At 39.2% G+C, this 72,089-nt stretch overlaps 2 long non-coding RNA genes across 2 annotated transcripts in view; both read left to right on the forward strand.

Annotated features, from left to right (window-relative positions):
- Positions 1 to 18,989: 18,989 nt before the first annotated feature.
- On the forward strand, positions 18,990 to 28,495 carry LOC106035265 (uncharacterized). The gene is made up of 4 exons (XR_001206663.3): positions 18,990 to 19,297; positions 21,838 to 21,947; positions 22,461 to 22,540; positions 28,027 to 28,495. It is a non-coding gene; the product is annotated as an uncharacterized lncRNA (long non-coding RNA).
- A 23,659-nt stretch (positions 28,496 to 52,154) lies between these two features.
- The window catches only part of LOC125183334 (uncharacterized), a 20,878-nt gene continuing 943 nt past the window's right edge, over positions 52,155 to 72,089 (forward strand). Inside the window, exons 1-3 of the long non-coding RNA XR_007165161.2 lie at positions 52,155 to 52,228; positions 68,711 to 68,803; positions 70,894 to 70,974. This is a non-coding gene — a long non-coding RNA (uncharacterized lncRNA). The remainder of the gene's footprint in view (positions 52,229 to 68,710; positions 68,804 to 70,893; positions 70,975 to 72,089) is intronic.

The following is a 72,089-nucleotide window of genomic DNA, read 5'->3' on the forward strand; positions in this document are numbered from 1 at the left end:
ATACATCATAGATTATATCTACTATATTAGATCTGATAATGGCTTTCACAATACAAATATGATATTAATTATAAAACATTCGGCATGCAGATATCCATTAAACCTTTCTGATACAAAACTGCTGTGTATACTTGCCAGCTGTTTATTATATAAAATTATAACACTAGTTTTTGCATTTGCTTTACGATCATAACAAGCATAATTAAGACCTGTAAACAGCAAAGTTAAAATAGGATTCAGTCTCAGGTGATGAAAGTGCCAGTTTTCTTTGCCAAAGAAAACTGAAGAATTCCAAACTTTTCTTATCGCCAGAAAGGACTAAAAATAAATAATAATAGAAAAAAAAAATGTTGTGAAAGCTTTTTCAGTGACATTCATGAGCCATTACTCTGGGCTCTGGAAGATCCTATTGTGAATGCACTGCCGGTGTGGAGGAGCACAGTTCAAGCACCTTCTATCGATGTTCAGAAGCAGCAGTAGAATGAGAGATGTGATGCTGTTTCAGATAAAAATAAATGACTTGTTTCATTACAGTAAACAGTTTGATGCAAAATGCAGCATTCCGAAAACATGAATTATCCTCCTATCTAAAGTTCTTCTAGGAATGGAGATGAGGTAAAGTTAGTACTCTGCGAAGTACCAAAACCTCTTCTCCCTAGAGGATTACCCACCGCTGCTAACAAATCACTCATAAAAATGCAGGTCAGGCATTTGGAACCTACAGCTAATACTAACAAAAGTCCCATTGAAATGAATTATGGAATTGCTCACTCCACTTGCAGTGTCTAGGAGTAGATAAAAGAGAATATGTCTTTGTGACCTTTATACAGGTTCTGCTGCATGTATACACTATACAAACAGTTTCTGCTGTTTGTGATACCAGCAGCTGCAGAGTAGGAGCCACTAGCTCCTCAAAATTACAAAAACATCAAGGGGTGGAGCCATGTCCCAGCAAAGTTAGTGTAATGGAATGACTGAGGCTGGCAGGCACCTAGTCCAACTCCCACTGCTCAAGAAGGGGCAGATACAAGAGCATACTCAGGGCTGTGTCCACTTAGGCATTTAATATGTCCCAGAATGGAGACTCCACAGCCTCTCTGGGCAACTATGTGACAAAATATATAAGTGCTTCTTGAGAGAAGGACAGTCTTGTCTTTGAATTTTCAGTGAGGATTAGATGATTTATTTATTTTTTGTATTTTTTTTTGTACCACCTGTTCATCAAAAAGCAAATTACATTCTGAATATGCATAAATTTACACTGGAGCAGTTATTCCAGAGTTGTACTTATCTAATAGAAATGCAGCAAAACCAAAACCAATATAACCACCACACAAACCATCAGGAATACATACATTGATTTTTTTTTTTTTTTTTGAATAAATTATCTGCAACTTTTTGAAAAGCCAATTACTTAATTCACTTCATTAAAGAAATCAGATCATTTTCTGACTCCTTTTTTCTCTGAAACATATACGACAGCTGTAATTCCCGTCCAGACTATAGATAGGGTCCTCTACCAGGAGAATGACTCTATTGAGTTGTGTGTAAGAGCATGACCAGGGTTTGTTCTACATAGGATTTAAGTTTTCCATGTGCTGTTACCAGTGGAGGTATGGGATCACACACAGCAAACGGACAATGTGTGTTCCTTGGCACTAGTACTGACATACCTGACAGCAATTTTCATGATACATCTTAAAAATTCAATGTTTGAGAACCAATGCACATCTATAGAAACCTATCTCAGTGTCTGCTCATGCCTGTACACAGCTGGTTTTGCCCCCTCTGTCTAATGGACTTTTAGATAAGCAGAAAGTATACACAGTGAAGTGACATCTCCCATCACTGGTTCAATAGTCTGCAACTTCCAATGGTTTAAGTCCCTCTCAGACAATGTAAGATATACCCCTTTTTATGTTTTCTGAGGGTATCTGCTCCTCATTCTAAGCAACATCTTTGGGAGATATGAATGTCATTGCTGACCCAGCTGCAAAGATACAGTAAAGTCTTCCTCAGGTTTCAAGAACATTGCTTTCCTATTTTGAAGGGCAGATGAACCAGTTTTTATACATCCATGATTGTGCTCTTCTCAATAAAAATTGTGCTCCAGGAGAGTATGGGGATACTTTCTAGTTTAATAGGTATGTGAACATTCATATACAATTTTTGTCAGCTGCTGGTCTCTGGTTCTCTAAAGGCACATTTGGAAACTTTCTCTTAAGAGCTATCTTAAGTATTTTTTCAACCTCTTTTCTGAAGCATCAGCGAGGAACCATGTAATTGAGGGAAAAGTGAGATGTAACATTTATCTTGGCCTCTGTTTAGAAGAAGTCCCAAGAAGCAATGCATGGTTTGAAAATTCCTAGGTAATGCCCCTGTACATTGTGGGATTCATAAGAAAAACTAGTTCCTCTCTGCAGTACTGTGAGACATAACAAATGTTTCTGAATACCCTTTGAGTGTCACCTCACAAAAACAGTTCATTCAGGAAGTTTAAGGTCAGATTCAGTGGGTCAACTTAACTACATGATTTTACTGGGTGTCAGGGGAAGCTGGCTAATCAGGGGAGGTCCCACTTGACTGGCAGCTAGCAAATGTGACGCCCATCTACAAGAAAGGCCGTAAGAAGGACCCGGGGAACTATGGGACTGTCAGTCTGACTTCAGTGCCAAGGGAAGTTATGAAGCAGATCATCTTGAGTGCCATCAACGTGGCACATACAGGAAGGACAACCAGGTGATCAGGCCCAGTCAGCACGGGTTTATGAAAGGTTGGTCCTGCTTGATGAACCCGATCTACTTCTGTGATAAGGTGACGTGCTTAGTGGATGAGGGATAGGCTGTGGATGTTGTCTACACAGAATTAAGTAAACCTTTTGACTGTTACCCACGTCATTCTTCTGGAGAAACTGGTTGCCTATGGCTTGGACAAGTGTACACTTTGCTGGGTAAAAAACTGGCTAGGTGACTGGGCCCAGAGAGTTGTGGTGAATGTAGTTACATCCAGTTGGAGGCTGGTCACAAGTAGCATCCCCCAGCACTCAGTACTGGGTCCAGTTCTCTTTAATATCTTTATCAGTGATCTGGACAAGGGTATCAAGTGCACCAGCAGTAAGTTTACAGATGACACTAAGTAGGGCAGGAGTATTGATCTGCTCAAGGGTAGGAGGGCTGTACAGAGGGATCTGGATAGTATGGACTGATGGACAGAGACCAACTGTACGGGGTTCAACGAGGGTAAGTACTGGGTCCTGCACTTGGGGAACAACAATCCCATGTAACGTTACACTCTGGGGGAAGAGTGGCTGGAAAGCTGCCTGGTGGAAAGGGACCAGGGGGTATTGGTCAGTAGCCAGCTGAACATGAGCCAGCAGTGTGCTCAGGTGGCTAAGAAGGCCAGCAGCATCCTGACTTGTATCAGAAATAGTGTGGCCAGCAGGACTAGGGAGTGATTGTCCCCTTGTACTCTCTTGAGGCTGCACCTCAGATACTGTGTTCAGTTTTGGGCCCCTCACTACAAGAAGGACTTGGAGGTGCTGGAGAAGAAGGGCAAAGAAGCTGGTGAAGGGTCTAGAAAACAAGTCTTATGAGGAAGGGTTGAGGGAACTGGGGTTACTTAGCCTAGATAAAAGGAGGCTTAAGGGAGACCTTATCACTCTCTACAACTATCTAAAAGAAGATTGTCGCAAGGTGGAGGTCAGTCTCTTCTCCCAAGCAATAATAGGACAAGAGGAAATGGCCTCAAGTTATCAGGGGAGGTTTAGGTTGGATATTAGGAAAAATTTCTTCACTGAAGGGGTTGTGAGGCATTGGAACAGGCTGCTCAGGGAAATAGTTGAGTCACCATCCCTGGAGGTATTCAAAAGATGTGTGGATGTGGTGCTTAGGGACGTGGTTTTGAGGGAGGCTTGGCAGGGCTAGGTTAATGGTTGGACTTGATGATCTTAAGAGTTCTTTTCCAACCTGAATGATTTTACGGTTCTACTGTGCAGATGTAGATATGGGACATAGAAAATAGAGAAATCTGGCTTAAGTGGATATAATCACTGGCACACTGATGAAATCTTACTGGTTCAGCCATGAGCAGTTCAGATCCTGAACAGTGGACATGTTTAAAAAATATATTCTTCCTCAGGCATAAAGTATTATATGAATGCAAAATATTGCTATTTTCCAAATGTAATGGTGATAAACGTTTTTTTCCTAAGCAAATAATCTAGTTTAAACATGAAGCATAAAAGTTCTTTATCTCTGATGAACAATATTTTCATTTTATTTCAGTGCAAAGTATTTAAACATAATCATTAAAAACCAACACACAAACTTCAGACTTGAATAGATGACAATTCTATCATCTGTGTAACAGTTTTCAGAAGGTTGAAATATTTTCAATATAAAAAGCACAAGTATGCCATACCACCATGCTATTCCAGATGTCTGTTCAGCCTTTTGAATAACAAGAGGTCAATTTAATCAAGACATCGTGGCAGACAAATGTAATGATATACCTGCACTGCAAGTGTTTATTATGTTTGGCAGGTGCTTATGTAGTGGTCAGGCAAAGAACAGCTCTGTATAGAGTAGGATATATGCTTTATTGTTGGGGTTCAGAGAAAGGATTACATTTGAATTGCTTGCATGTGATTGCTTAAGAAAAAGCAATAATGTTCTTGTAGAGGTGAAATGAAAGGCCTTACTTACCAAGATTGACTGTTTCTCAATAGCTCATCTCCTAAACTTTTCCTAACAACAGTCTGAATGCCAGCTGGAATCTTGAGCTGGGTAAATGAGTTGTGAAGAAAACAATGAGGACTGTCTGGAATTTGAAAGTGAATTTCAATTTAGCTATGCTCCTGTTTTGGTTTTGTTTGATTGTTTGATTGTTTGTTTTTTTCTCTCTCTTTTTTTTTTTTTTTGTTTGGTTTTTGTTTTGCTGTTGCTGGCAGACCCCTGAATGTTTTACAGTAGAACATAAAGTTTATGTGTAACACTTATGTTCACTTTTAACATTTTCCATATGTGCGCTGCAGAGTCCATTTTCTAACTTCCCTCTGGAGAAGGGAATCTGCTCCCACACTGGTGAGTTCAGGAGATATTTCTACTTGTGAACACCAAGCAGCCCATGACCTACTTAAACAACATCAAGAAGTTCTGGGTTTGGATTGCATTTATTTCCCTAGTCATAGAATCATGGTATCATCTACTTCAGAAAAGACCTTGAAGATCACCAAATCCAACCATCAACCTGACCTATCAAATATCATCACTAAACTATGTCCCTTCGTGCCATGTCCACATATCTCTTCACTACCTCCAGGGAACTGTGACTCCACCACATCCCCAGGCAACCTGTTCCAATGCTTGACCACCCTTTCCGTTAAAAAATTCTTCCTAATGTTCAATCTAAACCTCCCCTGGTGCAACTTGAGACTGTTTCTTCATGTCCTATCACTTCTCACCTGAGAAAAGAGGCTGACACCCTCCTCAGTCTAACCTCCTTTCAGGTAGTTGTAGAGACCAATGAAATCTGCCCTCATCTTCCTCTTCAGTATCCAAACTCTTCTTGAACCCCAGCAGGCTTGGTGCTGTGACCACTTCCCTGGGGAGCCTTTTCCAAAAGGCACCCGGGCTACCCTCTCAGTGATGAACCTTATCTTAACATCCAACCCAAACGTCCCCTGACGCAGCTTCATGCTGTTCCCTCAGGTCCTATTGCTGTCACCAGAGAGACAAGATCAACAGTGCCTCCTTAGTTTTAGGACACATTTCTGTGGGAAAAAAGAAGCTGGAGGAATTATGGAAAAATACTTATGGGAAATGAGAATATCCTTTCTGGGTATTTCTTAGAGTGACTGTTATTTGCAGTACCTCCTCTGTAAAGCTTCAATCAGATCAGTTATTTATAAGACATTTAAAGAGTAAAACATATTCATAAAATAAAGTTTAAGTAATTTTGTTTAAGAAGGTTATTCAAGGTTGTTGAGAAACAAAGGCAAAATTAATTTAAGTCACTTAAAAAATACCCAAAGTTGTGCTCACAACTTTCCATGACTATAGCTATTTTGGGGTATTCTGGGTGCATTTAAAATATGGTTTAACAACTTAAGAAATGCAACTATAACTTCCAAGTAATTGGATGCAGTTCCTTATTCATACGTGAAACACAGAACATAGAAATTGCTTAATCTAAACTGTTCTGGTAATGTATTTTATCTCTGTAATTCTCATTCATTAGTTAATGGGTGCAAGAAGATACAAAGTACCATATTTGTATTGGGAAAATCTCATAAACGTCTGAAAAACAATTGGGAACTTTGTAGGTAATCTACCAAGGAAAAGCCATGCAGAGACAAGTAGAGGTACATTGCCATACATTATATTTTCAAGTATGAAAATCATTCCAGAGTTTTGGCCTTTTGTTTCACAAAGCCAATTGCCTTTCACAGTTTTAAGGATTGATATTTCCCTCAATTTCCCTTTACAAAGAAACCACTTTACATTACACAATGTAAGAATATGATGAGGAAGGTGGTAGTAACCTCCATTATTTATTTTTATCATGGTGAATTGGATATGCTCATCTAGACTCCCTATCTCCACCAGAGTTTCAGTAAAACCCACAAATAAATTTTACTTTCCACAATCCCTTTCTCATTTGGAGGCTGCCTTCGTCAGTCATTAAAAAGTGCCATTTGAATTTGAGTTCTTCTCAGAGCACGATTTAGACCTTTTCTTGGAAATACATAAGGAAGCCATGACTATTTCTTAGCTCTGGTAATATCAAGGAGATTAGGAATGAAAATAAAAATGTAAATTATTACTATAATGTGTCCTAGCATAGACCATACTGATTAGCTTTTTTCCTGTCATGTCCAGAGTGACTGTGAAATTGGTTCAGGTACAGGCAAATGCTTCTAAACAGTGTGTGTCATGTGGGAAGGGAGGGGTTAATCTTTATTCTTCACAAATTGTCATGAAGATATTTTATTTTTTAAGTAAATGACCCAAAAAAAAAGTATATTGTGGGTTTGATCAGAAGGCCTATCAATCAGGTAATTCAGTTTCCACTTAAGAGATAAACTAATACTGTTAAATTTGCATTTTTCCCCTCATTCTCTAATCTGACTTTTATCTTTTGTGAATTACACTGGACATATATAGTTATCCAAAATGAATATTTTGTTTATGTATATGGATTCTTCAGATTGCCCACTTTAATGACTCTTAACCTTTAAACTGATTTATAAACATGTAAGAATAAAATGTCAGCATTCATTTGTCATCTCACAGTAAACTGTCAGCATTCGTTTCTCAGCTAAAATAGAATATCTGTCTAAGAATTTACATTAGGCTTTGTAATCAAACTAGATTAACACCAGTGCAGCTCAGCATGAAAACTTGATATCAGGCATACACACTCCATTAATACCTTAATGTGCATTCCAGGCTACATCTCACCATGATCTAGTGAATTCAGTAGAACTTGTTGCTGAAAAATGTGACTGGCTCATGCAATCTTTTCGTCTAACACATCAACATAATACTATGCCAGTCCATAAAAGGGAAGGGAAGAAGTTTTAAAGGATAAATACTGGGCACTGGCAAGCAATGGTGTACGTTCATAAGGAGTGAGAGAGAAAACTGAGATGAATGGATCTTGGCTTGGAAACTCACGCTTTACTTCTGTTGGCCAAAACATGAGTGATAACACAGTTATATGTGTTCCTAGTTCAAACAGGACATTTCCCAAGGAGAATCCCAATCAGATTTCTGCAAATGTTCTGATTATCAGTTAAGCTGAGTTACTGCTATTTTGGACCTGTATTATATTTTCTGTAACAGCCCTAGAATGTTTACCAAAAAATTTGAAGTCCCTTATTGCATGAAAGGGAGTGAAGACACCATCAAAGTTTGACTGTATCCTATGTTCTGACCTTCTTGAATGCAAAGAAAAAATCAAATCTGTGAGGAGAAGACACGTTTTTCAATGGTGAGACCTTGTGTTTCTGTACAGGAAATCAAATAGGAGGACCCAGCACCAATCCAAAATGTGTGTGACGAGGCTGCTTGTGCTACCCAGAAGCAGTTCTTGAAGGTGCAGAGATGTGTTTCCCAGTGTGCTATTTCATTGCAGTTCGCATCCATTCATTCTAAGACAAGACAGCATGCAATGTGGAAGAGTTCCAAATGTAGATGTCAAAAGAAGTCTCTGCATTTCCTCTCTAGCTAAGACTTGACCAAAGGAGGAAGGAGTCACAACCCAGCACCTTTTCTGCTCTCCATGGATCCTGCAACAGATTCACAGATGGTTCTTGCTGGGTGCTGGGAGGGCTCAGTGCTGGCTGTGGAGGTCTTCTGAAGGGCTTGGAGACAACTCATGGGCCACATGGCACTGAAAAGATGGAAAAAACATCTCTGAGCAAGGATCAGAGGAGGATGTGCTTCTATAAATGTATTAAAGTAGAATTCTTAATGTTATGCCTTGTCTTTAAATTTAAATATTCAATAGCTACAAATACAGGGAAGTCTGTATGAGGAAAGCCTGGCTATTTAATGTCTAACAGCTTTTGTTTAAAGCTATTCAGAGTATTGTAAGTACATTCCAGAATGTCTTTTATTATTTATGATGTTTTCTGTGTGTATTTAGTGTTTGCTTACTCAGAAACTGTACAGAAATTTCTCTTTGAAGAAGATGAGGAGTCATTAACATTTATTTATCAGTGTTTTACATACCACCATTCCTGATTTTTAACTGTGTAATATTTTCTGGAAAGTTATAAAAAAGCCTCACTTATAATTGAACACAGAGTTAAGTTTTGTTGCTGGAAAGTTAGGTCTACAAAACAAAGTATAATATTATCTCAGTTCCCCTACTGTGTAGCACAAATATTTCCAAGTATTTAGTCTCAAGCCAAAATAAATATATTTGGGGTACTCTAAATACTGTTTTTCAAATTAGTCAGAACTTCAGCCACATGGTGAGAGACCTGATTGTTTCGCTGTTACTTCGAGGGGCAGGTGGTCTAGCTTTGAGGTGGTTCTTTCCCAGAGCAGGGTGAGTGGACATGCTGGTTCCCCGTGGATGTGTGCAGTGCTGCTGCTGTGGATCTTCTTGTAAGAAAGAGCTTTGCCTCCTACATGGCCAGTGCTACTACATGCATATTTTTATCCCTGCTTCTGCCAAATACAGAGCAGACCAAAACTTTATTGGTTAATTTCAAGATATATACATTTTTTTTCTTAAGCAATAATCCAGATTTTAATAATAAAAACAACTAACAATAATAAATAAATAAATAAATAAATAAAATCAGTATGAACACCGGAGATGGAACAAGCTGTATGTATTACATCCATAATAATTTGTCCAAAATGCCTGGCGTCATTCTACTTCAGCAAAGTTTGCTTAAAAAGAGTAGTATTCTGTAGGGTTTTCATACTCCTAATGTCGTTTCGTGTTTTCTCTGAAGAAGAAACTTCTGATCCTGGACTCCCCTCTTCTGGCAGTTCAGTATATTCTTCAGTCTTGACTTATGTGACTCAAATGCCATGTGACTTGGGTGGTCAAACATAAGTAAGCAGTGTAATCTAAATGAATATTGAACATTCATTAAACAAACCTGAAGTGGAAAAAAGAAAACTTACATCGAATCTGGTGAACAAATTAAAATAATATCAAGAAACATGATGTTTTCCTATGCACGGATTTTTTCATCATCTGTTATTGATTTAGTATTGATAAAAATACAGGTAGCTCTCCAGGATATATTTGCTATATTCACAGATCGTTGTAATAGAGCAAAATATTCTTTTTACAATTAGCTGAATCCTCCTCACTCCTAATGTAGCACTCCTGACCATGGGCAGATTAGTGTGAAATTTAATTTGTGCTAATCTGTCCAAGACCAGGGAAGCACAAAATATATTTTATGCAGTGTTTACCCACTTCACCATATATAGATAAATGCATGAGTGACAAATCATGCAGCTTCAGGTTTACTGGAGTGAATATCTATAGCACCATTAGGCCTGGATTTCATTATTCCTTTTTTGTTGCCATGGAACAACAAGGACTGGACTCATGTGCTTAAGCAAATATGTAAACATACATCTGTAAAGTTTAAAAATAGGTTTAAACATATCACCTTACATCTACAGAGCAGCAATAACTTTTCTGCTACTTTTCATAAGGTTTAAGCAGAAAAGATTCCCTTTTTTCTTTCTTTGCATAGTATTGCCAGATAATATAGAATAGTATTTAAGAAAACTTATCTAAGTAGGTCTCTTTGGAAGGAAACCATGAAATGATGCATATTTTGTGACTGAAACCAAGAGTTTAATTTGTTTTGTGAACATCTGAAAACAGTTGCTCCTCTTGTTTCAACTGCAGAAGGAGAACTGCTGGATTTGCAGGCTCTTGTTGCAGGAATTGGTACTGATTTGCTTTAGCATGATAAAAACAAGCATGCAGAGTGAGCCTGCTTGATCAATAGCAGTTGTGTCCCCAAGGAATGCTGGAAAAACATTATTACTGCTCAGAAATTTCAAAGCTCTCTCAATAATTCTCACATAGCTTGAAAATGCACACTTGGTTCCCCCAGAAAAAGCCTGCAAAACAGCGGAATGCATATTAAAATGTGGCATGGTTTGACAGTTATTTATAAGCAATATTTGGGAACATATTTACTGTAAAAGTGGGAGTCATCAAGTAACTTCCAAGTGTTGTTTGGTAGTTATTCCTATTCTTTCTTTCTCTTTCTTTCTTTCTTTCTTTCTTTCTTTCTTTCTTTCTTTCTTTCTTTCTTTCTTTCTTTCTTTCTTTCTTTCTTTCTTTCTTTCTTTCTTTCTTTCTTTCTTTCTTTCTTTCTTTCTTTCTTTCTTTCTTTCTTTCTTTCTTTCTTTCTTTTTCTTCTTTCTCTTTCTTTCTTTCTTTCTTTCTTTCTTTCTTTTTCTTTCTTTCTTTCTTTCTTTCTTTCTTTCTTTCTTTCTTTCTTTCTTTCTTTCTTTCTTTCTTTCTCTCTCTCTCTCTCTCTCTCTTCCTTTCTCTCTCTCTTTCTCTCTTTCTCCTTCCTTCCTTCCTTCCTTCCTTCCTTCCTTCCTTCCTTCCTTCCTTCCTTCCTTCCTTCCTTCCTTCCTTCCTTCCTTCCTTCCTTCCTTCCTTCCATGATTTATGTTTATGATTAAAATGGAATTGAGTGTCTTTCCATTAGGAGTCTGGCAGGGTTCAACCTGTGTTCTGCTATCCATAGACAATTCTGTCCCTAATTTATTGATGCAATACAATAAAGCAAAGCAAGTGAGCAGTGGCAGGGATGCTTAGGCTGGATAAACAGGTGCATGGTATTTCTGCAATTTTGGACATATTTCTTTAGGATTAGATCCAAATTGGACAACCAATATATTGTGAGAATTTACCCATTGTGTGATTGCAATCTGCCATGGACTTGCTTGTGAAAGACTGCACTACAACGTCCCACGTGGAGCAGATTTACTTTGCATAAGTGATTCAGGCTGATCAATTTGTGCTTCCCAGTAGATGGGAAGCAAAATCCTTATTTTGTGCAAGTAGCCAAAAGCAAAGGCAAAAGATCTTCACATTTGTAAGTATTTTCACTGCTGGGTGGTGGCTTGAGGAGATGATTTTGACAGGATAAGAGCAATTTGCATTCAGTCTGTTAAAAAGGCAGATTTTGATGGGCGTTTATGCAGCAAATGTCCTTTCCTGGTATTTGCTGCTCTCCTTTTATGACTCCCAGTGTCCACATTTGCCTGTTAATCATGCATAGCCAATAGTCAGGTGGCAATGTCATGGTTTGGCAGACAGCAGATCTGGATCCTGTTTGTTTTTTGTAACCAAATATAAACAACATACCAGTTCATGTTGAAAACCTTTGCTGCTATGGCTCAGCAGCTGACCTACAAAATTCAAGGGCTGGAGTACTAATGCGTTGCAAGATCAAATGAGAAAGTAGTGCATTGTGTAAAACATTCATATAGTTCAAAGAAAAGACCGGTACATTTTGTTGTTGTGCAGAACCCTCATAGTTAATTAGTCTTTATTATATATTATTTATTGTTCACATAAAACCATAGAAGCATGCTGTATTTTTATAACAGGTCTCTCTACCTCTTACTGTGCTAGCCAGCTGAGTCTGTTTGTGAACCTCTCCAACTCAAATATCAATTTGAATTTCAAGCATGCAGAGAGGAAACATTTTGTCTTCTCAAACCCAACCTGTCTGAGGGCCAACAGACTTCTGGCCTGATTCAGAGCTCAACATGTTTCTGCCTTCCCTCTGTGATCCACAATACCTGCATGTTTATGGCCTGAGTTTTCTCTCCTGGGGGTGCAGCACTTCCAAGGTTGTGAGCAATTCCAAGATTTAGCTGGAAACTTCTCTGATTGCCCTAGTGAAGAATTTCCTCCTCGAAGTCAGTCACAAGGTCAATCCACACCTATAACCTGGAGAAGTCAGCATAATGACTGGAAAAATTTAGAAAAAGGCACTATGCAATTGCCTTAGGATATTCCCAACCTATCCGTTGCCCAATTATGGATTTTTGCATGCTGCTCTCCAGGTGCTTTCCAAAAAGATCTTGTCACCCCAAATCCTTCTTACCACTCATTCAGCTACTCTTGGAAAGATCTGGTATGCCAGGAGTCAAGAAAGACTTTTGGAGTGAAATGCTCTGTATATTTACCTAGTGTTTTCAGAGGGACACATCAGGATACTTCTTCCTCTTTGGGATATATTTCCTGACATTGATACTGTTGACCCAGCTCAGCGTAAAAGAACATGAATGGTGTAATAACACAATCAAGAAAGGGTATTCATAATGTTATTACAAGCACGTCCTAGTCTATCACAAGTAGTTCTGTCATTAAAAAAAACCAAACCATTCTGGAAAGAGTTCACAGAGGTTGGCTGGCTTCTAAAATAGATGTTAACTGCCTCTGCTTAACTTGGTTACTAATACACAACATTACTTTTGTTCCAGCTCTTTCAGCAATACTTTTGACAATGAAAGAGATTCAAATACATCTTTTGTAATGTGGGGGAAAGGGCAGTGCACATTCAAGTGAAAAGTAAGTTCCTAAACTCTCATACATGGAACTGCACAAAGGAAGTACAAAAGAGAAATGCAAATATGACGTTCTAATGGATCTTCTGACGATGTTATATTCTGTTCAAAGTTTAGCAATGGTTGAACCAAAGTGTTTTGGGTACTATTTTCTGTCTCACTAATGAAAAAAGACCAGAAATGTAAACTAGATCAAAATCCTTCCCTCTGGATTGCCAGGTAATTTACATTACATTGTTACTTTTTTTTTTTTTCAAATAAATGTGAAAAATGTGTTGATAAGACCTCTCTGTGAAAAGGTCCTCAATTACATTTTAAGACTGCATTACTCCTCACCTTTCAAAACCATTTTAACCTCTTTCTCAAGTACATTCAAGAACTGGGCCCTAAAATTATTTACAATAACTCACTGTGTGTGAAATTTGAAATTACAGTTCAAATCACTTTTTTAGTCCCTTACACAGAAAATATATGATACTTTCTTGTGCCTACACATTGCAGACCCACACTCCCAGTTGTAGCTGGCATTATAGATTATAGATTACTATCTGTACCTTTTTACAAGGTCATCCATTCCTTTCTTCTTGCCTTACGAGTTTTTCTGCCCTTGTCATTTAAAATGGTATCATGTCTATTGATCATCACCTTCATGTCTTCAGTTTTCAGCTTCATGCTGTCTCAAATTGAAGCTTTAAAAATTCTTATCCTGTGCAGGCATTGTAACTGGAATCACACCTAACCTATTACTACAGCTGTAATATCTTCCACATGATTACTGTAAGTACAGTACATCTGATGGAATCTGTAAAGGGAAGTACAGACTCTGTAGTTGATCGTGACTTTTCTGCCACCATTGGAAAGCATTCCTATCTTCCCAGGAACTATTATCATCAAGGGAATCTAAACACCTCAAAAATAGAATAACTGTGTACATACAAACTAAAATGGGTCCACTTTCTGTTTCTACCCATCTCACCTCTCAATTTAAGTAGAAAACATGTATTTCCTACTGAAAAACACTGTTACATTTAAAAGATTAGATTTAATAATGACAGCATGAAAACACCAGGGCTGCATAGAGCACTAACCATAAAATCATACCATTGGTGTTGTACATATTTTGATTTACTCCATGAGTTACATGGATTTGAGCTAAAGGAAAATCAACTTTCTAGCAGTTCTGTGTCTCATTTGTAGAACTGCATAAGAAACTGCAAGCTCTTCTCTGCTTCCCATTAGCTACCCCTGACTTTCATTTAAAGGCAACAGAGTTATCAATAAAATGTTGCAGAAAGGCAAATAAAGGCTTAGATTAGTATAACAGCTTTAAAGGTATTAAAAAGAGATGCCCATTAATATTATCCATATTAGTGTATATTTACTGTACTGATAAATTGTTCTGTCAAGGCTGAGTTCAGGGATGAATTGAAAAGCTTGAAAGTTTAAGGTGCAACTGAGCATTAACACATCAGTAAAGCAGAAACTATGATAGTTGAGGTTACAGACTGAAAAGATTAAATGTTTTAAATTTATAGAGAAATATTAATCATACAGTATTGTTATTTACAATTACTCTAAATGCACTTTTACCTTATTTATTGCTAGTGACTGTCAAGAACATTAAAAACAATGTAAAGAATTATTTATATTTTTGTATGTATAAATACGTTTAATAATGTCAAAATCTGTCTTTCTATGTATTTTTTTTCTATAGAGCAGAACATTTTGAGCAGGTCTGTGCATACTGTATTATCAATATTATATATATAGTAAATATAAATGCCACAACAAGTACTAATCACTTTAAATATATGCAAAATAACCCCACAGTCACAGGTTACTGCTTTATTTCTAAACTAAGCCGAACCAGTTTAATTGAAGGTTGAGCAGTGTCCCATGACTGCACATTTTGCTCAGCTGCCAGCACGTTTTTGGTAATTTTAGCCCATGCTAACTAACTTTCTCATATACAAACCTGAGAATAATTTGATATTAATGACATTTACTGAGCAAGTAGTATGGTCAGCCTCCCACAGAGTGCTTTTCCACACAGGATCCTTTATGGATCCTAAAATAATAAGAAAATACTAGAAATGCAAAGTAAAATGTTTATGGAAGTCCTCTGAGATTGAGGTCTAAAACCCTATGTTTGTGTTGCAAAAGGATCTGAACAGGTTGCTAATGGTATTAAGCACTGACATGGGCAGAGCAACAGCTCTGCCTGAAGTCCTGGCAAGGGGGAGGTAAGCTAGCTTCCAGCCCTGAACTGAAAAACTTGACTGACTCACAAGACAAGGGAGACTGGACCCTCATCTTTGCTCAGAGCAGGAGGAGGGGTCTTCCCTTTGTCCCTGAAGTGCACCCTACACAACAGATACAATGCTCTAGGTCTGGATAAAGGAGAGTTTGTGAGTAATGATAAAGACCTAGGAAAGGGTAACCATACCAAGTTGGCCCAGTCAACCACCTGCATCAGAAACAGTTCTGGAAAAAAAGGCACAAAAGGTACTAGTAATTGGAGACTCCTATCTAAGAGGCACTTCGGCACCAATTTGTCACCCAGATAATCTCTCCAGAGAGGTTTGATGCCTGGGATGTGCATTCTTGATATTACAAAGAGGCTTCCAAGACCGGTGGGGTCAGAAGACTAACACCCATTCCTACGCTTTCATGTAGGGTCAAATGAGGCTGCAACAAAGAGACTCTGAAATAAGAAAAGGGACTTTATCTCCCTTGGAAAGATGTTGAAGGGACTGGGAGCAAAAGTAGTGTGCTCCCAATGTATGTCACGTGACATCCTGGTTTCCAAATTGGATTTGAAGAATGGACCATTCAGTGGATAAGGAATTGGCTTAAGAGCCTCACTGAGAGAGCAGTAGTCAATGTCTCTATGTCCAGGTGGAGGCCTGTAATGGAGTGGTGTTCCTTGGGGGTCTGTCTTGGGACCAGTGCTGTTTAGTATCTTTATCAATGTCATAGACAGTGGGATCAAGAGTTCTCTCAGCAAATTTGCAGATGACACCAAGCTGACTGGTGCAGTCAGCACACCAGAAGGAAGGGATGCCATCCAAAGGGACCTGGGCAAGCCGGACAAGCGGGCCCATGTGAACCTAATGAGATTCAACAAGTCCAAGTTCAAGGTGCGGTGCCTGGGTCAGGGCAATCCCACACATGAGTGTAGACAAGGAGAAGAACACATTGAGGGCTGCCCTGCGGAGAGGGACTCCAGGGTTCTGGTGGATTAAAAGCTGACATGAGCCAACTGTGTGCACTTGCAGCCCAGAAGGCCAACTGCATCCTGGGCTGCATCCACAGAGGAGTGGCCAGCAGGTGGAGGGAGGTGATTGTCCCCCTATGCTCTGCCCTTGTGAGGCCCCACCTGGAGTGCTGCATCCAGGTCTGGGGCCCCCAGAGCAAGAAGCATGTGAATCTGTTAGGGCGGGTCCAGAGGAGGACCATGAAGATGCTCAGAGGGCTGGAGCACCTCTCCTATGAAGAAAGGCTGAGAGAGCTGGGGTGTTCAGCCTGGAGAAGAGACCTGGAGAAGAGAAGGCTCCAGGGAGACCTCATTGCAGCCTTTCAATACTTAAAGGGAGCTTACAAAAAAAAATGAACTGTTTTTTACATGGGCATGTTTTTTACATAGGACAAAGGGAAATGGTTTTAAACTGAAAGGGGAGATTTAGATTAGATGTTAGGAGGAAATTCTTCACTAAGAGGGTGGTGAGGCACTGGAACAGGTTACCCAGAGAAGCTGTGAATGTCCCATCCCTGGAGGTGTTCAAGATCAGGTTGGACAAGGCCTTGGGCAATTTAGTCTAGTGGGTGGCATCCCTGTCCATGGCAGGGGGGTTGGAACATGATCTTTAAGGTTTCTTCCAACCTAAGTCATTCCATTATATAATCCTATGATAAGATGGAGCATGTTGTATGCTTGTTTTGAGAGCTTTTCTCCCTCTCTGCCTGATGAAAACTAACATATCCAGAATTTCATATTCAAATCTTTACATGTTGACAATACACTTATCTTTCTTAAATTACAGACAAATGAAGCAGCTATGCCTGATTTTAACAGCAAGATGCATAAAACTATGAAAGATTTGGCAGGAGGAAGAGAATTGCATTTCTTCAGTTCTGTCTGGCTGTGTATGATAACATCTCTAGGTGACTGCATATCTAATGATTATGTCCTTTACAAATTAGGTCTCTAATGCCACACCTCCTTGGTCTGTTGCAATAAATGTTTTTGTGTCCTCGAGCACCTTGATAAAACTGGTTTCCAGCCTGTTGCCAAAAATGAGTTGATTACCTGGCTTGGGAATATTTTCTTAACTCCAAGTATCTATCAACCAATAATTTTTTCTCCCTTGTTAATAATGTTAACACATCTTGCCTCAGAAATTTGATAGTTCATAAATAAAATGGTGGGGTGTTTTTTTTTTGTTGTTTGTTTGTTTTTGTTTGTTTGTTTGTTTTCACTAACTGGATAGATTAATGAAGAATTAAATGTCTACATAAAACCACAAATTAAATCATAAACATTAAGTAGCTACTAACACACTTAAAAGTCTAGCACACATTTATACTCACAATTGAGAAGTCCATAAAATACACTCACACTAAAAAAGTGCTTTCATGTGTTTAGATGGAATTTCCTGTGTTTCAGTTGTGCTGATTGACTCTTGTCCTGTCTCTGAACAGCCCAAACTGTCAACCTGTCTTCACATGCCCAATGCTCCTGTCCCTTTGTGGCCTCTTTGAGGCCCTTTGCTGAATATGTCTACATCTCTCTTATAGTGGGAAGATGAGCACTAGATGTAGTATCCAGATGTGTCTCAGCAGGATTGAACAGAGGTGAAGGATCAACTTTCTTGGCTGCAAAGCCTCACTGATGTCATCTTGTCCATCAGGACACCCAGGTCCTTCTCTGCTAAGTTGATTTCTTGCTGGTTGCCCATCAGTGTGTCCATGGAGTTATTCCTCCCCAGGAGCAGGACTTCACACTTCCTTTTATTGAAATACATGAGGTTCCTCTTGGTTCATTTCTCCAGCTTGTCCAGGTGCCTCTGAATGGCAGCACAGACATCTGGTCTATCAACCACTCCTCCCAGTTTTTGCAAACTTTCTGAAGGTGCACACTGACCCAGCATCCAGGTCATTAATGAATATGATAGACAATATTGCTTCCACTATTAACCCCTGGATACCATTAGTGACTGGCCACCAGCTGGGCTTTATGCTGCTGGTCACAATGGCTTGACCCCAGCAGTTCAGCAGTTTTTTAGTCCACCTCCCTGTCCATTTATCTAGCTTGTACACATCAGTATGTCTATGAGGACATTAAAGGAGACAGTGTCGGAAACCTTGCTAAGGTTAAAATAAACAATATCAGCCCATCTCCTGTCATCCACTGAGGAGGTCACGTCGTTGTAGAAGGCTTTCAGATTGTTCATGCATGGTTTCCCATGTAAATCCATGCTGACTAATCCCAGTCACCTTCTTATCCTTCATATGTTTAGAAATGGTTTCCAGGACAATTTGCTGCATCACTTACCCAGGGATCGAGGTGAAGCTGACCAGCCTGCAGTTCTCTGCATCCCCTATCTCAAGTCTTCTGGAATATAGGAAGAAATTTGATTTCCCTCAGTCCCGAGGAGCCCCCCTTAGTCACCATGTTCTTTCAACAATAATCCCAAGAGGCCTTCCAATGACACTGACAGTTCCCTCAGCAGCCATGGTTGCCTTCCATCAGGTCCCAGGGATGTGTAATTATGTCCAGTTTGTTCCATTGTTCCCTGACCTGATCTTTTTCTAACAAGGTTAAGTCTTCCATGCTCCAAATTTTCTCTCTAACAAGGTTAAGTCTTCCATGCTCCAAATTTTCTCTCTGGTCTCAAGACTAGCTTGGCTGTCTGCACAGCCTTTGTGTGTGTCACAATCCCTTTCAAAGGCATCATCAGATAAACAAAACAAATGGGGGCCCCTCCCTGGGGTTCCTGGATTTTGCGGGGAGGTGAGCTGTGTCAGCAGCCTGGGCTGAGACTGGATATGGGATAGCAACAGAGTGTGCGATGCACTGGGTCTCCGGTGCAGTCCTGGATTCAGATGACGCCTGTCAGATACACATCTGAAATCCAGCCCATGGGAACTTAAAGGAGTTCTTCAAACTAATGACAGCTGTAGCATTGGAGAAACCAAGATCAGTCTGACAGGTACACAAACAATTCTTTATTCAGGGCTCTCTGACACTAGCTGACTGCAGAGCTTAGACTCAAGTACGAAGTTTTACCTGCAGTGACACGTCATACAAAATGTAAAAGCACGGATAGAGCAGTCACAGTCTATATGGCAAACATAGACTACAATGGCCCAATTTACATGTAGTCACACTCTGACAAATAGATTTTTCCTTCATGTACAGTTCTCCACATTTGCTTTCTTTTGTGTCTTGGAAATTAGGAAGGCATCATATCTATAGAAAGAAAAAAAATCCGTTTCATTTCAGAAGCTCTGAAACAGCTTGATGCTGAATTTGATGAGCAACTTGGGCATGAGTTATTAATGAAGCTGGCATAAAGTAGATAGAAGGTCAATAGGATAAACATAGTAATTAAAATGCAAAGTTTGCATTGTTTTTAAGTAATGCCATTGGGACACAAGATGCTGGTGGTTTAAGAAACAACCCAATAACATCTACAAACAGCAGATAAAAGGATTTTTGGCCATTATAGATAGTGAGGAAAACCTTCTGGAAAAAGAAGGATGAATATTTTTTGATTTAACATTGCTATTTCTTTTTATGGGAGTTTTTCCTGAAAGTGCATTTGATCAGATTAGTAGCCAATCAAAACTGAAATCAATGATTACAAGTATTTTCAATATGCAAGTGTGTCTGTGCCTTTCTGTGTATCTAACTCGCATGATGTAATTTAGCTTCTGGTCAAAGTCACTGGGGCCATGATAACCTTCTGTCCCTCCACACTGACAGTCAAATCTTTCTAACATAGCATATCATGAAAGCTAATTATCTTCTATTACTACTTTCAATCATTTATCATTTGTTAACCTCTCCATCAAGTACATAAATATTAGTTTTAGATTTTACTATTTTAACACACATGATATTTAAAACTAAAATCTACTGAACATTTTTCGAGATTGCAAGTTTTCTGAATTGCAAATGCCACAATGGCAAAGGTGAATGGCTGCAAGAAGGAGCTTTCAGTGTGTCTTCAAGGAAATCCCCAGCATGACTACTTATTTGCATGAATATGCACAACACTTGCCTTGAACCTTTTTGCAAACCAAATGTTTTCTAACACAGATGTTAGTGTAGAATTAATGAAAAAGTTTTTTAATATTAAGAAGGAAGAGAGTTTCCATTCTGGTGGTAGCTCACAAAACCTGTTGCAATCTTATCATTGATTCACTCCTTTCAATAAAAACCTCCAACATATGAAAGACCATGATAGCTTCCCTAAGATGGTGGATTGTCTTGTAACCCTTCATTGGGGGGGGAAGAGGTCTAATGCACCCATGGGATGCAGCAAGCATTTCCAGTTTCTGTTCCTTCTCTGGTGTGTTCCTGGGAAACCACAACTTCTAGATGTTCCATGCTGTGAGTTGGAAATAAACTCTCAGCTTAACCTTGAAGAAATAAAGTAGCATATGAAAGAAGTTACACAGATCCAAAGATCTAATAAAAAAGTTTCCAAGCAGCATCTGACTGTAAAGCTAGGAAGCACTTTTGCTGCCAGTTCATTGCATTGCTAGGATCACAAGAAAATATTGCAGGCTCTGCTCTGGTTTCAGGCTAAATCATTACAATTCTCATCATTTCCTACCCAAATTACCCATACGGGAGGGCTCCTTTAAACAGTCAGCAGCAATCCAACTCGTGCTCGCTGTACAGTGGTTGCTGTTGCTAGGGCTGTATCTGCACAGCAGAATGCATAATGAACTCGCAGGCTGCAGCACACAAGAGTGCTCACAGTGAGTGCCTGCCAGTGCCTCCGCGCTGCGCGAGTGTGACCGCGGCGAGCGGTTTCTGGCTCACTCACGGATTCCAATGCACTGTTGCAGTTGATGCATCTGTCTACACAGTGGAGGAGATTAATAAAAAGCACTGCATGTAAAATAAAAGGTTGTCTTTTGCCTTGGGAGCCTCCTGAATTCTCTCTTTACATAGGTGTATGGGACAGACAAAGAAGAAAGACAGAAGGTAGAGGGACAGTGGCAGGTTTGCTTTACATAGGTAAGGGCATATTCAGGTGTCCAATAGAAAACATAACACACCAGAACTTTATCCCCTACCTTAAAGTCTTCAGACTGCAATTACAGGTGATACTTAGATGCAAGAGGGGAATAACTGTAACTGCATTCCTGTAAAAGTTCAAAATACATTGGTGAGTAGGAGCAGGGAAGGACTGCAGGCAGTGATTGTGAGAGCCCCAGTAAGGTATGGTGTTATATGTTACAAAAAGTAGCCAAGCTATATAAATAGGGCTTCCCTCTGCTTTGTGTAAGAGATCAGCCTTGGGGGGTTTATTTGTTTGTGTGCTTTTCATCCTGGACCCTGGGCAACCAAACCTGGGCTTAAAAAGAAACAGATGATTCAATCACAAAAGTTGGATAGGTAGGAAACACACTAGAAGTGGCAATTTTCAGTTTCTAACAGTCTGTGTCCAATCCCTCAAACTGAGGCTTTATCAATCCTCTATTTTTTTTTTACTTTTTTTTTTTTTTTTTCCAGACAGCATAGACAGCAGAAAATCCTCAGTAGCAGAAGCTATTTAAAGTCCCTGGCCCAATATCGAATCCTCATATTTGGCAGTAGCAGATTTCAGCTGGATTTTCTGGGCAGTAAGTAACTCAGCAGCAAATTTACTCTTTTTAATACAATGGCAACAGTCCTTGGAAGTAACAGGAATGATTTCAGAGGGTGCCAAAATTTAAATGAAAAATCTAACTGTGGCTGGCCTTGCAGCCTGCTGGCAGTATGCTCTGCACCTCTGTTGGAGACCAAGGTTGAGGATTGAGCTCTGGAGTCCTCCCATGACCAAGGTCTGGCTTTACACTGCTGTGGGGTGATGTGCTGACCTGACACACCATTGGAAAGCACTGGAGGATGCAAAGGTCCATGAGAGAGGATGGCTGAGCGTGTATCTCACTGGAGATACAAGGAAAATGCCTGAAGCCTGAGGACACAGACTAAGCTGCTTTCCAGTCTGCTGTTGTCATTTATTATCTTTATTTTATTTTATTTTATTTTATTATTTTATTTTATTTTATTTTATTTTAATTTATTTTATTTTATTATTTTATTTTATTTATTTTATTTTATTTTATTATTTTTATTCCTTTACACTAATAAAGGTGCACAGAAGGGATGTAAAGATGACAAAAGTATCTCTCTTCAAGAACAACATTTTTCCTTTGGGAACTACAAAGACTGGGTGCGTAGTTGGTAAAATTTCTAAGACTTTTTTAGAAAGAATGATTTCTTTTATGCCCAAGTTTTCCTTGTCAGGTTTTCTCTCGACACCACAAGTGCGCGCGGTCATCACTTTGTGTGAAAAACTAATGCAAAAATGGCAGTGGAGAAGAAATCCTTACAGCGGCAGGTAAGCTTGCTTTTTCAGGTGCCCAATGGAAAAACCCAGGCTAGTCCAGACTGGTAGCTGCCTGGGATAAGCCTCAGCTCTCCCCTGGGACACGCAGTGGGTATGTGAACACCTGCACCAACATGTACGCAGGCTGTGAGAGCAGTCCTGGGAGTTGGGAACCCACATCAGGACTGCTAATATGCACATAGCCTGCGAGGCTCTTCTTGCAATGAAATCCCCAGCAGAGTTAGCAGAGAAAGGCAGTGTTTTCTCCTGCGTGGAAAAGGCTGAGAGTCAGCACACCAACCCCACTGTCCCCTGGCCTGTCAGGACCAGCACTGTGAAAGCTGCACATTTTTATGGCACTTTTCTCTAATTGGTACAAATATTAAATGTTGCTTCAGTCAAAGTCAGCCATCGATAAGAAATAAAATATAGGCTGGGCAGTACTTAAATAAGTCCAGGAAGATAATAATTGCCCAAATGCTTAAGTTAAGCACTCGCCTCAGAGCTTTGCTGTAATGTGCCTTGAATGGAAGGACTGAGACATGGAAAATTGTATTAACACAGCTGCTTGGATTCAAGTGCACTATACTCACCTGCTTGTTACTTTTGAGAGCATATTATCAACAGACTCCTACATTTACTTTCTGTGATGCTGGGAATTTTTTTTTTATCTATTTTTGGGAAAAAAGTCAGTTTTCAATTCAAAGTTGTAAACCTTGAGAAAGGGATTTTGAATAGATCCCCCACTGTGACAGGAATAAAAATGTACCAGAAAAAGCATATGTTGGGATGGATGTCTGCCTCACAAGAAACATTGCTCTCTCCTTCTCAATCACATTGTGATTGCTATTCTTTTAGTATATACCTCAGCCACCTAGCTAGACATCTTGCTTCACTTCCCTGTGAGGTATTGCAAGTTTTGAAATATACCCTTGGAAAGAAAACATACAACAGCAAAAATGCCTAATAAAACAGAAAAGAATCACTTATTTTGTTTTAATAAATATAGAAACAAAAGCACTAAGTGAATACAGATAGCGGTGTAAGAAAACACACACACACACAAAAAGGTTTTGAGAATCAGGAATTTGTCTCCAGGCAGTGCAGGTCTTGAAACATTTGTGCTGAGCAGACCTTGCCAAAAAACTCTTACTAAAGATGTTCATATGCACTCTTTGCCTCTTATTTCTCACCCCGACTCTAGTCCTAATGCAGAATACCTTTTCCTCCATAACAAGCACTGAAATGTTTGAGTATACAAACCAAAATTCTACTGATTTTCTGCTCTTGTAAGTTCTCCATTCAGGAGGTTTTCCACTTGCATATACAAACCTAACTTCACCTATTCCATCTCCTGCATGCATTTTTTCAGCTTTCAGTTTATTTGAATGCAAATTCATTTATTTGTTTAAAAATGGGAAAAGAAGAAAGAAATAGACTGAGGTATTTTTTCCTATAGGTGTATGTGATATGTATCCACATAGTAGACATTGGCTCATGCAATATACATTGCAGGAAATACATTGTCTGAGAGATGGCTTTCAGAGAGCAATTCACAGTAGGGTTCTGTCACTCATATAGCTTTGAGCTGAGTTAGGAGATAAGAGAATTAGTCAGGTTTTATGGGAAGGATCTGTTATTCAAACTTGTAACATAACATGCTATTACTATCCATTTGTTGCTCATTTACTACATACAGCATAAGGACAAAAGCTCTTGCAAAGTGTTTTCGTTAGGATGAAGACAACTTGGAGATTTCTTTGGACAACTTGTTCTCTATACCTTTACAACATAACAGTCAACAAATAACAAATTCAACAAATATCAATAAACAAACAAACAAAAAAACTTTTTCTTTTGTCCAAGTTTTCCTTGTCATTTCAGGGGAATGATAATGACAGTTTGTTACTACACTGTATAGAATACTTCATTTGGGTGCTTGAGAAGCAGGCTCAGTAATCCCACAATGTGATCAGCAGGCGTTTTACTGACTGCTTGAAAAGTCAAGATGTTATTTAATTCAATGCAAATACATAAAGAATAAACAAAGGCAGTTACAGTTCACAGGCTACAGGATCCTGTCAAGAACTTTACTGTTAATACCCGTTCTACATTCATGTATTATGGAGAAAGAGGTATAATGGAAGAGGAAGTATGTTCATCCCCTGTCAAAGTAAAATCGTTTAATATTTTGCTGGATTAACATTTTCTTTAGTAAGCGTTTATGTTTTATCTAAGCAGTGTTAACTCTAGATAAATCTGAAAAATCATTTTTAATAATTTGTGTCATGTTTCAGTCTGTAAAAAGGTGTCTTACTCTGGAGTTAGCTGATGGAACTAGTCACCAGCCTAACTCCCCTGGCTGTTCATTATCAGCCACAGGACTGAAGTTATCATCTCCTCAGACCTGCTAGTGGAACTGATTGTATGTGCTCCCTAACCCATTTCACTCAAAATAAGCTAAGTTTGCAAAATCCTGCTGTGTAGAATGGTGCACATTTGACATTCTGAGAAGTACAGCAATGATATGCATAGTTTTAATCACTTTTCACATGCACGCATAGAAAGATTAAATAAATTGTTAATCATACTTGTGTTAGTAGAACATCCAGGAAATAAAGTTGCAAATGCTTTTTCAGGAAACTGAAAGCAGGGTAAGGGGGAAATGCAGAGCAGAAAAAGGAGTCATCATGGGGCTAGTATTTGCATTAGTGTATTAGATCTTTTTGCAATCACTTACCAGAACTTCAGAGAACTTTGCATGACCGAAAGTGACTTGGCATATGAAAGAATCAAAAAGTGAGCATACTTGTTCCCAGGAAAAAAAAATGTTGAATGGAAATGGGAAGTTTATTACAGAATGATCTATGTGGGTACCACATTGCCTTTTTAATTTTTATCTTTCATTTTCTTATTAGCATCTTGATAATAGCAAATCCAGGACTGAATTGGTATATTCTTACAGGAATGGGAGATTTTTTGTTAGTTTGTTTGTTTGCTTCTTTGTTTTCTGGTCATGTATAGCAATGGAAAATGTATTTGTTTAGGAAAGTATTGCCAGTATTCAGTTTCTAATATCTGTGGCTCTACTGAATTTGTTGAAGGTTCTCATAGCTCCTATATATAACCACAATAGATAGGGACTTTTCCTAAAAATCTGTTAACTAGCTTTCTCCCAGGAAGGCACAGACACAAGGTTTGTCCCTGTAAGTGCTCTGGACTGAGGTAGTACAGGAGTCCAAAAGAAAGACTGTATACTTTTTATTCTTGACATATCTTCTACATTCTGCCAAGCCTGGAAAGGAGAAACAGTTTGTTCACAAGGTGGACCAAAGCTAATCTCAGGATGAAAACTATTAAGCTGGGACATGAATTCTGTGAGAGGGGAAATGGAGAGGGAAACAGCCCCCAGGAGTCATGGGGTTAGCCAGAAGGCTGTGGGAATTCCCTTATAGTAGCTGGGGAAAATTCCATGTTAATTATTGCTCAGATAGTACTTTTTGTAATTGACTTAAGCTCATTATCCTAATTTATTTTGACTTGTTTAAATATTGTTTCTTGAGTAAATTCCTATGGTCAAGGCCTCTGATACTAATGTACTAAGCAGCATTATTGTTAAATGGTTTATTCAGGGACATGGTTTAGTGGGTGACATTGTTAGTAGGGTGGTGGTTGGACCAGATGATCTTGAAGGTCTTTTCCAACCTTAATGATTCTATGATTCTATGTTTGGAAAATTGTTAGAGAGAAGCTGTTTTTATTTCAGATTTTTTTTTATTATTATTGAAGAAAAAAAGACATTTCATTTGAATGTTTTCTGCTGATGTAAATGCCATTAGTGCCTTTTGAGATGGGAACTGGACATGGTAGAGGCAGAGGCAGAGGAGTCGTCTGACTGCTGTTAGGAACACTGCATGGGTTGTCTTCCCAGCACCATATGAACTCGTGAGTTGACTGAAGGCTTGCCAAATCCTGCCAAAATTCAAACACTATGTCATAGCACTAATATCTTGTACTGGAATTTTACAGAGGTGATCTATGTGAAAGACTGTGACCATTCAAGAGTATCTTTCTAGATATAAAAAGTCTATCACCTAATTAAATTTTCTGCTTCAAGTCTACCTTTCATGTTAGAAAAGGGTGTGCCAACATAGGTCTTTCATTGCCCAGAAGTACCAGTTCCCTCATTCTCTTCTATCCAGTTGCAGAGGCATAGATGTGGCATGGAAATTGCACAAATGCCTTGTACGTTCATTGGCAGCTTTCATCAAAGTTACCAACAGCCTTTGATGGTGCTTTCCAGATTGACTTTATAAGTTTGGCTTTGGATTTTTTCAGAGGAAGATGACAGAGAATTCCTAGAAGTTATTTTACATTTGGGGCACTGATTATAAACATAACCATTCTTTTATTACATTCTTTTTTTTTTTTTTTTTTGGTTCAATATTTCCCAACAGCTGTCTGGGGGGCACAATATGTGGTACTCGTAGGAAGTGCTACCCCAGATTGAATGGCAGGGAGCTCCTTTTGCAACAGCTCCTCTGCCATCAAAACAGGGCCAAAATATAAAAATTACGGGGCTGGTTGGGCTCACCAGAGACCGTCTCATCCATCCTGCTGTCCCAGAATAGATCATCTCTCCTTGTGTTGGCTCTGACAGAAGTTTGCCTAAGAGATTTTTTAGGATGTCAGTTATATAAAACACTGTGACCTTTCTTGACAGTCTGTTCCCATATCTTCACCCTTAGAAACCTTTTCCTAATATTTAGCTCTTTATGTAATTCAGGCCAATTACTTTTTCTCCTATTCATCATGGACAGATTTATTCCCTTTTACACTGAAGCAACCTCTATGTACTTGTTAACCTGTTCCCATCAGTCTTCATTCATTCTTCAGACTAAATACACCCAGTGTATTCAATGTTCAGTATTAGGTCACCTTTCCTAAATATCTGATTTCTCATTGTTCCTTTTTCTTCCCCCTGGATTCTGCTTTTTTTTTTTTTTTTTTTTCTCCCCTAAGGCCTGCATTAAATTACACAGAATAATCCAGTTGAAGTCTTACCAGTGTTGAGGAGATCAAAAAGATTGACCCAATGCATCTTGCAGTCTGTGTTCCTGTTTGTCATGCAAGGTTTACGGGTTGCCTTTCCTACAGCATGTCATTGTGGAGTTTCACTTTGATCCATTGTATGGCCAAACCTTTTTATGAACTGTCATGAAAGCAGTCATTTCTACTGAGCATTTGTGTAGGTGAACATCTGTGCCTAGCTATACCTTTTACTAATTCTTATTGAATTTCATCGTTTTTACTGAAGTCTGTTTCTCCAGGGTTATGTGATCATGGAGGTGATGGAGGTGCCATGCTGAGCAGTAACAATGAGCAGAGGATATCATCCTGGAGGAAATCTGTACCTTGCACTGTGTACAACCACTATTTCTCAGCTCAAGGCTCTTGTTAGACCTGCTGCTGTTTTGGAATAAAAACTGTAGTGAAAATCATTTCCTTCTATTTGCATTTGAAAAGTGGATCATTAATAGTTGGTTTGTCCTTCATGTCTGTTCCTATTTCCTGAATATTAGTCTATGCTATAAGAACTAATCAGAATTTTTGTTCAACATGTCTTTCCAATTATAACTTGTCTTTGAGACAAAAATATTAGTGGGAAAAAAAAAAAAAAAAGAAAATTTCTGTAAGGATTTTCCAGATCTTTGAAGGACAAAAATTAAAACTAAAATATGTCCACGTGTATTTTAAAATACTTTTTTTTTTTTTGATTCTTCTAGTGAGAAAATCTGATTTGCTAATCAGGTGTAATTATGATAATTAAATAATTTCAAACTTAAAATGTAGTGTAATTTACTTTATACTCCTATTCCTTTTTTTTTTTTTTTTTCCTCATGGCATAGTACTCATTTTAACATAATACCATCATAATTTAATATAATAAAATTGTCACCTATTTAAAATTTTTCTTCATTTGCATTTTACTTTCTTGTCACTTTCAAAAAATGTCTGGTCTTTTGTAAAGTCTTGGCGAAATGCAATCTATTGCTGATGGGTTGGCTTGTGGAGGAAAGGAGCAGGAATGCTGTGGGGTGCCTGCCAGCAGCACTTTCTAGGCAGGGGCTAGGCAGAGGCTCAGATTGCATAGGCTGAGACCTGTCTTGTCTAGCATCCCCTGCATATGGATGGCTTTGGGAGTGGGATGGGGGCCAGCCATGTTCGTTGCTGAGGAAGGTCAGCCAAGCTAAGTGCAGAATTGGCCCAGAGAGGAAAAGGGTTAAATGTTCCAGTTGTTAACAGCTGGGGATACTCAGACCCAAAAACCAAGTAAGAAGGAATTACAAAACAAACACCTGCCCAAAGGGGCTAGAAGCAAAAGTAGTGCCGATTGTATTTGCATTTCTGGTGCATGCTGCAATTTCTAATGACCCATATTGCCATGCCTTTGGGAAGGACTGGTTCACACAGAAGGGTCCCCAACACTGTATAAAGAACCCAGAAACTATTGCTGGCTGTGAGGACATTTCTGAATACTGCACAGTTTGTGCCAGGCAGCACCTATTTCCACTCCTCAGCCTAGCTGAGCATGTCCTTCACTGAATGTGAGCTATCCCTTTTGGTTTTGGATGAGCTGTTTCTTGGTAAAGACTCCATTGCACTGTGGACAGCAAACACTGAATGAACATTTCAAGAATTGCTGCCCAAAGCTCGTCTCAAGCACCCAGTATCTTCTTCACATCTTCTGAAGTCTGTGAAATTAAGCTGGTTTTGCTGCTTCGAGCTTAAATCGTGCATCCTCTTAAAGTTCATAAAATCTCTGTGCATAGGTGACCACTCCCGTGGCAAACCCCACGCCACCGGGGCGTCTCAGCTTCAGCAAGGGTGAGCCTTCAGCCACAGGAGGGCAGCAGTTCAACGCACTGCGCTGACGCCACCAAAATGCGATGAAAGCAGGGAAAAAAAAAAAAAAAAAGAGAGAAAAAAAAAAGTGATGTTAGCAAAATATCAGCTGCAATAACTGCCCTTATTCCCCCTTCTTCGGCAGTGTCTAATGGGGTGGTCTGAATGTAGCATAATATCACTTTTAGAGAAGTTGCAGATGAACTTTTTTTTCTCCGTGTTTCTGAAATTATGTATAGATCAATGTTAAGCTCATAATTTTTGAAGTTTTTTTCCTTTCTCAGTATGTCATGTGCAAGAAATACACACACAATACTGTGGATGTGCTCTGTCAAGGTACATTTAGCACTGCTATTAATTTTATTTCTAATGATTCCCATGGTGTTGATGATGGACATGTGACAATTTATATCTGTTTAAACACTGTTTTTATTGGTCTATATTGTATGAAAAATCCTACTGAAATTAACTTATTAAGACTAAAAAATATTAAAATGAAGTCTTCAGAAGCAAAAGGATGGTTATGCTTCCCCTGCTTACAGAAGCAGGGAACAGGGCAGGATGAGTTCCTTGATGCTCACTCACTCCAGGGCTCCACCTGTAGCTCATGTAAGCTGCCCTCATCACACACTGGCAAATAGAAATCCCTGGAGAATAGAAATCCTGATGCCATGGTGCAAATGAGGTCAGGCTGTTTAGGACACACATGATCTATTTTTTCCAGCTGTAACTCCATGGGGCGTTGTCACTATGGTTTATGCACCAAGCACATGTGGGTGTGCCTGTGTCTGAGCCATCCCTATGCAGCATACCTGTGCTAAAATGTTGCAAGTGGTCAAGACTTTTTTTCCTCAGGTTCCTGTGAAAAGTGCTCAAAGCCCATTCTTGATTACAGGTTTGCTGCCAATCACTTGGCTTGACTTATACGCTTAAAAGCATAAACATAGCTGGGAATAGCTCAAAACAAACAAAATAGTTGAAGAACAGTACAAGAAAAATACTACTTTGTGTGTCTGTTCCAAGAGAGGTAAAAACAGTTATTTTTACTTTGCATTTTAGTTTCACAGGATCTTTTCCATTCCTGACTGTGGCACTGAGATGTCCATACAGTCCAACATAATATTGTTATGGCTAATGTTAAGCCATGACTAGCCTCTGTTTTTTGTTGTTGTTTTGTTTTGTTCTGTTTAATTGCTAAGTTGGGTTTTGGATAATTTGTGAAGGAGTCCACCTCGGAAGCCTCACTTCTGCACGCAGTTTTGCCCATCGGTGGGACGCTGTCCTGAGCAGACGGTGCCCAGTCGGTACTTGAAATGAGAAAGCAGCCTGCTAGACGTTTTACTTCGCTGGTTTTACTGCTGTAATTATTAAAGGTACCCACGAGATGGTGCTGCTATCCTTCGGGTGAGTCTGTTGAACTTTGCAGCGAGGCTAGAAACAGGAAAAAGTAGAGGAGAGCTTGGGTCGGGAATATGTCAGAGATGTTGAATATATTCACATTGCACAGATGCCGTATTTTTTGACAATTATAAATGGATTTTAATTGTATTGAACAAAATCTTCATAAAAATACCTTTGTGACAGACAGTAGAGTGTAATAGACCAGCATCAGTATCTAACACATCTACACGGGAAGCCTAATAGCAATTTTTAAATATCAAATTCAACCTTTCAGTTTACAACAAAAGATTCCCTTCTAACCAGATCTTATCTAGATTCAAACTGTCCATTGCTGACCCAGCAATAAAGCAATACCATTATTACAATGAGAGGATATGGTGCTTTTTTTTTTATTGCTTGTTTGTTAATGATCAGGAGGAAAGATGGAGTCATTCTTTTCATTGGTGTAGAAATTCATGATCCACTGTTTTTCAAGAAGATTGAAAACCAACCAAACAAAAAAGACTTCTATCTTTCTGCCTTCCATATATTTGAGGTCACAGTTCTCTTCCTGTAATGTATCAAAAATTTCGTAAGTACAAATTTAATCCAGCAGAAAAGAGTTGACTTAAACTGGAAGAGATTAACCTGGGCAAGGGATACGTGGGCAATGTCACCAGTGTGCTTTCATACCCAGCAGAGCTGCTGAAGCCTGCCAACTCCTGCACCCTTTGTCAATCTCTTACCCAAAGAGTCTCCTCGTGCTGGTGGCCAGCACAAGTCAACAAGTTGTGCCTCTGCCCTAGTGGAGAAGAGGAGATCAGAATTTCACAGCCTGTGGCTCAGTATTAAGTGCCACCTCCTGGAAGCTCTCAGAAGGGGGAGAAATGAGCTTGTGCCCTAAGCAGGGAATGGTTGCCAGCCTGCCCCTCCCAGACTCATCAAGGCAGAGGAGATTTAGCAGGATGATTGACCTTGGTATGGAAATGTCTGAGAACTTCAGCTACAAAGAAAAGGAACAGAATGGGGACACTTCTGTAACTCCTATAGTGAGAATTGTCTTTACTATTTAAATGCATAAGGGAGCCTAAAGCAAACAATGACATAAATTACAACAGCCCAAACAACAAAAATCCTTTATCTACTCAGTGAGGTGGCTGAATTCACAACTGCTGTGCAAGGGTCACCATGCTATGAAGGAGGTACAAATCCCATGCCAGTCACTGTGGGCAATCTGTTACAGAGAGATGGACAGGAGCACACATTTTGTTTTCTTTCTGAACTTACAGATGAATGCAAGTATTAGACATGCTAGAGGCCTATGAGCCGTACTCTGCCTTGTGCAGTGAGTGGTGCCAGAAAATTGTTTGCATAAGTTAGCTTCGGCCTACAGAAATTAACCCTAAAATCTTGCCCAGTGTGACCTGGATAAACAGGATAAGGTAACCTCAATATTTGCATTGTTGTGAGTTAATTTCACACTCTTCTTGGGCAGTATCTAGAGAGCTGAAAATATCAAGATTGTTTTAGTTCATGATCTAATGTATATAAATTTTTCCACAGGCAACCAGAGAAGTAAAAAGATATCTGGTGCCTAAAAATGTACTTGATCCAGACTCCAAGAATCAAGTGGATGCAAAGCCTATAGGACCCTTCTTCTGTGTGAACTTGGTGAGCAAACTTACAGTGTAGAGTGCAAATGCTCATATGGGAATGACTGAAGTTATTTATATCTTTTTGTTATTTCAATTCAATGTCCTGATTGTTTAAATCCTGAAGCCCTCTCAGGTATCAAAGGAACCTACAGAAGCTTAAAACCTCTGAATGGAGACATGTAAAAATTGCTTCATAAGCTTTAAATTTCTTACTAGAAGTAACATATTTGTTTTCTGGTCTTGTAGCTCAGCTACTGCACTTTTCTGGGGGGAGAAGGGGGCAGAAAGGGGGCGTTATTGTTGTTTTCTTCTCAGAGCATAATAATCCTAGTAATTAAAATAATGCAAATAGAGTAAATTTTGTCTTAGTGAATCAGCTACACAAAGTCAGTTCTAGGCTATTTGGGCAGACTTTATATTGATTAGGAAATCTTTGATGAATAATTTAGCGTAACAAACTCCAAAAGAGAAAGAATAAAATTACGGTTCTGCTCATTGTGCTAATTGTCTTGAAACCAGGCAAGGATCTTCTTCTGTGGATATATCTGTGGTGCTTTGAGGATTCTCAGTGATCTGACTGTGCTCCCTAATCACTCCTCTTGACCTATAACTCACGTGGTACAAAGTTGGTGCCATTTCCCTTGAAGTGGCCAAGACATGCTGACACCTGTGGGATTTGTTTCATGTGCAGCTGCTGCCAGGTGATTGCACTGCACCATCAGGGCCTTGTGCAGAGAAGCACAGCTGCGTCCTTGCCTTGCCTGATGCATCCAAATTACACAGCTGCTATTCCCTCCCACCTCCTGAGATGGACTTTGTGGGACAGAAGAACCTGAGGACATCATTCAGGAGAAGGTCAGTAGTACTACCTTTACAGTGTGCAGGTGGAGTATCTTGAAAACTCTCAGTGCTAGACCAGCTTTACTACTACTTACTCTGCTGTGCTGGCACTTGTATAACTGTGGTAGTAGCAGGACCTAAAGGTAGTATTTTCAAAAATTCTTCCCTAAGTCATTAGCTCTGACTTTTATTAGGTTATTTTCTCAAAAATAATTCCTCACTGTAGGTTTATCTGTTTCACAGTATGCTAGTCATTAACCTTGGTGGTAATGTGAAGAGTTTGAATTTCTAGAATATATCCAATGGAAAAGGGTGGCAAATTCAGGCTATTTTCCCAGTATATCTCATGAACTAATTACATTGCTTCTCTTATGTTTCTGAACAAGAATGGACAGTCTCAAGGTTTCAATGTTATACTCAGTTGACAGTTTGGCATTTTATTTTTCTGAAAGTCATCCTGAGCTTCAGTACAAAATTTGTATACGTTTAGCCACATTCAAACCTACTGAAAACCTTTCTTTAGGATGTCTGTCAGGCCTTTCACACTAAAAAGTCAGTCATCTCACCTGCAGGCAGCTGATCTGGGGCTGCCTGAATCACAAGAAAGGAAAGATTTTAAGGTACTAATCACAGAATCATAGAATGACTTGGGTTGGAAGGGATCTCAGAGATCACCCAGTTCCAGCCCCCTGCCATGGGCAGGGACACCTCCCACCACACCAGCCTGCCCAAAGCCCCATCCAGTCTGACCTTGAACACCTCCAGGGATGGGGCATCCACAACTTCTCTGGGCAGCCTGTGTCACTGCCTCACCACCCTGTGAGAGAAGAATTTCCTCCTAACATCTATTCTTAATTTCCCCTCTTTTAGTTTAAAACCATTCCCCCTTGTCCTTTCATTATTTGGCTGAGCAAAACGTTGCTCTTCATCCTTTTATAAGCCCCCTTTAAGTACTGTAAAGCTGCAATAAGGTCTTCTCTTCAGGCTGAATAGCCCTCTCAGCCTGTCTTCGTAGGAGAGGTGCTCCAGCCCTCTGATCAACTTTGTGGCCCTCCTCTGGACCTAGAGACTAATGAAGACCCAAAGACTAATGAAGTCTTTTAACTTCTGTGGAGTTTTCAGCAGACCATTGGGAATGATCTTGCACATCATCACACAGATTAAAAGTTACATGTCCCGCAATGAAGACTGGTTATAGGGAAAAACATTTCATATTGAGGGTCCTGGACAGGGTCAGACCCTCCTGTCCTGTTGAGCAGGCAGGCCACCCTGCAGTCAGTAGAGCCAGCGGCTCTACACCCAGAGAGATGCTGCTCCATCAAGGTTAAGCCAAGTGCTGAGCCTCAGGTGACCTTTTGGTAGAGATGCAGACAGACAGAAATTTTCTAAAGCTCCTTTTTTTCTCTCTCTTTCTCTCTTTTTTTTTTTAATTTTTTTTCCTTGTGACTCTTATGTTTCCTCCACATGTTCAGAGTCTTATAAGAAGGGCTTTTGTTTACCAAAGCCACCCAAAATTGAAGGGTAGGTTCCTCAGGGAGAGCACAGATTTTGGCTCTCCTAACTTATGGGATAAGTACTGTAAACACTGGCCTAGTAGTATTATATGGACAACAATTCTATTCTTCAAACAATAAAGTCTGAAAACATGAGAGCAAACCTTGCTTCCTTCTTTGAGTAGGTAGACTTAATCATCTTATTGCTCTGCGAGCACTGCAGCTTTAGGAGCTGTTGTGGTTAGAGGTTTCTGCCTGTATCTTCAACTGATGGAAGTCCAGTCTGAGGAGAGAGAAAATTCTAAGCCTACTTTCTGATTACTGTTTGCTTTTGACTAGAATCTCTGTTAAGCACTGGTGGCTTTGAGTGCCCCTTCTGGGTAGGAGCCCTGTATGCCTAACTCAAGTCAAGGTGTCTACACACAGGCAGCCTGTGGGCACTTAAGATTTTGCCCTTGTCCTAGAGCCAGCTGAGCACAACTCTTGGAACATTGGAGCCCCAGGGTATGCTCCCAGCAATAAATCAGGCAAGATATGGGCTTGAACTAGAATTTCATCCTTCCAGGCAAGTTTTGTAACCACTGAAGCCATTAGTTAAACAGGAGACTGACTCATACTCTTTTGCTTTCCTTTTGCTTATTAATTTGCTAAAAATTTTGAAAGGTCTCAGTGTTGTTATGCGGTGGATTGAAAACAAATTATGAGTTCTGAAAAGTTTTCAGAAAACAGAATCTGTGTTTTCCCAGGAGCATTCTTATGAGAGCCTTTGTACTGATATCAATTTAAACACATTTTATGTCTTATCACAGCCTTTTCTCCCCTTGGGAATGAGGGCAAGGATTGTAAACTTCCAGTTCTTAAAAATGGAAGAATTCTTGCTTTTCTCCTGTTGATACTACCGAACTATGACACACATGATCTTCATGGATGTTGCTCTGGGCTGCTGAGATTCAGAGGCCAGTGCAAACCCACTGATTTTGGTGGAGCTATTCTGTGTTTACAAGAGTTTGTCATTTATCTGTTTTTGTGTGCCTGCTTACTCATGGAAGAGACATTCACTGAGAATAATGCAATAATTCTCCAATTTGCTATTAGGAAAATGCATTTAATGATTCCCACAGAATTGATAGTTCTCCTTTCATACAGCTTTAAGCACTGTGGTTTTTTGTTTGTTTGTTTGTTTTGTTTTGTTTGTTTTCTTTCACAGAATCACAGGATCATAGAATGATTTGGGTCGGAAGGAACCTTAAAGACCACCCAGTTCCAAACCCCTGCCATAGGCAGGGACACATCCCAGTAGGCCAAGTTGCTCAAAGCCCCATCCAGCCTGGCCTTTCATCCACAGCTTCTCTGAGCAACCTGTGCCACTGCCTCACCACCCTCTGAGTGAAGAATTTCTTCCAAATATTTAATCTAAATCTCCCCTCTCTTAGCTTAAAGCCGTTACTCCTTGTCCTATCACTACACCCCCTGACACAGAGTCCTTCCCCAGCTTTCCTGCAGGGCCCCTTTAGGCACTGGAAGGTCGCTCTAAGGTCTCCCCAGAGCCTTCTCTTCTCCAGGCTGTACAACCCCCACCTCCCTCAGCCTGTCTTTATAGGAGAGGTGCTCCAGACCTTCAGTCATCCTCATGGCCCTCCTCTGGACTAGTTCTTTCATGTACTTCTTGTGCTGGTGGCCCTAGACCTGACAGAGTGCTCCGGGAGGGGTCTCAAGAGAGTGGAGTAGAGGGAGGAAGATCACCTCCCTCAACTTGCTGGCCATGCTTCTGACACTTATACCAATGGTTACCACCAAGAAGAAAGATAATTACGGTAGTTGGAACAAGCACACTGTATAAACACATTTAAAAAAAAAAAAAAAAAAAGTTTTTTCACACTGTAAATAAGAAGTCTGAAAATTGACATACACTGATAATATTTGCCAGGAAGAAGTTTTTTCGGACAGTGCAAAACAATGGTGTCTTGGTGTCAGTCAGGACTTCAGCATGCTATTGTGAGATACGGAAACACTTCAATATTTAGTAAGCTAAAGACAGGATGCTAAAAGAGGAATATGTAGCATGTCAAAGTATAGAAAGGCACAAGGATTACTCTAATAATAGTTGTGGTCCTCTGTCTGGCTCAGCTCAGTAGCTCAAATCCACAAGCTCCTCTGCAAGGAGGATCTGAAATCCTTTCTTAGCACCTAGTTGGTGTTCATTAGTCTGCATGAAATGAATTTGTGATTTCAGTTCCTTTATAAGTAGGTGGGAGTTGTAGCCTGTGAATCTGGGGGCTAACAGGTATGTCTGTCTCAGGCTTGCTCTTCCGCAGCTTCCCAAACTATTGGATATACAATGCTTGTTTATTTGGCCACTGTCAGCAGCAGGACGGCTTATAAATGAGTGCTGTCCACCCACAATGAGGCATAAATGTTAGGGAGGGATGTGAGGGAAAGCATATATTTCCATGGCACAGGATTACCTTTAACAACCAAGCTGCAAATGCATCTTCACTGGCTTTCCTCCGTCAAGCACATCACAGATTTGCCAACCAAATGCATGGACAAATGGCATCCCAGCATGTGAAACTAGTTCTGTGCTATGCTGCAAATTTATAAATCGTATTTTGGGGCCAAAAGGCTGTGTTTCAAACTGCAGGTGTGAGTGCTCCTCCAGGACCACAGGCAGTCTACAGCAGGGCTGGGAGTAAAGGATGCCACCACAGGCAGCGCATGTCACCAGGGCATACTGCTTTCCAGGGCTGACATCTTTCCATCAGCTTTAACTTCACTGCAAGAAATTAAAAATCAAAGTAGCAAAGCACAACTTGTAAGTTAACTGTCCTTTGCAAAGTCTACAGAACATGACTTGTATTCAACAAGCACATGAAGTGCCAGGCAACACACAGCTGCTGCTATAGCTTTGTCACTACATTTTGCAGGAGACAAGACAGACCCGGATGATAACCTTTCATTTAGAGCCTGAAGTTTGTTATCATTTAGCTTCTCTGCATTATATTCTACATCAACTAAAAGGCCAAAACAGAAGTGAAATAACACTGAAGCACCAAAAAAAAAAAAAGTGGTATTTTGTTGAATATTTTCCCCAGGGAAGTGGTAATGGCACTGAGCCTGCCAGAGCTCAAGAAGCATTTGAACAACTCTTTCAGACATATGGTCTGATTTTTTGGGTGGTCCTTTGGGGACCCAGGAGTTGGACTTGATGATTCTTGTGGGTCCCTTCCAACTCATATATTCTATGATTCTATAATAATAATTTCACCATGGTTCAGAATTAGGTGATACTTCTGTCTTTATCTATAACTGATCATAGACATTAAATAAGTAGATGTTAATACACATGAAAGCCTATTTCTTCTGTAGCCATATTCTAGCAAGTTTTACAGGTGAGTTTGTTTCACTGTTGTTTTACTTGCACAGGTAAATAAATCACATTTCTTCAGTTAAACTCAGGTAAGTATCAGTACTATATTAAGGTTGCCTGTATTGGCAGACTGTACCATGAACCAACTGGGGCCTGATAATATGGTATCATTTTCCGCTATAAATTCTGTGATCCTTTATAATGCCAAGGAAATTGGATGAGTTGCTGGGTCAAAGAGATAATACATTTCATGCCTAAGGTACCATAGGCCTACATAGATTTAATAAAATTTTAGACAAAAATGATGAATCATCTAATATCCCCAGATTTAGTGTTTCTTCTTCATTTTTCATTTCTATTTAGTTTTTGACCCCATGCAGTCAAAATTCTCAAAAATGAGCAATATTTTAGCAACTGAAACTCTGAAAGAAGGTAAGATGCAGTGAAGATTATAATCACATGAAGAAGCCATATGTTAGAAGCCATATTTCTGAAGCAACTGAGATTAATTATTAGTAAACCTTATGTCATGTTCATCATCACACAACGTTTAAATTGCCTCAGTAACTTGTTGCAATCAATAAAACCTTAAAATTAAACTAAGTTAAATGTATGTTAACTGAAAGACACCTTCATGCAAATGTTGGTAAGGGTGCTAGAGAAAAAGTGTGCAGTCCCAGATATGTGCATCAATATAGCTGTGTTGCAGTTTTAGTTTAGGCTTCTGAGGTCCACTTAAATTCTATTTTAGGTACTTAAACTTCTCTGAAATTCCTGGTTTCACAGAGTTGTTACACATTGGAACTAGGCCAAAATATTTTTTTGGTATCCCACTATATTAATGAGGGTCATCACAGTGAGACCAGTAATTTTTCACCCACTTGATCTGGAAGGAAAAATCCAATTCACTAAATTAACTAATAGTTTCCAACCTTTTTGAAATACAACAGTTAAAGTATCTCTGACAGCAATTGATATGTAATTATCTTTAATTAAATGTTGTTCTGTTGATCAGTGATGCTGCAGGTTAAGTTTATCAACATGCTCATTAGATAGGTTTTATCAAAGATGTTTATTGTTGTTAGTTTGTGTTTTTTTGTTTTGTTTTGTTTTGTCTCCCTGGTACATTTAAATTAAGGACTCTATAAGGCAAGGCTGCTGCATACAGTGAGACCATAGCTTTCAGTCTAAGTCCTATCCTTTACTCTTTCTTAACAGGTGAACCAACTGAGTGCATGGAGCACAGGATTACATATTAATCAAGTTCACAGATGAACTAACTGGGAAATGCTGTAAAGCAAATGTATGTATGGAAACCTCTGGAGCTTGGAGTGATTTACTGTAAATTACAAAAAATGTATTAGTCTTGGCAGACTGTAGCTAGCTAGAAATAATAAAGCATGCAGAAATGTACACATCCCAGAAAGAGAGGAAAGTAGAAAGCAGCTCCTCAAAACTACCCCTGGCAAGACTGGGTAATGTAAATACCACATGCTGAAAAAAAAAAAAAAAAAAAAAAAGTGATCTTGAATTGTCTTTGAAGAAGCGTAATTTCAAAACAGAAGAAAAAGAGTTATCTCTGTACATATTACTTGATTTAGCTGTCTTTGAAGGCAGACCTATGGAAGTAAGCTGCCAATCAGGTGAAATGGGTATAACAGTTCTGAAGACCATGACTGAAATTTATCCCAGCTGACGTCTGAAGTGAAATCTTCACTGGGAGGAGGAGAAGTAAACTAAGACAACTTAAAAAAAAAAAAAATAAAGCCTGTAAGGGATGAATTCAGTCAACAGGAAAAGCTGTACTGCTTTCAGAGACTGAATCCCTTGATTCTTCTGTCTGTTGAAAATTGCCTGTCAATTAGCTTTAATCACAATCTTTATTCACAGCCTGTGCTGCACACATTTTGACAGTTCATGTGGTCCTTATGGCCTTTTCAGTTTCCTATTGCAGCTTGAGCCATTAGCATCTTTCTGATAGAAATACTGCATTTTACATCGTCTCTGAACTCGCTGTTCTATTTTTGAGTGATGATGCACTCGCACGTTCATTTTGTTCTATGCTTTATTATCTTGTATGAGTATGTCATATATTCTCTACTGTCAATAGGACCCCTGTTTTCCTGTAATCCTCTCTTTAGCAAGGTGATGTTTCCAAAAGGCAAAGACCACAGGGCCACAATGATGGCCTGAGGGGAAATTCCCCATGCAGTTCTGTGAAACTTTTCATTTCCTGTTATGGAAATTGGTCAGTTAAGCCCATATTCAGCCTGTGCTTTAATCTGGACCTCTGTCTTGTGTCTGTGATGTATTTTTTGCATGTGAGAAAACTCTGGGTCCATCCAACAAGTGAGATGAGCTGAAACAGTCTCACTCCATATTTGTGTGCTCTGTTCTGAACTGGGACCATCTGGTGTGCACTTTATGCCTACTCACTTCTGAACGGGACAGGGCAACCTTTACCTTGTCACTAACAAGTTCTTCTCAGCCCTCTTACATGTACGAAGCCCAAATGTTCCCACCTTTTCAATTACTCACACGTACCACAGCTAATCATAGGGACAGACAGTGAAATGACAAGGTGGTCATAAGTGTTCGAAAAGGACGGGATTTTTGGCATGGCTAATAACACTGTGCTGGTAAAGGCTATTAAAAGGTCAAAGGTCATTGTGCATCAAGGTGGTATCTCTAATATGGGGGTTGAGAAGACCTCATACCATAGTGCAGTTTATTCCACATTTCCTTTTTGCTGAAGAAAGGAGATTAGGTTGATCTGGTCTGATCTATTATCTCCATTCCTCTGTAACAGGATAAACTGAATAACCTCAAGCCTGCCTATGTCAGCAAAGGGAGAAAAGGATTTTACTTCGCAGCCAGTTATCTGAAGAGCTGTAACTAAGGCTGGATGTCTGTGTGCCCTCATGCCACGTTATTGCCACATTATCTTTCTTAACAGGTGAGTGTTTGTGATGATGAGGTTCCAACAGCTACTGCAATGTGATCTTACCCTGGAGAGCTGCATACTCTGGTGGGAGATGTGCTTTGAGAGAGAACAAGTATAAAGCACTAACGATTGGCTTGGTCTGGATAAATTGAGGTTTCACACTTCAAACTGGATGTACACTGAAATAGTGTCATTGTGGAGCATAACTGGATTGAACAACACTGTGTTCTGTCCAGGAAGATAGTATTGGATGATGACTTTCACCAAAACATCATGGTACCCCATGAAGTCACAGAGGCTGGTCTCAAAATCTGTGATGTTGAGATTCTGTTCTGGGCTACCTGGGAAAACGCTTTCCAGTTACAAAGTTGCTGGATATCCTAAAGCCCTAAAGGACAACTACTCCAAGGAGATGGCCAGATAACAATAGGTGCAGCCAGTATTTTGACCACAGTTTTAAAGTAGTTCTAAAATTTCATTACTTTATTTAAGACCCCCAGCTAAAGCAAGATTTATCAGTCTGCAGTGAGCAGCAGGTTCTCATAAGAGCTCTGCAGTAAGCAGACAGCAAACCGCATTACTTCAATGAAAAAGTGAAGTGTCATATAAGCTCAACTCTATTGGAAATGGATTAAAACAGAGCCTGTGGCCTTCTCACTAAATCACAAAAGAGACATACTTATGTGAATGTTATTTTTTCCCAGTTTTTCAAAGGAACAGTTCCTACTAAAAATTCTGGATTCTTTCTTTCTCCACGCAGCTTTCCTCCATATGAGACAAGAGTGTCTCCAGGGGACAGAGAGGCCCAGGAAAGAGCTCTTGTTCATGCCTGGGGATTCAGGATCAAGAAGGCTGTGCCCTCTTTCCAAGCAATGATGCCTGTTGAATATTCTCCGTTGTGAGTATACTCCCTAAAGCTAAGGGAGGAGTGACATCATTTCTCCCCTCTCTGCCCTCAGCAAGATTGAACCTCTGGAGAGGATATACAGTCATTAAGTTGGTCATGCTAATGTAGTGCCTGCAAGAGGAAGCATTCTCTTGAAACATTAGTAAAACTCTCAGAATGGTGATCAGCAGGTGAAATGTAGGAGAACAACACTTCCTGACTCACCAGCAGCGCTAATACAATCTGATGAACATCTACATTTTAAAAGACAAAAATAGTTTACAGACTCTTTTGAAGTCTAAGGACTTCCAACCACAAACACAGAAACACCTGTATAATGTATCTTTATCAGTGATTTAGGGAAGGCTGGCTAACCTGGCACTGACATGAAGGTGGACCACCTTGCATATGTTTTGCCAGCTGAATGGTGAGATGACACTGGGCAACACAGCCAGTAGAAACCTGTAGCCAGGTCTTCACTGACTGTTCCATCACAGTACTAATTAAAGTAAAGTCTCAATCAAAGTGTAAAGTTCAAAGGTGATATGATTGCAGCTTTGTGAGATCTTTCACAGGAAAGAGATGTGCTTGATAGTGCTTTGTCTTACATGCTCTCCCACTGCTTAGCTGCAAAAGTAGCTGGTAGTTCAGGTATTTATTACTTTTCTGCATATGGATTGCACCAGATTTTTCTGATCTCTTTGGCTCTCATCCAGATGGATGAGTTTTGAAATGGATTTTTCTGGCCCACATGGTTTCATCTTGAGCTGAATGAAAAAGTACAGATAGCATTGAACAAACACAGTTCTCATATCTTCCCTTATCTCCAGCTTATGATGGCTTTTATACTTTGTCAGGGTCAGGCCTGTATTCTGTCTGTGGCCCAGCAGTCTTAATTTCAAACTAAGTGGATAACAAATCCAAAAATTAATGTTGTATGGAACAATAAGTGATAGCAAAATCCCCTATTGGAAACCAAACTTTTGCTTATGATGTTTAAAACTCAGAGCTGAAACAGACATTTACCCCATTCTCTTTTCTGTCCTGAGTATACATTTTATCCTTCAGCTGATTTTTTTTTTATTGATGAAATTTTATTTAAAAAGACTGGATTCTGAAGAAAGTCCAATTTATGAGATAAGTCATATTCAAGCTCTAAAAATATTGACAATATTTGATTCTGATGTTGATTTTAATCATATGCTTCCTCTGTATTCCATTAGTGAACCATGTCAACATATATTGATTTACATGTGAAAAAGCAAAGTACTGATTCATGGTAAAGGTCAACAATGCCGAAATAGATCTTACTGGCATGCAAACCTGATAGGTACTGTGACTAGACCGCAGCACATTTAACAGGGTGAAGAACATGGGAAGAACATGTACCTAATCTGCTGGTTTTGCCCTATATTTGTCTGCTATAACTGAACAAACAGATAAATGATAAAAATCACACCAGAGTTGTCATCTACTAGCTAACAGAGTGAACTTCTAGTTCCAGAAGAAAATACTACTCAACCTATTTATAAGGTCTTAAAAGATAATGTGGAAAGAAAACCAATCAAGAAAAAGCAATTTTGAAATGGATATATTTCCTTATGTGACAGGGAGTGCTCTAAGGGATAATGTGGGAAGCAGAAAACTTCCTACACAGTCCCGCTTGACAGTCCTACCTTGAACCAGAGCATGGTCTGTCTGGAAACACAGCTAGGTGGACGCACAGTTGGTTGGAAAGCTGCTCTCAGAGGTTTGTTGTCAAAAAAGCATCTCAAGTGGGGTCCCAGGGGAATATGTCTGGAGCTAGTTCTATTTGATATTTTCATTAGCCACCTGGATGATGGAAGAGAAAGCACGCTTATGAAATTTGCTGACAGCTCCAAGCCAGGACAGATGACAAGCAGTATGTGGGACGGGATCTGAATTCAAAACGATCTTAATGCAGAGGAGAGAGGGAGAAGCAAGAGCAAAGATATGTATTTAAAGAAGAGAAAGAAAGTGAATAAATACAAAATGGAGGCTAAATGGTTAGATATTATCTTGGCAGGAAAAGATATGGAGCTAGCAGTGGATTGCAAACTGTCTGCAGATCTGTCTGCATTTTCATTCTGTCACAGAAGAGGCAAGTTACAGACTGAGAGCTATTAATAGGAGAGACAAATAAAACTGAAGGAAATCAGTTATTATTACTCATGTTAATATCTCAAAAAGATTTTTCTAAATACAGGTGGAAGGTTATCTGAAGATAATTCAGTTACATCTTTCTGCATCTCAACCAGCTTTTTATACCTGAAACATCCCTATGGAAAAACAAGGATAAAATCCAGTGTTGTGCTTATGCTTAGTCCTCTGGCAGTGATGCTGCTAGCTTCCATTTTAGAGTCTAGTTTTTAAGAATATATGCAACTTGGAAATATAAAGTGGCACTGAGGTTAAAGAAGAGCTAGTTTTCCTGGCATACCTCTTCTCTTCTAATTTTTAAATCCTTTTATTCCTGCCACCCCCACACCTGCCACCATCAGCACTTTAAGTGTTGCTTTATTGCAGCTGCGTCATCTCTTCATTATACTTTCTATTAAAAAAAAGAAAAAGGGGGATCAAAACAACAACAAAAACCCTAGAACTCCTGATTTAACCTGCTTTAAAATAATATGGTAAACATTTAAACCTAGTTTAGACTTGAGGAAATACTACTGAAGTCCCTTCAGTACTTCCATTAAGAAGAATGTAGCTCTGTTTTTAACATGAAAATAATTGCTTAGTTATTGTGTTCTTTTCCCAGAAACAGATATTTTCAAATCTTCTCAGTCCCCCATTAATCTCTAGGTGTTGCTCATCTTGTCTTTGTCATTCAGAAACTGGGAGTCGATATGTACTTTATAGTGACATTCATATTCATTGTGGCAGTTGAGAAAAACACATCACTGAACTATATGGCTAGGTCAATTTATTCTCTGTATCACTAAAAAGGTATAAAGCAACATTTATAACCTTCCTGCCTTCTCTTGTCTACAAAAGGGGCCTTGGAGACAATTACAAATCTAGGGCAGGTAAGGCATCCTGTTTTTCACCATTTTAATATGATATGCAGAAGAAATTATACCTTCATCTATTATCCAGTGTCCCCATCTGCAGAAGCTGAGAGGTCAGTATGTCTAACTCATCACAAGGAATATGCATTACTATACTTTTTTTTTTTTTTATAGAACTGCAACAACTTATTTAACCTATACAGAGCTTACATTTAAGAGGCTCTCAGCTTGGCACTTATGCTTGGAGTAAGCATATCTTTATTTTGTATTGGTGGTTCTTGATTATTTACTGGCTTAAACATCGATGTGCAGAAGTGGTAGAATTTGATGTATTACTAGATATTATTGATCATGCTATAACTTGAGAAGGATCAACAACCTGTGGTAATACAAAACAGAAATACCTAGATAATTCAATCTGAGCCATAATGTTTTTTCATCTGAGTTCAAAGTACCTTCCTAGCCTTTTCTACTTTTCAAAAGGACAGAAGGTAGGCCAGGTATCTAGGAGATCAAGACACTTACCCTACCAAAAGTCAGGGAGGCTGATAAACTGATCTTGGAAGGGAAGAAACTGTGTAAGAATATAAAACCTGTAAGTAAGGTGTTTGTCTTCATGCGGTATCTGGAGATGGTCCTCTCCTAGTAATCTTTAAGTACATACAGGTAAGCACTGTTCATAATACTTGGGCAGAGTTAGCATGCTGTGTGAAAATTATTCCATAAAAGTTATTCTTACAATATCATTTTCTGACTTACAGGATTATGCTGTGATCACAGGACAGCACACTGTGTAATTTACAAACACGCTGTCCAGCCTGTGTATGAAGTGATCCTTTCATTGTGGCAAGGGTCCTCATGAAGTGGAGGTCTTTAGAAGAAACACGTGCAAAGTAGGTGAGACTGAAAGAAGTATGTGCGGTTCCAGCTCAGATAATTCTTTGTCTGTATATATATCAATACATCAATTTATATGAAATATCCTTGCATTTTTATCTATACATTTATCATTTTGAAGGAAAGGCATGCCTCACTTCCCTGTCAGTACTCTGTTCTGTCAGATTGAGTGACATTTTTTTGAGAGATTGTCGTGTTAAGGGGTGTAGCCGATTAACCGTTACGGGTTCGGTCGGATTCAGGGTACTGAACTATCACAATCACAGATTCACCAATAAGGCATTAACCGATATGGGTCTGGTCGGATTCAGAGCACTGAACTACCACGGTCACGGATTCACCAGTAATGTATAACTGCCCTTACTCTGGTTGCGTTCCATGAGAACTATTGTTGTGGTTTAACCCGGCTGGCAGCTAAACACCACACAGCCGTTCGCTCACCCTCCCCCCTCCCTCTCTGGGATGGGGGAGAGAAACGGGAAAGTGAAGCCTGTGAGTTGAGATAAAGACAGTTTATTAAGACAGGAAAATAATAATAACAATAATAATAATAATAGTGATAATGGTAATAGTATTAACAATAATAATGTGTAAGAAAACAAGTGATGCACAATGCAATTGCTCACCACCCGCTGACCGATGCCCAGCCTATCCCAGAGCAGCCGGCCCCCCCCACCCCAGCCAGCCACCCCTATATATTGTTTAGCATGACGTCAGATGGTATGGAATACCCCTTTGGCCAGTTTGGGTCAGCTGTCCTGGGTCTGTCCCCTCCCAGCTCCTGCTGCACCCCCAGCCTGCTCGCTGGCAGGACAGAGCGAGAAGCCGAAAAGTCCTTGGCCTGGTGTAAACACTGCTCTGCAACAATTAAAACATCAGCATGTTATCAGCGCTCTTCTCATCCTAATCCAAAACATAGCACCCTACCAGCTACTATGAGCTACTTAACTCTGTCCTAACTGGAACCAGGACAACTATCATGGCTAGGAACAATGCAGTTAAGTTCAATTTATTACAGCAACAGGTACACAGGTTCTTTGGATTACTGGCGATAGTTACTGTCTGCAAAAGCAAGCTAGCATGCATGAAATACACAGGTGTGCAGCCTGGAAATTAACGCTTTAAAAGGCACAAAGACTCTATAGAGATTTCTAAGTTTCCGGAGAGACACACAGTATAAGCAAGTGTTCAAATCTCACACAAAGGTGTCCCAGTGGGGGGGAAGAGAGGCTCAGCCCGTTGACTTATCCCAGGAGTCAGCAGGTCCTCGGGATGGTGTATTCCCTCGGGGTGGTATCTCCCCTGACGGTGGTATCTTCCCCGACATCCCCTCTCTCTTAGGCCAATTTATATTATTTTCTATCTTTTAGGTGGAGCTTGAGTGACTCTAGTCAGGCATATCTTAGTTATGGTTGGTAAAAAGTTTTCCCGTCTCTGTTTAAAGGTATAGGCTCCAAGAAATTCAGAGCGTGTGCTCAGTGAGGGGTGGTCACATCTTGGAGGCGGGTAGCTTTTGGGATGGAGGTGTGTTTTGGTATTGTAATGAAATTATAATGAGCAAAAGTACACTAGAGTACAGCATCTATCAAAACATGACAGGTTGTTGGCTCAGGGTAGCAAAAAGTGTGGCTTATCAGTCTTGGTGTGCACAAGAACAATCAAGTCCCCACCTGGTCACAGAGCCTAGCCGTGGTGTCTCCACTCCACTCTACGCTCCGTACTGTTCCTTAGAGTCAGCACACTAGGTTTCCCCAGTGTGATAGCATCTGAGGTTGGAAGCCTAGGGAACGCTCAGGTAATGCAGCTACACCCTACCCTGAAAGCCTCTTCAATGCTGTACATTTTCTTTAAAATGTGAATGTTGGTTTTATTTTCCTAGTTACTTTAGGCAATTGCACCACAGAGATCACAAATATGTGTTCAGGTTCTGTGGGAGACTATCATATTCCTGAAAAAAAAAATACAAGAAACTGTGGTTATGATAGTTTTACTGGTGAGCAGCAGCAACTCTTGGCTCAAATCTTAACAAAATAGTCACACTTCCCTTACATTCTCTTTCACCTGTCTCCTAATATCACTGGCCAAAGCTATCCTGTTTTTTAATAATCATTTCTGACTCATGGCTGTCAGATTTATCTGTTTGCTTGGCTGGTGTCTTTGAATCATGGATCTGGAAAGATGGCTAAGACATGTTTCTCATTCTGTAATGCACATTATGTGAAAGACCTCTTCAATTTTAGATAACCTGCTGTCCAAAAGGAATGAAATGACCTTATCTGTCAGTTGTGTATGTGTTTTTTCTCACAGAACATTTTCTTCAAGCACAGAAGTGATGGATATATTTACAATGTCATTACAAGAATTGATGCACAGAATTTGTTTTGACTTTTCCAGAAGGTCTTGAGAAGGATGATGCATTAGAAATCCACTAAATTTAGTAGGTGATAAAGATTAAAAAAAAAAAAAATGGCTTTCCATCACAGTCATGATTATGCTATGGAAAGTGCCCCATCCTCTATGAGCTGGTCTTATACATGTAGGCAGTGGGTCTTGCTTGAGTTGAAATTTCGTATTGGTTATCCATCAATAATAATTATCCCTTCAGTATTATGTGGCTATTTTTACTTTCCCTCTTAATGCACACTTAAATGGAGACATACCTTTCCATGGAAAGCATATGCTAAGGTACTGACTCCACACATTTAGGTTAGTAGTAGAGAGTAATTGAACAGAATGAAGAAGGTTCTTATTTTCTGCACTGCCCAAAGTAGAGTCCTTAGAAGGGCTGGAAGGCACTGACATTACGATGAATTCTGCTGAAGCCCTTTTCCCAGTCCTGAAAGAAAATTGTATGATGACCTAGATAACCTGGCTCAAAAATTAATAATTATGGAAACTTCTGCAAATCCACTTACCTAAGTGACTTTAAATCCCTGTACATTAGTTATGAATTTGCATATAATTTGCAGAGCTATTTTTCCTTCACAAATGAGTTTAAAATTTGGTGTCTTCCCTAGTTCTTTATCCATTTCTGCTATGTATATGACAGACAATAACAGAGCTCTTTGTCTTTGGCCTTTCTGCACAGTCCTTGTCCATAAAGGGTTTATTCTTTGAACCTACACCCTGACTAAGACTGTACTCAGATAAATTTCCTCATAACTAGTTGAAATATCACAGAAATTACAATAGAGAAAAATTCAGATCAAGCAATGGGGACTTTTATATTACAACCTTCCTGAGGAAGAAATTCATGCTGCACTCAAGAGTTAAAATTGCTCTCTTAAACAATGTTTGCTGACCTGTCTTAAAGAGTGTACAGAGGAAGAGTTACAGTATTGTAAAAACACTGATCCTTCTGTGTGCCAGACCAAGTTTTATCACAGCTCCTCCTTGCAAATAAATCAAAGCTATTCTCCAGTAAAAGTAAGAGGTCTAAATACGACTTAAAGGATGCTACTCATAATTACTAGCTGCCATATTTGGATTCAGGGAATTGATTGTTTTATCAAAGTAGGATCTGCTGCTTTTCTTTCTTATTTGCTGAAGTGGCAACAGCTCTTAGCTAATAGACCAATATATTTCAGACACCTACAGAAAATAAATCTTAAAGTTTTAAAACTGGGAATACTTTACCCAAGATGCTCTCCAAGTCATCCAACACAATGCAACAAAAGCACAAGTCAACTACCAAGAATGATATTGAGGAAAATATTTTAAAAACATCTTTTAAAAGCTGAACAATAAAATCCACAAACAAGAATATTTAACAACCTTTTCTATCTCAACTGAGTTGTTTTTTGTTTGTTTGCTTGTGTGTGTTTTTTTTTTTTTAATTTTTATTATGTTTGAGGGAAATTAAAGCTAAACAACTGAAGCAATATTATGTGACTCTTCAGAATCAGTTTTTTTTTGGTTTACAACTATCTAGGAAAATACAAAAATAACTAATGGAAGATACTGCCTACAACATTTTCAGTTTCTCTGTGTAGGCAGCACAGACCTTCTCAACAGAACAACTATTTCTGCAGTTACCTATATACCTAGCCCTGTATATAAATGCATATTTAACTATCCAGAATGTTATAACCTGGACTCTTACCTCAGTCCCAGAATCAGAAGTTCAGTATGAACTCTGTCCTAAATGCCTGATGATGCAACATTTCATTTTTCCTTGTTTCTGCTAGACAAGTCAGCTCTCCAGGTTCATTTTCTATTAGGAAAATGTAGGAAAACCTACACTAGGTTTCTGAGACTGCTTCTTTTTCTGTAGAGCAATTCATTTTCCCAGTTTCTTCCAGGTGTCTCATGTTTTTTCTGTGCTCCCAGCAGTATATCTAGAATGCTGTGTTACTCTGTAGACAATAAGTTCCACACAAATAATAAAATGCTGATTGTACCAACTTCATGCTGTCCTGAAAAATGAGAAATGGAGGAGAAAACAAGAGCCGGCCATGCTATCATCAGAGAAGAGCAGGACAAGTGGCAAAAACGTTACTTATCATCAAGGATCACAACAAAAAACAATAATAATTAAAAAAAAAAAAAGAATTTTGGTAGACAGAAACCTTGCTGACATTTGGTTTTGGTAAGAAATAGTTTGTCTGATATGCACCTGAAAAAATATATCTGAAAGATAGAATATTAAAAGATAGAAATAATGGGTTTCAATGTAGGCAGTGGGAAAACTCTCCTACTAAAATATGTCTAGAATTTTAATTAACTCAGGGCTAGAATTTAATTCAATCAGCGTGTCAGAGTGGGATTTGCATCTCTCTATGGAACTCATGGCTAGAAGCTGATCAGTGGGCTAAAAGGTCATGGGGAACCCAGGGAAAAATATGAAAATGGTCTTTGGATGGTTTTACAGAATCATAGAACAACTTGGGTTGGAAGGGACCTTAAAGATCATCTCATTCCAACCCCCCCTGCCATGGTCAGGGACACATCCCACCAGACCAAGTTGCCCAAAGCCCCATCCAGCTGGGCCTTGAGCATCTCCAGGGATGGGGCATCCACAGCTTCTCTGGGCAGCCTGTGCCAGTGCCTCACTACCCTCTGAGTGAAGAATTTCCTCCTAACGTCTAATCTATTATTATATTCTCCCTTGTCCTATCACCATCTGCCCGGTTAAAAAGTTATTCTTCATCTTTTGATAAGCTCCCTTTAAGTATTGAAAGGCTGCAATAAGGTCTCGTCAGAGTCTTCTCTTCTCCAGGCTGAACACCCCAGCTCTCTCAGCCTTTCTTCATAGGAGAGGTGTTTCAGCTCTCTGAGCATATTCACGGCCCTCCTCTGGACCTACCCAAACAGATGCACATCCTTCTTATGCTGGGGTCCCCAGACCTGGATGCAGTGCTCCAAGTGGGGCCTCACAAGGGCAGAGCATAGGGGGACAATCACCTCCTTTGACCTGTTGGCTGTTCCTCTGTTAATACAGCCCAGGATGAAGTTGGCCTCCTGAGCTGTGAGTGCGCACTGCTGGCTCAGATTAAGATTTTTATCCACCAGAACCCTTGAGTCTTCCTCTTCAAGGCTGCTTTCAATGAGTTCTCACAGTTTGTGCTCATGTCTGGGATTGCCCCAACCCAGGTGCAGCACCTTGCACTTGATCTTGTTGAACCTTGTTAGGTTCATGTGGGCCCACTTTGAATGGCATCCCTTCCTTCTGGTGTGCTGACTGCACCAGTCAGCTTGGTGTCATCTGCAAACTTGCTGAGAGCACTCTCGATCCCACTATCACATTGATAAAGATATTAAACTGCACTGGTCCCAAGACAGACCCCCGAGGAACACCCCTCCATTACAGGCCTTCACCTGGACATAGAGACATTGAATACTATTCTTTCAGTGAGGCCCTTAAGCCAATTCCTTATCCACTGAATGGTTCACTCTTCAAATCCATCTCTCTCCAATCTGGAGACCAGGATGTCATGTGGCACCATGTCAAAGGCTCTGCAGAAATCCAGGTGGATGACATTGGTCAGCCTTCCATTGTCAAGTGATGCAGTCACTCCATCACAGAAGGCCACCAGATTGGTCAGGCACAATTTGCCCCTGGTGAAGCTGGTCTGGCCGTCTCAGGTCACCTCCAGGAGGATCTGTTCCATGATCGTGTCAGGCACCACAGAGGTGAGGCTCACTGGTCTGTATTTCCCTGGGTCCTTCTTTCTACCCTTTTTAAAAATGAGAGTGATGTTTCCCTTTTTCGAGTCACCAGGGACTTCACCTGACTGCCAGGACTTTTCAGATATGTTGGAGAGAGACTTGGCAACTACACTATCCAGTTCCCTCGGGACCCTGGGCTACATGGCATCAAGCCCCATAGACCTGAACCTGTTCAGTTTCATCTCGTGGTCCCAAACCTGCTCTTTGCTTCCAGTGGGAGGGACATTGCTCCCCCAGCCCTCATCTTCAGGTTCAGGGAAACGAGAGATGCGGGAAGCCTGACTGGCAGTGAAGACTGAGGCAAAGAAGTTGTTGAGTACCTCAGCCTTCTCCATGTCTGTCGTTACCAGTTCTGCCTTCTCATTTATCAGAGGGAGTACACTCTCTTTGGCCTTTCTATTCTGGCCAATCTACCTTACGTGTTTACAGCATTAGGATTCTCTAGATGTTAGAAGACAAATTGGATACCAAATTAACAAATCTCACCAACTTCATAATTTTGGAAGAACTACAGTACTTATTCAGACTATGTTGATTTTTGGCTCTTGTGGTTTCTTACCTCCCCACCTGCATGGAATTGTATCTTTTTAATCATCACTCAAATCAGGATTTTGTTCACAGAATGGTTACTTGAGAAATGATTCCCACCAAGGGAGGTTATTTCTGAGTATCAGATCCCATGCCCTGAGGGAAAGTAGGATTCATACATATTTAACTTACTGAAAAAATGCTTCTTTCTATGTAATGAGTTGTTTGAAAGTTAAAATAAAACCATATTTGAAAATCACTTATTTTCTAAAACCAACTTATAAATCCTGAAAAGTGTCAACAGATAAAGGTACATAAAAGGTATCTTTCATGTGTATCACCTATTTTAGAGGGAAAGATGCTAGTATGCATTTTACTATCACAAGATAATAAATATTAAATAGTAAAGTTCAAAACACTTGAAAGCCTAAGAGGTTTCCCAGTTGTGAACCAGAAACAGGATCAACAAAATCTATACAACTTCAGAGTTGCTTGGACATCCCTTTTATCTGTTCTTTGATAGCATTGTGTTGAGGAATGGGGGAATGAGGAAAATCTGTACACTGGGATTAATTTTGCTACTTGAGCCTGGAGTAGCTATTTAAATAGTATTGATAAATAGTGTTGATAGAAAAAAAGAAATGGCCATTCTACTCCTTTCTGATATTTCCCCTTTGTCCTATTTACATATTGTAGTCCTGTCTCTGTGCACAAATGAAGTGTGGCGGTGTTAAGACTGATGTAACACCGATGTTATGAGAAGGATTAAGAGAGCCATCTGGAAGACTTCCAACAGATAATCAGGATGTAGCACTTCATGTGTCAGTTTGCAAAGCCTAATTCAGCAGAAATCATAAGTAAATCTGCACAAGGGCAGACGCAGAGTGCAGAGGCTTTTCCTACAGTGTATACACAGTGCACAGGATCATGCAGAAAAGTCCTGTGGAGAACCCAAGAGTGGCTGACACTGTGCATGTGTTCATTTAAGTTATGTACAAGTTGAGTTGTGCCTCTTTATGAGTGGAATGTGAATGTTTACAGCAGCCCACTGCCAGGTAAAATACCTGTGAAAAAGTACATTTCACTGGGTATTCATAAGCCTGGTTTTGTAAGCTCAGTACTACTGCTACTACATGAAGGTCTCTTTTTTTTAACTGACATCTCAGTCATGCAGGTTCTTGGCTGCTATGCCTGCCATTTTCCCTTGTGCTACAGGTCATGTGCTTGTCAGCTGTGCCTTTTGATTCCAGCAACATTTGTGAAAAGTTGCTCATGTAGGATGTCAGGTACAAAACTCAATGACTTTTGATTCACTGCACTGCCATGCTGCTGACACTGGTTCTGAGTGCGTAACCCAAGAAAGACACCTGATTATTAACTGCCTTTCAACTGGATTTCTGCTTCACTGGCCATGTGGTAGAACCTACTGGAGAAATAAATGTTAGGTTAGCCTTAACCTTAAATTGTGTCTGCCATTTCTCCTGCAGCTCTGCTGGAGGTACACCTTTCTCATGGGGGGTTGTAGGGGTATGGTGCTCCAAGACTTTGCCTGTTCTGTGGACACATTGTATTTATGTGTGTGCTGTCTCCCTGTGTAGGAAATCGCTTCAGACAGCAAAACAAATCACCACTAAAACTGTAAATAATTCTTACTCTAATAACAAAACAAAACAAAAAGTTATTTCAAAGCCTTTGCAGAAAGCCTTGTCAAAAACCTTTCTGAAAAGGCTATCTTTGGATACCCCCACCCAGCACAGAGGTAAAGCTGGAGAGGGCCAACTTGTCAGTGTTTCTAAAGAAACCCCACGGTGAAACTTCACATCTCACTGTGTCGCCAAGCTTATTTGGGTTTGCACCCATTTAAAAGGGAATTGAAGTCAGTCCCAGTAAAAGACTCAAAATAAGTTCCTCTGCATCTAGCATTCAAGGAAGTGATTTAACAGTGAGTTGTAGTATGCCAAGTTGGCACCATCCTCACACTGATTGAGAACAAGTCCACTACAACAAGAAGGCCCCATGCCCTGGGACAGCCATGAGGTGACAGGCACCACACACGCTGCTGGCCTGCTGGCCTTTCCCAGCCCAGAGCCCATGGCTGTCAGCAGCTGGTCTCACACACAGGTGGATGAAAGCTGACTTTTAGATGTTGGGTCTGGCTGATATGATGGCCTCAAGTCCTCTGGTGTTTTATATAAACACACTATAGCTTGCTAGCATTAAGGTGACAAGCCCCAGCTTTAAGTTGAGTAGGCTTTTTTTGGTATCTCCTAATCAATGGTTGTTCTTGCATCTGATTCTGTCATGAGGATGGTTTGTTTCAGTTTTTAGACTAATTCATATTTCCTTAATTTCAGATTTTCATTACCCTTGACTGTAATTTTTCAAGCTGAAGTTGAGATACCAATCAAAATGCAGTAGATGTCTTTACAAATCAAGGTTTATTTGTGAAGTGTCCGTTTAAGTCATGCTCCATTGCCATCTTGATTAGCTAATTAGAGACAAAGTATCTTACAAAATATATTTCATTACTATTAATTACATCATTGTATTAAGATGCAACTGATCCATAAGGCAGTGCTCAAAGATGATTAATCTCCATGTTAATCATATGAAAGCTGCTTAACAAAGATCCATATAAACTATCATCTCCTTTTTCATTAAAGTTGTCAAAATCAATTATATCTCAGAAATATTATTATTTATAACTGTCTACAAAATAGCTAAGACATTGTAATTCCAAATATCTTATAAAATCAAAACGCTGAAGAGGCTCTAAGTCATTATTTCATTAGGATGGAGACGCTATCATTAGGTTCTTTCAGTCTAATTCTGTGTTTGGGGGAATCAGTGTAACTTTTATTCCTTTTGTTTAAACATAAAGCCCTGAAATTGATCAGGGGAACAGAAAGTCTTTCATATGAGAGGAGACTAATAGAACTTGGATTATTTAGGTCGGTAAATAGAAGGCTGCAATGGGATATCATCACTATTTATATGAGGGAAGTGCAGACCACAGAAAGAAAACAATTTAATCTAATGGACGATGTTGGCAGAAAAACAAATGGATGTAGACAGGCCATTATTACAGCTAGGATGGAAATCAGAACATAATTTCTAAATTCAAAGCATCAGGGGTTTGAAATAACTTTCTAACAACTGCAATAACCAAAAAAGCCTTACTTTTAAGATGGGACTTAATTTATGGAGATAATTATCTGATGTTATTGCTAGTGATAGGAGAGTAGACTTTGGAATTTGGAGTTTTCCAGTTCCGTGCACTAGGTTTTCATATGAAAAGATAGTGAGATTAACCACAGAGACTAGGTGATGACCAGAACAGTGACAGGCCAACAAGGCTAGGAAACGTGAGCAGGGAGCCCACCCAATCAAGAGAAGGATCAGACCATGGTGCTGGTTTAAAAAAATAAAAAAAGTCAAGGAAAGAATCTGTCTCCAGAATGCTACGTGGACTCAATATATAATCTTCGCAGTTTATTCTTATTAAATTCTGTTTCCTACCTCTTAGAGTAGAATACTTCAGTTGGAAGGGACTTATAAAGTTCATCAAGTCCTACTACCTGACACGTTCAGGACTAACCAACAGTTAAAGAATATTACTAAGGGCACTGTCTAAATACCTCTTGAACACAGTCAGGCATGGGGCATCATCTGCGTGCGTGCACCTATTCTGAGCATAGTCTGGGCTTCTGGAGAAGCTGGCTTCTGGTGCAGCTTCTGTGGAGACCAGTGGGGAATGTCGGAGTGTGTTCAGTGCTAGCAAATGTCAAAGTGGATGGAGAGTGGGAAAGAAGAGAGTTGTGAAAGGGGTTTGATCCACAGAACCAGGATCAAGACCTATGTGGTGTGTCAGTACAGGGCTTGTGTGTGTGTGTGCACATGCATGCATGTGTGTTTGACACTGGGCTTTGCTATGGGCTGGACCCACACATTGTGGACCCTACACTCCACAGGATTCAACTACCTCTAAGACCACCTTTCCATAGTCTAATTAGGTTACTTAGGGTTTGTTATCATTGTTGTCGTTGGTTTACTATATTACCTTTATTTTGCCACAACATTATTTAAATTCCTCTTTTTATTTTGAATAAGGCCAATCTGCCTTTTATATATATATATATATATATTATATATATATTTATATATATATAACTCACTGACATAATGTAGATGGTTTTCGTAGTGTTTTGCTTAGGCTTATGTTTCACCATCCTTTTATTCTACTGTCGGTGGTCGGTACAATCCATGTCAGGAAATGTAGCGAAAACATTTTGAATGAGAAGGTCCTTGTTCTGGCTAAGAAAGATAAAAAGCCTCTCTTTCCTTCCAGTGCTGGTAATACTTTTCATTAGTTTTTATTTATTTTACATTTTTTAAAACCTCTGAAACTTGTTAAAGAGCATCCTTAGATTTTGCCCATTGAAAACCACTGACCCAAGTATCACAACCATCTTGTGTAGCTCTTAGAGGAAGTATCGTGGACTTGTGTTTGACTGCTTAGAAGAATCAAGATATTTTATACTACTGATTATGTGCACTGGAACTTTGGAACCAGGCCTGTCCTTTCACTTGCAGACTCACACATGATGTTTTCATATATTAAAGTCAATAGTAATCATGGATTCTCTTCTTCCAATATTTTCATCCCATTTTTATCATTTAGTGTTGTAGTTTTATCTTTATATAAGGCTGAACGAAATAGTTATCTATGTGTAAATAGGGCAAATCTCTTTTTTCAGCAATATGATTTCTTTTTTATCTTCTCTATTAAGGTCTTCATCATTCTGGGAACTACTATACCAGATATTGTTTAATATTATGTCTGCTTATCTTTGCCTTCTGGAAAGAAATTCTGGGATAGTGGCTCATCTTGAGTAAATCACCTCAACTGACTGATGTGAGTTAGCCAGTTGATTTGAACCAGACGAGTAGCTAATGATCCAGGCTTCAACATCATGCAGACAGAGCTATCTACTGAAAGAAGTGTCTCTATTATCTTTGATGTCTGAAGACATTTTTGCCTCTCTTCCTCTGCCATGTTTCACTACCACACCAGTATGGGCACAGTCTTCCTTATGGTATTCTGTGATTCTCTCCTACAGTTTTGTAGGAGAATTAACCCATCTTTCTATTTTCTTCTCACAAGATATTATTTGTTATTAAATAACAGCCTTGATATCCACAATAAATAAAGCCCTGTGTTTCAGACATAGGGGAAAAACAAAACAAAACAAAGAAAAAGAACAAACAAAAAATCAATCAAACAAACAAAAACATTTAACAGAGACTAGTAAAAGAAAGATTTACTCTACTTCTCTGTCAGCCTCCAGCTAGGGACCCCGAGCTTCAGCTGCCACTTACAGTTTACTCCCACTGAGAATGATAAAAGTCTTCTTTAAACCTGACTTGGAAAGTAAAAATTCAGCTGCTTCTTTTTCATAATACACTGAAAAAGTCTGAAATACTCAGATATTTGTCACTGAGTCTACCAGATTTGAAAAGTCTGGTAATTACAAGGGAAAACCTAGAAAACTGGAGGCAAGCATCTAATTTCTTCATACGTTAAAAAGATGCATTTAAAAAAATACTGAGTTTGAGTTCAGGCAGGAGACCAAAAAACCTATCTGCTATTGTCTGTACCTGCAGACAACCTCATTAGTAACTCAGTCCTTCAGAATGAATATTTAGAATTTTCCCTTTGATTTGATTTTAACATAAAATGTAACCTTTCCATATTTCTTCCCTCATATATTTCATCAATGAACAAATGAACAAGGCACCATTTTTAAATACCGAAGTCAAATTAAAAAAATGTCAAATTTCCTTCAGCTTAATTGTTAAGCTGTTTATTGCCATTACATAAGAAGGCAGTATCACTATCCAGTGACACTGTTTCATTCTGTGTTGGGTACTCTAATAGCAACAACTTTTAAATATGACCTTATCTCTTACTTTGCTTACATAGGTGATCCATAGAGTATGTTTACTTACAATGCTAGGTAAAATATTTTGGAGACACTCAAAGGATTAATAACAGACTGTTGAAAATCTGAGTGAAATTAATTTTCACATAAAATCTAGTATGTATTAGAAGCAGTAGGGCTCCTCTTTAGTACCTGAAGAAAAGTCAAGTTCTCCAGAGGGACTTTCAAAGCACCAAGAGTTGGTCTTTGAAATGTCCCTTAATCAAGATTCACTCTCATCCCTGACAATAAGCGGAGCTTCTTTAGGCTCACGCTTGTTACTTCAAGTGATATTTAGGTGAATAAGTCAGTTTGACTTTCAAAGTCTGTCTTTAAAAAATTCCTGTCCTTCCATTAATGCCTTCCTTCCAGAATGGTCTTTGTTCCAGGTAATACTAGACATAACAATACAACAACACATAGTGTTTAGAAATATGGTCAGAATAGGCACAGACAGAGAAAGAGGATAGAGAAAGAGAAATGAGACAACAAGATTATGAAGAATATTGCAAATAAAAAGACCCAAGTTTGTTCTGACAAGACAAAACCTGATGTGTAAACTCTACAGTGATTTATCTTGGTCAGAACCCTGACTAGGTACCATACACATGGCATGTGTGTCCGTACATATGGCCGACACTTCATGAGTATAACTAGAACATGCACTTAGGGTATACCACCAACTCTACAGGAATTTTCCCTGTGAGTGTTCACATCACATGTAATGGGGTAAAGCTCTCACATGACATCCTTCTGGACAAATTGCCCAGCTGTGAGAAAAACAGGTTCATGCTATCCTGAATGATGAACTGGATCAATGGTAGAGATCAAATGGTTGTAGTGAATGGTGCTACACCTGGATGGCAGACAGTCACTAGTGGTATGCCCCAGGGCTCATGCAGGCCCTGTTCTGTTCAACACTTTTATCAGTGATCTGAATGCATGAGTGAAATGCATCTTTCATGAGTTTGCTGACAATGCTAAACTGGGAGGTGCTGTTGACTCCCTGGAGGTATGAGAAACCTTACAAAGAGACCTAGATTGGAGCACTAGGCAATCAGCAATGACATGAAGTTGAGCAAAGGTAAATGCTGGGTTCAGCACCTGGCATAGAGTAATGCTGAACACAGGTACGGAGTGGGGGATGAGTAGCTGGGGAACAATTCTGCAGTATCTAGGGGTGCTGGTTGACAACAGGCTCAACATGAGTCAGCAGTGTGCCCTGGCAGCTAAGAGGGCAAATAACTGTTCAGGATGCATTAGCTAGCTGGCCAAAAGAGGTGATTATCCTGCTATATTTAGCAACATAGAATCATAGAATCACAGAATGGTTTGGGTTGGAAGGGACCTTAAAGCCCATCCAGTTCCAACCCCCTGCCATGGGCAGGGACACCTCCCACCACACCAGGTTGCCCAAAGCCCCATCCAGCCTGGCCCTGAACACCTCCAGGGATGGGGCATCCACAGCCTGTGCCACTGCCTCACCACTCTCAGAGTACAGAGGCTCACAGACAACCTCACTGCTCTCTACAAATTCCTGAAGAGGAGAAGTGCAGAGGGAGGTACCAGTCTCTGCTCCCTGGTAACTGATTACAGGATGCACAGGGAAAGGCACAAAGCTGCACCGGGGGAGGTTCAGAGTGGACATAAGGAAAAATTCTTTACCATGAGGGTGGTCAAACACTAGAACAGGCTTCCTAGCAAGGTGGTTGACTCCCCATGCCTGTCAGTGTTCAAGAGGCATTGTATAATGCCCTCAATCATATACTTTAACTTGTGGTTAGCCCTAAAATGGTCAGGCAGCTAGATGATCTTTGAAGGTCCCTTCCAACTGAACTATTCTATTCTGTTCTGTTCCTTTCCATTCCGTTCCGTTCCATTCCATTCCATTCCACACATGCTGCAGGTTAAGAGCCTGAAAATAAATCAATCCAGAGAAGCAGTCCGCCTTGCAGGAGTTGCAGTATACACAGATGATTTGATGTTGTAATATTAAAGGTTATGTGTAGACAGCACCTCTGGATTAGGCAGTCCCTCAGTTGCAAATAATTGGGTATAAGAAGAAGACTGTGTGGAAGAAGCACTGCATTTTCCTCTGCTCCAATACCCTCTGGCAGGCACTGCCTGTTAGCCCTGGCTGCAGCCTGGGCACTGGACTCCAGCGATAGGCCTTATCAGTGCATCCCTATGTCTGTTTACCTGCACACCCCAACAGAGAATGCACAAAATGCTTCTTCACTGGAAAGGAGAAGAAAAAACTCCTACAGATTATGGAGGATTATGTTGAACAAATGGTATTCTTCCAATTTTAAGGCAATTTACTTAAATTTCTAAAAAAGAGAATGTCACTGACCTTTCTCTTTTAATATATGAGGCCCCCAACCATGTCTTCATAAAATTTAATTGCACTAGGGACCTCATTATTATATTACATTCCTGCATTGGTGGACTCTGATATTAACTCAAGAGTATGATTTTTCAAGCCATAAGATCTGTGAGAATAATATATTCATATTGAGAATTGAAGGAATTTAGAGAGCAGCTTAATCTCATACCTCCAAATAATGTTTTTCTTTTTTCAGAAAGCCTGTCCTTTTTATGAGTTTTTGTTCTACAAAGTAATATGAATTGTGGCAAGGTGTTTTTTTTTGTTTGTTTGTTTGTTTGTTTTATGTAGGCACTTTCAATAGGATGCATCTTTTATTATATATTCTTTAAGGATACTAGCATATTGAAAATTCTCTTCTTATAGATTTAGCTAAGATAGCTTTGATTCTAAGTACCTAATATATCTCTTCTAAAAATGTAGGGAAACAGACTGAACTTAAAATAGGTTCTAGTTCCTCAATAAAATAAACACCTTGCACAGACAAGGTGAGGAAGTAACAGATGAATAAGTTTGTCGCTATGGCAGACTTTTTCTATTTAATTGTTTGTATGAATATCATTTCATGTTCTGAATAACATTAAGATAAAATATGCATAATAGCAATTGTTATTTTTCCCATTTACCTCATGCATTCCTGCTATACAAGAGGAAGACAAAAAAATCATCAGCATTTAAAGGTGATAGAACAAATTGTCTAAGAATTATCCCTAGAATGATATATCAAGACAGAAAGCAAAACAACATTGCATTTTTAAAGTATTTTTTTTTCTCCTGTGCCTGCAAAGTTGATCTGAAAGCTTCCCATTGAAAACTAACATTTTGCTTTCTCACATAACCTTGCAATGATATTTCTTAAAATATAACTCCTTCCATTCATTTCTCATTTGCAAACAAACTAGATTATTTATCCCAGCAAACACAGCATGTCGCAGTCAGTTGTCATCCTACCTCTCCTCCTGCAGGCTGTTCCCCTCTTATTCAGCAAGCATATTTTGGAAGTGCATATATTTACAAACTCTTATCTCTTCAGTTAGCATTAGATACCACCTAAGATTGTTGATAATTCTTCTAGTGTTTACTGTCTGATTTCCTGCTGCACTTCACATGAGAAGCAACACTAACTCTTAAGTCAATGAGCCAGCACAGATGATGTGGTCTATTCAGTTGTATAGTGTTGTTAAAAATATATTCCCAGAGGAAATATTATGAGTAATATTTTTTCTTGTGCTTTGATTGCTTTTTAATTACGTGACTAATGCTCAATAAGCCAAATTTTACAAAGATTAATTTCTCTGCATCTACTGGAACGAAAATTTTTCTAGGTAGTCTGCAATTTGCCCATCAAATGCTTTAGATGTTAGGATGTGTTCATATTAATGTGAAGCAGTAAATTGTTATTAAAATTAGTGTAATTACAAGAAAACACCAGCATTAAACTTTATTAACTGTATACAAATTTGCTCCATAAGCTAGTAGATGCCAGCAATCAAAATCTAAGAGATGTTCTGAAACATTTTTCCTCATTTCCATGCCGAGACTACTGAACAAAAGAAACTAATGAGATTTGCTAGCCTTAATTTCAGATGTAATGTTTGTTTTCAGAAATATATCTTGCCATGAGATAATTGGATGTATATTTGAATAACTGAATTAAGAAAAAATCTTTTCCAGGTAATGTTTTTTTGTGTGGATCCCCAAACTTGATTAAGGAAGGCACATTTGATGCCTTCCATCTATCACTGATTTGCACCTGCCATCAGCAGGCACAGGAGCTTGCAGGCAGCTGCCTGGAATTGGCTCTCATATTTCAAACAGCAGGAATCTTCTGGCATTTGGCCATAGACTCACCTTTGTAATGACTGAAAATCCACATGCAGTCCTACTGCCAAGATGCCTCTGCCCATGACTTTCACTCCAAGTCTCTCCAGAGTAGGGGATGATTGAGAAGCCTTTTTGTATTTCCTAACTAAGAGCTGCTGAATGGAAAATACCAAACAAGTATTCAGGATTGTACAGATATCCAGAAGAAAAAGCCTGGTGATAGTGGAAATTGAGTTGAGCTGTTGGAAAATGTACTTGTTGTTATACAGATACTGTTCCAAAATAGAAAATGTCATGAAGAATGTCTTCTTTGTTAACCATAATCTTGCTACTTGCATAAGAAAATCTGCAAGGAGTTTACTTTGCACATGAAGCAGCTCACTTGCTGAACTGATCGTTGACACCGCTTTCCTCTGTTAGGAAATATTGTTTGGCACTTGTACAGAACTGGGAAAATATAAATTGTACTACATATTGAAAAATCCCCAACTTAGACTGAATCTCAAATTATTCCCTTTGAATCAAAGATCTCCCAAGTAAGATATATACAGTCAGGAGATTTAAAGCAACTATTAGAATTGTGTACGTCACTAGACTCTGACTGATAAATCAAGTATGACTGAAGTGACCTCCTCAGAGTTTCTTCTGGATGCTATCTTTCTCACCACTAGCGCCATTAATCAAAGATGTGACGCACACATCTCTGCATAAAACTGGAAATGAGTCAGCTGCTGTAGATATATATGACTCTTTGCAGATGCTCTGCCACCACTGAGTCGTGACTTGAACAACCAACTGCTTCAAAGCTGCACATTATTTGAAGTATTCTTTCATTGAAGAAATCAGTAGGAACCTTGTTCCTAGTTTAGTTCCATTATATAACATGTGTCGGGTGCCACATATTGCGGCACACAGATACTGCAAGGATGAAAATATGAATAAGTGATTTTGCTTTTCTTTCTCCTACTATTTGCAGCTGAGAGAATTATATATGTAAATTTTAGATGTCTGACAATGAGAATTTCAAGCTGTTGTTAAAAAGAACTTGACTCTTACTGTGATAAGTTTCTCTTTTTATCTTTCAGTGTCTTCATTAATAGCAGATACATTGTTAATAAAGACATTGAAAAACTGGATATTTTGGCTATGGGATATGCAGGCTTTCACACACTGATCAGATATTTTATATGCAAAAGAGGTTATCAAAGGCTAAAAAGTGATACTCAGTCATATGACTTTAACTTTCTAACAGTTCTAATTGGGCATTCAGGATTTCTCCATAATCAGAGGCAAGGCATCCCATGGAAACCCAGTGAGCAATTTACTCATTACACCTATTTTAAAATTAAATGAAATACCCATGGATGTGTCTCTCTCTGTTGATTATAACTTTCTCTAGACTAGATACTTCATTTTTGGACAGCTAAATGTAGTTGCCATGAATCCCAGCCTAGAAATTATGGGATATTCAACCAATGCACTTATTTGGAGTAAAGACAGTTAGCTATGCAAACAGGAATATTGTTTTCTATATACTTAGATTTTATCATCTAGAATGAACAGGGAAAGTCTAGTGTTTTTAATAGTGTCATCACTGATTAGACATAAACGCGGGTACAACATAGTATTCAAAATAAACACGGGTACTCAATAGGATGTATTTTCACTACATACAGGGAAGTATCAGTGCTATTAGACAAGCTAGTTAGTATAGTGCATATAAAATACTCCATAGAGCTCTGGTCCAGAAAGACGAATCCCATTGAAAAAGAGGGCTGGTATGACTGGGGAAGGTAAGAACTGGTATAAGGAGTGTATGCTAGAAAATATTTATTAGTTTAGCATGTTCAAGGCTGCCTACAATATCTTAACTAAGAGACAATGTTGGCATAAAAATTAATGAATTTATTTAGGCTGAAAATTGAAAGACTCACTAACCACCTATATATTTGAACAGGACTGTCTATAGAAGTAGCTGTTGGGACCTAACAATATTACCTGTTTTAAATGCAGCTAGAGAAGCTTATGGAAAAGAACCCATGAGGCAGCTGTGTGAAGTAGCAGGGGACATGATCTAATGACCCTGCTAACCTGCATTCCTCTTACTTGTCTTTCGAACACATTGGACTTTTCCTCACTTCCATGTATTATTAGGTATTCTGTGTTTCAGAGAGATCAATGAAGAACAGCTACTTTGTTCTGTGCAGTGAAGTTTTTTGAGGCATAAAATTCCACAGACTGAAGACCCATAGTGAGACTGCATGCTGTTAATAGAAGATGTTACATATCTAACATTTTGTTGTCATGACTACATCTAGAAGTCAAGATGCTTTTGCTGCTTTCTCATTTTTATTTTTTTTATTTTTTTTATTGATCCAAAAACTAGGATTTGCATTTATTTTTTCATTTCTGAAAGTTATCAATATTTTCTCTTCTTTTCTCATGAAAACAAACAAACAAACAAAAAACCAACAATCAAACAGGAGTTTTAAAGATCCACTTATCTTTCAGGAACACGGGCATGTTCTTACTTCCCAGCATGCCCATATTTCCTGTTCTTATGTCTTGTTTTCCTCTGTTCAGGATGATGCAAGTTTTATAGGACTCCAATTCCTTATTTTTAACTTAAATTATGTATCTAAGGTATCAAACAGTAGACCTCATGGTTAACTCAAAAAAGATATGTAGATTCACAGTCTTCAGGCATATAATAATTCAGGTTAGTTCTGGAGTATCAAAGCCATAGCAAATGCAATTTGAGGTGGCCCCATTTAAATTAAAATGCAGTTCCTTCCTCCCATGAAGGCCACAACACATGTAATCAACAATTTATTTATTTATTTTTCTCCATGAGGAAAGAGTAACCTTCCAAGAGGCAGTTTACTGAGAAATTTACCTGAGGTATTTACAGTTTTTTCTTATATGGCATGATGCCTGGAAGTCTGGCAATGAAATGTGAGTTTAAACTAATAAAGACAAACTGACCAAGTGTTTTTAATACATGCACAATAATCTCTGCTCAACAGATGAAGCTTGGTTGTTTCTTACTGTACAGGACAGCGCAGATTGGTTTGCAATTGATTTTTGAGCTCTAGTTCCAGATGCTGCCATAAATGCAACATTTAGGCATGGGCAAATCACCATCATTCCACTTTACTCACAGGTGCACGGCTATCTGAGGACAGAGTTCTGGTGAGGTCTGTCAGGTTATTAAAAATGAAGGCCCTAAGTTGATGAAGAAAACTTCTCAGACATAGGCCCTTGGCATAGATGAGGTTTGTAGCAAGCCAAAATGAAATGGTAAATAAGGAACAATTTGTTCTTTTCCTACCTTTAGTCTCTGTCAGGAAATTGCATTAGTTCTGAAGGTGATAACTGAATGCCCTGGAAGTGCAGAAGCAGCATTTATTTATTTAATTATTTACTTATTTATTTATTTGGCAAGGGTGAAGTATATCTTTTGCACTGTTTTATAGACAATTCTTTAACATGTGTACCTAAAATTAAAAGTCTAACATATACTACTCTTAATTTATCTAAAAAACTTATGTTCTGGAGATGTTCAGCTACTCCAGAGAAATAGGTCAATTTTTTTTCTTAAATTATACTTTAAAACTAGTTTTATATAATTAAACTGCAGAAAACATAATCCAAATGAATGGTGATAATGTATTTTAACATCAAAGATTTGCAGATCTTTTCCATTGACCTTCTCTTTAATTACTTTGTCCTTTGGTAATAAAGTTAGTAGGAACTTTTTATTGCAGAATATTTGTACAAGATTAAAAAAATACCCAGGAACTTACACACTGTCAAGAGTAAATTAATATTCTCCTTCTCTTGCTGTAACTGGAAGCATGGCAACTGAGTCAAATATTAGTCTGTAACATTGCGACTTTCAACAACAGACTTTAAATGTAATTAGTATGCTTCAAGAATCCTGCAGGAGATCTTCTAAATTTTATTGAAACTCAGAGAAATGTAGGTGACATGGGCATTACACATAACTTTTTGTGGACATGCGTATCTGGTTTTCTTTCACCTTTAACACAAAAAACACATACAGTCACAGTATATATATACAAAAGACATACGTACTCATGAGAAATTTTGAAATGTTAGAATAAAATATGTGAATATGAATGGAAATCAAGAAGCATTTTAATTTTCTTGCAATAACTATAATACTGCATATAAAATCCTTGACTAAGTCTCTCTCAGTTGCAAGCTGTAATACAGTCTGCCAACTAGTACTGTCTTACTCTCCTGGGATCTAAAATTTTTAGGTATTTCTCTGCTTGTCCTCATACACCTTTCTTCCTGTGAAACTTCACAGTGATCCACTTGTAGGTTGAGCACTCACTAGGTCCTGTGAGAACAGGTATGATGAGGAACGGGAATGATCTGACAGCAACCACTGAGACCTAGCTTTGGTACAGTAGCATAGAGGCTAGCAAACTTCTCAACAGGAAAGGAGGGTTTGTGGTGTTGACATCAATAAGGGGAGAGGTTTGGCATGCACATTGCAGGAACACGCCCTAGTCAACAACCAGGGAGCAAAACGAGCAAAAGCATCTTGGACATCTCCTCTAACTGAGCAGCTTGGGTTCATAAGGCCAAACAAAAACATCCTGAAAAATACCTACCAATCTAGGGACTCAGTCATTGAGAGGGAGTTGGTTTTAAGTGAAATTATTTGGTTCCCTGGTGAAGGCTGGGGTCTCTTAATCTCTATGCATTTATTCCCCAAACCCACTAAGTATGATGGGAGAACATGCAGTCAGGGAATGCAAGAGTGGGTTCCACTCTCCATTTCAAAAAATGCAGTTTGTCTTCACAACTTTATTTTAGCTGCCATTGCCATAGTCTCTAAAGATAAGACTACTTGTTCTACATCAGTCCTATTTCATTTGCCCTACATATGTACTGGAGAGCAAAACATTTTGTTCTGGCAACTCTTTGGATGAGGACCCTGGAAACCTGGATTCTATTCCTACTTTTCTGTAGTAGTGGGCGTGATTATGTCACGATGCAAAAATGAGGGGGCTGTTGCTAGTTTTATCTGTTCATTCAGAGATTCTACACTTCTTAGTATATAATTTGGATACTGTAACATCCTTGTTTATACTACAGCTCATAGTTTAAAGGAGTTATGGTTAGCTTCTTTGGGTTTATTTTTTTGTGTCCAAATTTCTATCCATAGTTCATGAAAGATTTAGAATTTGCAGGTAAGAAAAGTTAAAAAATTGATTGATTATCTTGTACTTAGTCCAAATATATCTATTTGAATCATATAAAATTATTTAGATCATAAACTGTATTCATTTCAAGAATTGGTGCAGTAAATTTTATCTACCATCAAAACAGCATAGGTTACTCACACAAGGATATTTACATAAATGTATTTGATGTTTGTGCCAAAAAACACCATGGAATATTTAATAGAGTGGCATTTTTAGCCATATCTATGAAAGTCTCTTAAAAGGAAAAAGAAAAAAAAATTATTCCACAGTCTTTTTAGCGACTTTTCTTTCTTTTGAAAGAAAAAACAAGCCTTTGGAGCTGAAATTAGCCACTGATGTTAGTGTTAATATGTTCTTCAGACAAAGGCATAGTTACACCCTCTACAGCTGCATTCATTTGACCTTAATTTACAATAAAATAAAATAAAATAAAATAAAATAAATAACATTTCTTTGTTAAAATTTTAAAATTCCTGTCTTCCAGCCAGAGGATCCTTTCCTGTTCAATCAACAGCAACAGGCTCACAATCAAGATTCTATTATGCATTTTTCAAGGGCTTTTTCTTGAAGATTACATGTAAGTAGAAGCTTTTATAAATTTGTCAGTTAGTATCAGAGCAGTGTTCCACATTAATTGTCTTTAGAAAAGAAAATTTATGTCTATGAATACATAAATTATAGCTGCCCTATCAAACACACAATTTGAATCTGACAAATGGAGCATGGTGTTGTGTTTTAACCCAGCAGGCAGCTAAGCACCACACAGTCATATGAGGACAGGCTGAGGGAGCTGGGGTTGTTCAGCCCGGAGAAGAGAAGGCCCCGGGCAGACCTTACAGCAGCCTTCCAGTGCCTAAAGGGGGCTACAGGAAAGCTGGGGAGGGACTCTTGGTCAGGGAGTGTAGTGATAGGACAAGGGATAACAGCTTTAAACTAAAAGAGGGGAGATTTAGACTAGAGGTTAGGAGGAAAATTTTCACTTAGAGGGTGGTGAGGCCCTGGCACAGGCTGCCCAGAGAAGCTGTGGATGCCCCATCCCTGGAGGTGCTCAAGGCCAGGCTGGATGGGGCTTTGAGCAACCTGGTCTGGTGGGAGGTGTCCCTACTTTACCGGGTCTGGCTGGGATGTTAACTTTCCCTGCAGCAGCCCATACAGTGCTGTGCTCTGCACTTGTAGCTAGAACAGCAGGGGTATCACACCAGTGTTGTGTCTGCTGCTGAGCAGTGCTGGCACAGCATCAGAACTCTCTCAAACCCTCCAAGGGGGTGGGCAAAAAAGTGAGAAAGAAACATCACCAGGGCAGCTGACCTATACCAACCAAAGGGATATTCCATACCAGATGATGTCACACTCAGCAATAAAAGGTGGAAAAAGGAAGAAGAGGGGAGGGGTGGTCTCTCGTGAAAATGTCTGTCCTCCTGAACACCGGCTACGTGTGTTGAGGCCCTGCTTCAAGGACGTGGTCAAGCATCGCTCATTTGTGGGAAGTAGAGAGCAATTTCTTTCCTCTGCTCTTCCACATAGCCTTTACTTTGTTTTTTTTCTTTTTTTTTTTCCCTTTCCCCCCTCCCTTTTCCCCTTTCCCTTTTTTCCCTTTAGTTAAATTTTTTAATTAATAATAATCTTTCCTTAATAATTATTTTTTTTCCCTTTAATTAAATTATCTTTATCTCAACCCATGAGTTGTTCTTTCCTTTACTTCTTCCCCTCCTCTTCTAAGGAGGGGGAGTGAGAGAGCGGTTGTGGTGTTCAGCTGCCTAGCACGGTAGAACCACCACACCTAATCATGGCAGGGGTTTGGAACTGGATGGGCTTTAAGGTCCCTTCCAACCCAAACCATTCTGTGATTTATGAATCTATGATCACAAAAACATTGTTGGTTAATCTTACCAGTCATAGTTTTGCAAAAGGAAGACTCTTACATAACTGTAATAAAAACTTGTGATCACAAAATCATCAAAGAACATAGCCGAATCCCTTCAAACAGAAGAGGTCATCTTGTTCTTATTCTAAGATAACATTATAATATTAAATTCTAAGAAATATTTTCAATATTAAATACCACCCAGGCTTATGTAATACAACCCATGTTGAGACTATTGCCCTTTTCATTAAATGAGACACAGTAAAAAATCTTCAGTGAGCTGACTTTGCATTTGAAGTAGGATCATAGTGAAATGATTTATGATGAGATTTGTTTGAAATATTGGAGCTGGATACTCTTAAAATGTTGCAATAAAGTTAAGAGTTTGCTCATATTATTGTTTAGTTTTTAAAAAGCAGAGGAAGACAAAAAACAATATTGTGATTAACACATCAGACTGCAATATGGGAGATTGGAGCTGGACTTCAGTGTTAGTTATTGCCTCTGTGCTGGATTCTTTGTCAGGGCCTTTCTCTAACCCTTTTCTTGTCATACCCATTTTAGTTGTAAACTCTTAAGAACAAAAATACTTTCTTGCTCTGTGTGTGTAAATTAGAGTTTGTAATAAAGCTCTGATCCCGACTAGTCCCATCAACACTAGGATGTCACAAGAATATTTAATAATCTTGTTACCATTTGTCTGAGTTTCATATTTTCAGTGTCATATTTCATATTTTTATTTGTATTTTCTACTGCACTATTACCTGCAATACCCTGGTTCTTACTTGGAATTCTTTCTATAGTTCTTGGCAGGAGCTTTCTCCGTTTGCCAGGTCTCACAGACTAATGGCCTGGGATTTCGGCTGCAATGAGAAGATGTAGAGGTACCAGAGCCACTGCTTCTGGAGTTTGAATTATCTTATCTGTATTTGCTGCAGAGCTTGTGTAGTCAGACAGTTTTCTGAAGGGAGTCCCTGAAAAATCAGAGATTATTGCAGGAAGTACTTCTGAGCTGAGATGGGGATAGAAATCAGAAGCACACATAAGTATTCACAGTTCAGAAGTGATTGCACAAGGACAATCGAAGCAAACTTTTATTATTTTAAAATAGGTCTAGGGATGTTAAAATTTTAGAAATAAGATGGTTTGACCTTAGTGCAGTGAAACTCTTAAATGCAGTTTTAAGGAATAAGAACTTTCCAAGAAACAAGGTCTGACAAGGCATCTAATCTCCTGTGAATTGATACCACAGTAATCTGAGGAATGCAGCATATTTCAGCTGAGGTAATAGCACTTACCTTTTCAGAATGCTTCTCACATAGGGTCTGAGCCAAAGGTCCTTTAAGTCAATGGAAGTTTTCCATTTTTAAAACTATGTATTATTAAAAAGTATGTATAAAATAGGCAGAACTAAGTGAAATAATAGATGCAGATCGTGACACTAAATTTACAATTCCAGTTTATTGGTAGACCTCAAAGCGCTTAATTCTAACTTCATATTACTCCACCCTGAATAATAACACTTCTATGCAATTTATTTGCAGAGATTAAGACTGGAACCTCTTGATCTGAAACATAAGCTTCTATTGCCTGAGCTGATAATTCAGAATTACTGCATTTCTGACACAGGCAAATGCAATCTATTAAGTTATCTAAGTCACTAGATGAAAAGACGTGCTGTACTTGGGCCAGGGCCATGTCTACAAGGAGAAAAGCAGGAAAAAAAGAGATCTATACCTACCCAAAGGATCTCTTTCTGCCCATCTAATCAAATCATGGCTGCACCTGGTATGACGTGGGTCACATACATTATCCATGTTAGTTGCATGTTGTACTGCACAGGTTGTTTTGGCAGATAAATTTGCTTTACATTAACACTTGGGGAGCCACGTGGTATACCCTCAGGTGCACCACTGTTATGCTTAAAGCACGTTCCTTCCTGATGGGACCACAGCTGAAGCTGCAACCTGTGGAGAAACAGATAAAACACCTGTAATGT

This window comes from Anser cygnoides, chromosome 2, assembly GCF_040182565.1.
Source record: "Anser cygnoides isolate HZ-2024a breed goose chromosome 2, Taihu_goose_T2T_genome, whole genome shotgun sequence".
NCBI classification, from domain to species: Eukaryota; Metazoa; Chordata; class Aves; order Anseriformes; family Anatidae; genus Anser; species Anser cygnoides.